Consider the following 72,089-nt stretch of genomic DNA (forward strand, 5'->3'; position numbering starts at 1 on the left):
CAAAAACTTTTTGCTAAATATTTCCTGAAAATCCATGTTTTCTTCTCTAGCTTCGCGCGGCCGGCATATACCGCTTCGCTAATATGAGCATCGTGCTAGTGGCAAATTTGGGCGGGTTGATTGTTATGGGTGTACACATAGAGTTTTAAAAATTCATCTATTTGAAAAAAAAAGCCAATAATGCCAAACCAGCCAAGCCAGCAACAACTGTATGTACATTACTTATAATCTGTTCAATCAGTCTTTCTCTAACTATATTCAATTTGTTTTTTTTTCTGATTAATTAATAGTGTCTGAGCCTTTTCAGTACTATTATAGCTTCATCGCCTACGAGGCAATTATAATAATAAAGCTAAAAACAACTCAGTCTTTAAGAGCACATCCCAACACTTTCCCAGTGAAAAGAATTAAAATATCTTAGTGATATTTTATGATATTTAATATAATATGAGATAGTCTTGTATCTCCACTAAAAAGTTAATATGGAGAAATTTTGACGTTTGTAAAATATCTTGCTTGTTTAAATTATTGTGAATTATTTGATTATAAAAGCAATATTGTCAAGTTTACAAATAAACCTATTCATATTCAAGGAACAAGCAGATAATTCATAAAATAAAAACGGCCAAGTTCGAATCGGACTCGCACACCGTGGGTTCCGTACAAACTATGTTGTAACTTATAATTTATGTTTCTAATATGTATAAGACGTTGCTGCCTATAAAATTTCAAAGTTATATGTTCACGGGATTTGCAGGTTTTTATTCCTTGTCGAATGTCGAAAATTTACATCAAAAATCGTGGAAGATTGCGTTGATTAAGAAGTTTGAATTTTTCACAGCTTCAAGGGCACCTGAAGGGCACCTGAGTATTTGAAATACATTTCATCTTGATAAGAAGCATTATTTGAACGCATTCTTGAGAAGAATGGTCTTAATGGACACACAAATGGACAACAAAGTGATCCTATACGGTTTACGTTTTTTCCTTTTGTGGTTCGGAACCCTATAAAAACCACATCACAAACTAACAAGGTTAAATAAATGTTTGCAAAATCACAATCTACTGTTTCTGTGTTGTTATAGTGTTTTATTTCTTCCTATTGCTTCGCGGAGAGGCTAAGAGGATGCAACTTAGCGACATTGTTGAGATAATATAAGCCGAGCTGCAGAATTAGCCCGGAATTCATTAAAAGCAAGGAATGTAATACAGAGGGTCTTTGTTACATACCGAGTTCAAATTAAATAAAATACGTATATAGAAACTACTTTTTCAAATAGCTCTCCGTAAAAAGGGCAATTAGGAAACTATCTTGCTAATAAAATTAGCCTTTGACACCCACTTCATACCATGGTTTTTCACATGAACTCCGTCCATTTATACACAACAAACATATTTAAAAATATAATTTTATGTTATTTATATATTCAGCGTAAAAATGCTCACCAAAAACGACTTGTCGTAAAAAATGTTTATTTCATTTCAGTAATAAAATCGTAATGCCGAAAACATGCAGAGGAGAAAGCAAAAATCCAAATTAAAATGATCTGGATGAATTTATTGCAGAATTTACAAAACGGAAAATTACTCGAGCGTAAGGATAACTCGATTTTTTATTATCTATATTATCAGTTGTATACACATTCACTGACCTGTGCTTAATTGATTGTGTACTAAGTTTTATTAAGCTATTAGATATCTTCTATCGCGGGCCTTGAGCGCGGGGACCGAATCGAGAAATTCCGTAACGAAAAAACCTCACGCTCCCCATTCCGACGGGCTCGGAGGTGTGGCTTGAAGGCATAGCATGCAATAGCTTTACCACGGCAGTCCCCGAGTGCCAAACCTCCTTTTTATTCATATCTACCGAGTTTGAGTTTCAAGAGCACGTGTAGAAAAGTAGAATAGAATAGAATAGAATAGAATTCATTTATTCGTGGTAAAACAAGATATACATACAAAAAAAAAAATAAAATAAAAAAATACAGATAAAAAATAAAAGAATCACCACGAAAAGGGTATGGACTCAGCATATGGAGAAAACAATGACCAAAAGGCCACTGCTTTCACCGCTGTTTTTCAGCCATAACCTGTTGTGGCCACAAATGTCATACGACAAAAAAAAACATGTAAAAAATTAATAAATACACGGTACCATAACAAACATAGCGGTTCCCCTAAAACAAACATATTATATTTTCAGGAAAACAGGAAAAACAGGTTATTTGTATCAATAAAATATTTAGTACAAAATAAAAAAAGTACTTGATAAATCATGAATCTTTCATAATATATATCTGTAATCATTTATTGGAGACGTGTAAAATTATTGTCTGTGAATTCATTCTCTTTTTTCGCTGAATTTTTTTATGACTTGATAAACCTAGACGTGAATATTGAAGCTTTTTAAATTCAAGTAGCGTGTAGGAGTGTTTGACAGACTTTTAAAATTCTCCTTCGTTTTTCTTCAACAAGAAAAATAATCTAATGATAAATGTCTCTATTATATTATACACACCTAATAAAAACTACTACAATATTACCTTCTACCTGTACTTTTAACTATTCTGTGCTTAGAAGCATCTAAACCTAAATATAAACCTACATGCATAACTTTAAAACCTACATGATTAGTCAATCACTTAGTTTATTATCTATTACTACTATTATTAGTAAACTAGCGGTCCGCCCCGGCTTCGCCCGTGGTACATGTTTACGTTTTCTCTACATCAGATCCATCCTCGTACTTCAAGAAATATAATAAAAAAAGAATTATCGAAATCGGTTCAGCCGTTCTCGAGTTATGCGCTTTCCAACACATTTTGCGATTCATTTTTATATATTAGTAAATTAAGCTGTATGTAGGTAATAGGTAATTGTAATAGTAACACTAGAATAAGATTTTACTTATACTATATGGGCTATGTGGCCTGAAATAAATGAATTTTATTTATTTGTCATTACTATACAAAAAGCTATTATCCAGCATGATTTATTTACCCAAATAGTGTCAACAAGCGTGTGTTTTACACAAATATATATCAATTAAATAGTTTCGTCGTTTCAAAACGATCTTATTTGCAGAAGCGGCATTAAATTTTCACAAGTTGACAGAATTGATAGCATCCAGAGAATACAAAATAGCCATATTACTGAAGGCTACGTTATTTATTTATATGCTAATTTAGACATTATAGTTCAGGATACATCGCCCATTTTGGCAAGTGACTACTATCAAGCTAATTTTCCGTTTGTAGCTGTATTTTGATGAGACGCCCAATAATTTCATGTACGAAAGTCTCGATTGTGGTAGCTAACAGAGATAATAAGGATAAAAATTTTTGATTTGATGGTTCTCAAATTTTTATTACTAACTGAATTTTTTTTTGTTCAATCTCAAGATAATTACCTAAATTATTAGAAAAAATATTTGTCCTACAAAATCTATGGTTGGTTCAAAGAGTCCCCCTTTCCAAAGTGTATCGATAACGAGGTCATCATAAATGATTACTAACAAGCTGATTTTTTTGTTTTCACTTAGTTAATGTTTATATAATTCAACAGACATATTGTCCTACAAATTGCGTAATAAATATTTGAGAACCATCAAATCAAAAAATTTTATCCTTGTTATCTCTGTTAGCTACCACAATCGAGAGTTTTGTACACGAAATTATTCGGTGTCTCATCAAAATAAAGCTACAAACGGAAAATCAGCTTGATAGCTGTAGTCACTTGCAAAAATGGGCGATGTATCCTGAACTATTAGATAAATAAATTCAGTGTGTTTGACAAATGATAACAATGTATTCAGTTATGGGAAATGTTAAATCAATATTAATTTAACGTTTTATATTTCGAATAGAAGTTTTTAGAAATACCTATCTAGGTATAAGTTATTTAGCACAATTCACATAAAAAATAGTTATACATAGTTATAGTTATTATTCAACAAATGACAAAGAAATATGTACATATTTTTATTTATTTTTACGTTGCTTTGTAGGTATTTTTATCAATTGAATCTATCATGAATTTCTCTACTAATTGATCAAATACCTACCGGTTATGAAATCACGAAATACAAACAGATTTATTGAATTAACAGAAGCTGAAAAACAGTGCTAATGTAAATTTTACGGCTCGGAATTTAGCTCCAAACTTTGTTTATTGCTTGCGTCTGTGCCAACACGAAACTTCTTGAGAACCGTTTATACACCAAATAAATTATCGACAAAACGATCCATTTACCAGTACAATTATAATGTTTAGCCGACTTGTTAGGGACTTAACACACATTATATATTTTACATAATGAGAGGAACACATATTAATATTTTGCTTTTTTATGTTTTATCATAAAACAGTGATTTACCGTTTTTGTATCTTCATAATACGTTATAAATAAATGTACTCAATCTATAAGAAAACATATTTTTTGTCAATTACCTAGTATATTATAGTATTTGAGTCATTTATTGAAATAAAAAATTAATTTGTCCATTATGATTCGTACAAATAAAATAAAGAAAACATTGTATTGAATTTTTCAAGAAAATAGTTTATAACTTGAAATAATCATCTCAACTCTCACTCATCTGGTATAGACGTAATTCGCCAGAATAATAGCCATCAGAAATTGTTTTCAAGAACTGCGTTACAACTACAAGAAATAATTTCCTAACTATACAGCTTTAGCCCCCGGGGCTATCAAATGAAATTGAGCTTGAAATTATGTTAAAAAATAAGCTTCTACAAAGATCTCAATCTAAAACTCAATCGCGTATTTGGAGGCTCAATCTTATCAAATGATTGCTAATCCAATATTTGTTGGATTTTTCGAGAAATTATTTCAGTATTCGTTAAAAGCTTTTTTTCGCCCTAATAAACAAGCACAGAGAGACCAGTAATGGGTAGTGTCAAAAGAATTTAAGATGCTCTATGAATTATTTATTATTCCTTTAAAAGGCGGGAAAATTAATAAATAAATTATAAGGTTAAATTAGAACTGATCAATAACTGTGACCAAACGATATAGTTTAATTGCATTCTAATCGATTTATATTAGTTTCAAAGCATAATATGAAAATAGCATATAGGTAATTATGCCCGCTACGTACGCTACGTACGCTACGTACGCTACGTACGCTACGTACGCTACGCTATTGCCATATTTATAATCGTCATATATTTTACTATTAAAAATGGAATAATCTTTCTTATTAGGTTAATTCTCATTTAAAAGCCTATATTCAAGCGATTGAGAAGCCAATTTAATTGTGTGGTGTGTGTTGTTATGTCAACGATAGTTGGCGTGATTAACATAAATATTAAGAAATTCAAGTCAAACGTAAAATTAAATGAATATCTAAACTGAAATTACACCCACGGGTTTTCTAGTCCACAAGACTATTTGGCCTTTAGGTTAAGAAAGTAATAAACCACTTCGATTACATTTTCATGACATGTCTGAGACAACTTTGAATCACTTTCTTCTGAAGTCAAAAATGAATGTCAGAAATGAAACTTCTTTGGCAAAATTCAAGAATAGCAAAGTCCTCGCCTTACTCCATGACGTGACGGTATTGCCATGATGCGACCTTGGAATATTATTCTCAATGCGCTTAAAGAAGTTTCACTTCTGAAGTTGATTTAAAATTTACCACACCTACAGTAGGTACTAAATATACCTATTCCAATTAAAAAGATCCTTGAATCTCAACTCGTAAACAATATTTTTCTTTAAGATAGCAAACCCTTAACAAAGCCTCCAAAATCCGCTTCGACTGTTTTTCTTTTAAGCTTGGTTTTATCACCATTTCTTAGCTGATAAAGGAAACAATTAAAATTGGGGTGGAAAATTTATAAAAAAATCTTCAGTTTAATAAAGTCGCTGGTCTTTTGTTATACAAAATTATTTTTACAGTATACATTTATAAAGCCTTATTAGATTTTAGTTAAGCCTCGTGTACATAAATATCTGCAATTAAACAAAGGTGCAAATTAAACAATGGGAATTTATTAATAACAAATCTATATTATACAGTCGTGCAAAAACTTATAGCCAATAACGAACTTAAACAGATCACGTATTTATATTAAAAGTTTTTTTCTTTAACGCTGTTCAGTAAGCCCTGTAATGAATAAGTTAAGCGACTTTTGTTTTATTATACATAAAAACTTTTTTTATTATTTGTAAGGCGCGAGGTCCTCTTTCTTGAATTAATAGACTGAACAAAATAAATGACTTATTGTTGGAATAACAATCTTGAAAACATTATGTACTTTATTATTAAAAGGACAATCGACCAATACTATAAAAAATCAAATAAGTATGAATGCAAATATTTAAACAGAGGGACTAATAAGGTGCTTTGTGTTTTATACATTTATATTTATTGAAAGGTTTAATAAATATAAACCCAATGATCCCGTGTAGTAGGTAAGTGTATCATAATATAATAATGCCTATCTATAGCTTCTTCCCACAAAGTATTTACGGAGCGCTACATTATATTTTAATTTACCCACAAATAAACACAAGGCACTCTAAAAATAAATCTTATAACATGCACAAAGAATTACCAATTCATCATAAATGAATTTAAAAATAAAATGACATAATGCATTCGGAAGCTCTACGCAATATTGAACTAATTTTAAAATAATGTGAAGTTAGACAAACCGGATGAATCTCCGCGTTAAGAAATTTCCGTCTACTATTAAAACTATCAGTCTATATTTCAGTATACACAAAATGTTTTAATACTCAATCAAAGTTGGCAAACGTTGCTCTTGTACCTGAGAGCTTTCAGATTTCAGTTAAAGCCGATTTGCCGTCGCGAGCGGACGTATGTTCTCTACCACTAACTTTGATACGATCGTAACATCTACGTAAATATTTATATAAGTTAATAAAATGTGCTAATTCAAACATTTAGCTAGCAGTGTGGAATTATACAAAATGTTTTACGTTTTAGTGACTGTTCTTTTTATAGCAAGTAAGTTTTTATAGAGATGATTTGCATGCATAGCGAAGTAAAATTTTTACTACAATGTGTATCGTGCAAATGAGGCAATTCAAAGACAATTGTTACTTTAATGTGTCTGTTTAACTTGCTGATACATATTTTGTATCATGTTTTATGAGAACATTTTTGAGTCAAAAATACCTCGTATTGTATTTTTAAAACTGCGATTTAATAGCTTTTCTGGGAATAAGTAGGTAGCAATTGACGGACAAGCGTTTAGAGCGCACAATCGACTACCTAATACTAATTTGTTGGTTAAAATATGAATTTGCTAATGCTTTGTTACCAATATTATGAATATAAAACATTTCGTGATGCGTTGTTGCCTGCGCTCGTTAGGAATACAAAAATTAATTTCAGGTTCAATGCTATTTGAATTTTTATTACCACTTAGCATTTTACTATTACCTACACCTATTATAGATGAAATATAGGTAGATTTCTTTTTTTAAAACCCAAGTAAAAGTTTCTAAGTTTTACTTTAACAATTTTAATATAAACCATTTCGGTATCAATTATTTAAGTTTAACTGTTACTATTAACACAATTTAGTGCAAGTGTGCTGTTATTTACTTACAAATTAAATATTTTAAGTACCTATAAAGTCACTCACTGTTCCTTAAATCAATCCTTACTTTAAACGTAGTATATTATTATTAGTCTGTGCTTTATATACCTATTGCACATACAAAAACAACTTTATATTATAAATGACATTAATAACAATGGAGTTTTTTGCCGGTTCTTCTCCATAGATACTGCTTACCGAATCGGCGGTAAATGTTAAAAATATGTGATGACGATTCAAAAGAAGTTTCTAGAAGAACCCTAATTGAATAAATAAATGTTTGAGTTTGAATATTAATCCACGAAAAACAAAGAAATTGGGCTATCGTGTATTCGTCTTAGTTACTCTTGAAACTCCAGATGAATGAGCTTTACTTCTATTGTTGATTCGGAGAGCATACAATTTTTGACCACTTTTATGCACAAAGTAATCAAAATGTTACGGTAGAAATATTTCAATGAAATGAATAGGTAAAACAAAAATAATGAGTAAGGGTCGTGGCTGCTTGATGATTTTTTAATTGTACTAACGACTCAGGTAATTTAGCTAATGTAGGTTTTCTTTATGACAATCTGTGCTGAAATTGTATCATTTACATATGCAATTGCCAATTTAGATGATTACCATAACATTATATTAGCTTCACGAAATATCAGCTTTATGAATACATAAAATTATCAGAACATAATGAAAACATAATTAAAATCGCTTCACCATCTATTGTGTCGGACGATGAAAATTTTAAAGACAAACAGATTAGGCGCTATGTATTATGTTGGTATTTCTAATAATATGTAATCGATACATATTATTAGAAATACCAACATTTGTTTCAATTATGATTTACTACAACATAGACAAAATATAATATCCCTTTGTATTTAATGCTTCAATATGTTTCACAAAGTAAACATTAGTTTAGGTGCTCTTCAAAGAAAAAAGCCCTAAAATATATAGTACAAAGCAAATACACTTAAATACATACTACATAATATTATATACATGTTTATGACGATGATATCACTACGTATTTGCCATCTATTACAACCTTGGAATAGGAGAGTTCTCACCAAATATGTATACTACTCGCTTATCCCGGTTTTACCCGGAATCTATACATATAATAAAATCGTAGGAAAGTCAAAACTGTACATTGAATATTTTTTTAAAAGAATACTTGGGCCGTGATCTATAATCGATACAGAAGCCAAAAACATAGTTTTTAGAATTTTTGTCTGTTTGTCTGTTTGTCTGTTTGTCTGTTTGTCTGTTTGTCTGTTTGTCTGTATGTTTGTCTGGGCTAATCTCGAAAAGTACTGCATAGATTGACTTCAAATTTTGCATGAATATTACTAACAGGTCGGGTGAGGCTATAGGCTACATATTATCAAGCTATCACCTACGGGGGAGGAGCTGTGAACCTTTATTTTTCTTACATATTCCGTGTACTACGACAGCGTACAATCTAAAGACTCATGTTTAAATGTTGTTTTTGGGTAAGCCATGCTATTATCTACCTTTACACTATAAAAACTACGTCATTTATGTAATTTTGGCAGAGAAACAGTTAAATGAATCTTAGCAGTATAAAGACAAATTTGAAACAGCGCCATCTATAGCCAGTGTTATAAAAATCAAACACACATTAACTATTGTAAATTAATAATTAAATGACGCATAATATATAAATGTTGTTTGACAATATCTAGATTGAAACTATAAAAATTATGCCATTTAAGTAACTTGGGAAGAGAAACATAGTTTAAAGAATGTAAGTTGTATAATGTTAATTTTGTAACAGCGCCATCTATGAGATTTCGTAAAAATCAAATCAATTTACATGTTAACACTACTGAATACACTGTTGAAAATTAATAATTTAAATATAATCATGTTATTTATTTAACTCTTTAACCCATATCTTCCCTTCCCTATAAGGTATATTTCGTGTAAATAATAAATATACTACATTTTTTTAAAGTGAGGGTAGATGTTTATTATTTTAAGTAAAACTAGACACCATTATCTACAGTAATTAATCTAATATTGATTGTGTTCATTAGTTACAATTTTAAAAATCTTCGTGTTTTATAAATTTACTAGCTTACCGCCCGCGGCTTCGCCCGCTTTGTCTAAAACCTAATAAATTATATACTAAAACCTTGCTCTTGAATTAGTCTATCTATTTAAAAAACCGCATCAAAATCCGTTGCGTAGTTTTAAAGATTTAAGCATACAAAGGGACATAGGGACAGAGAAATCGAATCGAATGGACTATTGAATGCCATAAAACCAAAAATATCAAATGCAATCTTAGTGTTTTGTGAATTTTCACCGTCATGCGTTCCCACTAAAGGTAAGTTGTTACATACAGGTATTTATTTTTTTATAATGATAGCAATTCATGTGTTTTGTTGGTATTATATTATTACACTTTTTGAATGAAATAATAAAATGATGAATTGATGAATTCTTTTATATATGACTTTTACAAGATTTTGAGGTGCATTGGGAACAGTAGTTTTTGATAAAATTTTATTTGTAAGTAGCTTTTTTTATAGATTTACAGTTAACTTTTGATTTTTTTATTTACAGATTCGATGCACATAAAATTATATCGCCTTTGGAAGACGATTTCTGCTGACAATTTTACAACACCACTTGAAAATCGATGATTTGATGATAAAGATAGTGGCAGCGAGGATTAAGTGGAAATTAGTAATCATCCGCTTCGTTAATTTTTGACTGAGGTTAATGTCCAACGTCCAATGGTTCAATCATTGATCAATATCAATAATAGTGTTAATCATAATGGTTCAATCATTGGAAGTATCTCGGGAAATTTTGGAGGATATTTTTCAGGAAGGAGAGGAGGGGCAGCCAGCCACATATCAAACTACTACGTTTTAGTACCGAAAAAATGTTATTGCCAAATGAAACGTAAATTTTGCACTCACAACTGTACAAGTAATGTTTTTATTTTGACTTTGCGGTTATCTGATTATAATATTTATCGTTATGGCTATCGAGGTACCGACCGTACTGGGATCAGAGTACATGATATACAGTTCATCATCCAGGATTGCTAAGAGCATTTTCACACTGAAAAAGATGTTTTCTTTGAATCGTAGTTGCTTCATTTATTTATTTTTAATCATTTTACATAACTAATATGTTTTATATTTTATAAATATATCATTTTCATTATTTATAAATAAAATGGATCCAACATAACTTTGTTGTGTATCATTTCTCTATTAATAACCCATAGGCATATTTTCCGAGCGCCCCATTTAGGTAAGTTGCGGTCCTGAAATTATAAAAAATTTATGTATACTTTTGCCAAATATGTATAAGCTCATTGCTCAAGCTCATTTTTACATAAAAATAACAAAAACTAAACTACTAAATAAAATAAATTATGTAAAGATTTTATAAGAAAACACAGTATATTTATTAGGAGACGGTGATCTCTTCCAGGCAAAAGATATTCATCAGCTCAATAAAATGGAATAGTATGTTGTTAGTTATTCTTTAGATTCACAATTGTAATGAGCATTTCCGCATGCAAGTTATTTCAAGTAGTATCGTAGTTTAGATATATCATAGTTTTGACACATTAAAGTTCCAACAAAACCCTCAAATTTTTGAGCAGAGTTGAGCAAGATAATTTGAAAAATGTGCCGTGTTAAGTATTATAGAAAAGGTTAGTTCGTTGGTAATTATTATTTCTTCTTCATTTACATGTTGTTAGTAAAAATAAACTTTGACTAACAGTCAAAGTATATTTTAACTAATACTACTTAATACTAACTATTATACTTAAGTTCAGTATTTATCTGTATTATTATTGCTTGGTAATTAATATATTTTCATGTCGTCGTTTGATGTGTTATTAGCTGGATTTATTGAAGTGAAAACTTTTTTAGCGGCGTTGGGTATAAAATCTTAAACTCGCGTCAGGACACGTGACCATCGAAAAAGCGTAAGACGGATGTTAGTTTTTTTAGCCCTTATATTCCATGCGTAAGACAGATACCTACCATTCCAAAATATCAAACATGCTGAACGTTAATAATCAAGTTTTCACTTCTGCCGGCACTCCCGGAGTGCAACCCGTCTTTTTTTTTACACACTCACAGACTTATAATATTTTATGTTAAAATAGTGTTAATCATATTAATATTTTTTCACAATTAAAAATATTTCCTTTTTTCTGATGGTGATGTTATGAGGACCATATTCGGTCCTCATATCATTAAAAATCTGTGCGAAAACTATAAACACTTGTGAGGCCCTCACGGCAGTCACGGATGAATTCTACACATACCCGTGGCCCTGTCGTTGATGCGGCTCGACGGAACACAGTGGGGTTTTGGTCGGTAGGAATCCGACATAACCCACGGCCTCTTCCCCGGAGGCCGTGGGTATCTATGCAAGATTTCCCCACTAAAAAAAAAAGGCCCTCACGGCAGATCGGGGCGGTCTGACGCGAAGTGGGGACAGCGTTGTCACTGTATCGCTTTTGCCACGCTTTTCAACAGACTTATTCGATAGTTCAGTTTTGTGTTAAGACCGCTGTGACAACCAACCCGTGAGACAAACAAACCCGGTTTCCCCTATTATCCCGTTAGACCGAAACCCTCACTGAGAGGGAATTACGTCTCACTACTGATCACGACAGTCATATTTTATCTCGAGAATCTGAAACTTTACTCAATATGAAGACCGTTTGACAAATGATAGGGGATGAACATGAGCATAAGCAATGACTAGAGTAGGGACGCGAATATTACAATTATTTGAGACAAGAACGATTAATATTTGTTTAATGAAAGATTAAGAATTGAAATTATTCAGTCTCTGAAAACGGACGAATAGCGAGAGGCCCGTCTTACTGCAGACGATTTCGTCATAGTCTTGATGACTTAGAGGTAAACAATCTACGAATTCGGTGGTGTGGTCCGACAAATATAAAAGTGGGTTTGCTTATAACCTCACAATTTATTACAGATCATCTTCTGTATAGGCGATATTAACGTAGTATGTTCTTTGCATGCTTTACATGCTTTAAAGTGGAGTAAGGAGACGGCTTTCGTTTGAAGATACACCGGAACCTTTGAAATCACTACTTTTAGAGGAACATACTGTGCAATCTAAACTGTTATTAGACAATATTCGCTCTTATAGTAGTGCGTTTCAAATGATCCTTTGGTGCTCAATAATTATCAGAAGGTCCTTTCATGCTTACTTTTAAGATACAAGGTCAAGTTTACCATTTGATAGGATCCCTTTTGCCTGAAGGCCAACCTAAGTTTGTTTAAATATATTTTGTATTCGACTACAACGAATAGTGGAATACAAGAAATCAATATTTCTCAAATTTAAAACTGAACTCATTTCACAATTATTTTAGAACAGGTTAATTCGTATGTATGCAGTTTTAAATCGACATTAGAAGCTTTTCCTCAAGATGGTGATATCGGCACTCAGGAACTCCCTGGACGTGTTATAACGCCCAGGCCACAGTATTACAATTTTTCCTACAGTAGAGCAACGAATGTATTTTCGCATAGCAACGGAGGGGAACTCGCGGGGGGTCAAGTGACGCGGGCCACGTACCACAAATATGCTTAGTTTGTGGTACCGAGCGCGAAAGAAAGTCATCGTGTTTTTAGTAAAGTTACTATGTATACTGACGTAATTTAATACTTAGGTACATATTCTATAATGGTGCGCTCAAACTGTTAATCTACATTTAATTTAGATTATTATTTGAAATACTAAGTAATGTAGAATTTAAATCACATTCATTCATGTTGTCTTTAGATTTTAAGATTTTCTTATCAGTGTTCAATTTTAATGTAGTTAAATTTTATAAGAGACAATAATTAAGAACATTCAAAAATAAAGTGTCACGTATTTTTTTTTAAACGACGAATGACGAAAAACGACGTAATCGCGGACGAAGTCGCGGGCAACAGCTAGTGATATAATAAACCTCTGTTCGTGGGTAAGGATATAGCCTTAGATTATTAAGGATTGGTCTCAGGACTGGTCGGAGACCAATCCATAATCTAAGGATATAACTTTCTAATTATAAAAGATATTTCAAATTAGTTTAGAAGCACCATTAAAATTACCCAGTAACTTTTTCTCTTTATAATTTAACTAGCTTACCGCCCGCGGCTTGCCCGCTTTGTATCAAACCCAATAAATTATACACTAAAACCCACCTATTAAATCACTCTATCTATTAAAAAAAACCGCATCAAAATCCGTTGCGTAGTTTTAAAGATTACTTAGGGACAGAAAAAGCGACTTTGTTTTATACTATGTACCTAGTGATAGTATTAGTATTGTTAGTTTCTATAAGCACATCTTTTCTGATGCTTTAAAGAACACTACAACCTTTTGAATGCTAATATTTCCTAACCATGAACTAGAAAGATACCGTCAGCGTTCCGTCCCCACATAAAAAGTGTATAAATTAATTCATAAAGAAAACTGCGAATAATAAATCGTCAGCAAAATCAATTTATTGCTTTCGGCAAGGCGTTAAAATGTAAGATTCCAAGCTCAGCATTCAATTCTTTGTGAGATACGTGTTTTCGCACGATTTACTTGTCTTCATTGAAAATGTTATGTTGAGAAAGTTTAAATTTCAATATTTTATACGAGAAGTTATATTTTTAGTTCGTTATAATATTATTTGTGATTTGTGAACATTTTAATAGATATGTTATTTGTCAAGTACCTAAATTTATATTTGAGTGCGTTTTAATCAGTTTTAATCAATACGTTATAATATCATATATAGTAGGTATTTCTTGTAAACGTTTAAATCAAATATTGTTTTTGAGTTATTATTTTCTCTTAATATTACGTCTTAGTCTGTACGTAATTAAATTATGATATTGTATGAAAATATCTTTAGAAAAGGAAAAGTGATATCAAAGACCTTTATGTACCTACCTACATTTATTAAAAACTGTCATATTATAAATATCAACACACTGTTAAAAATATTAGGTAAAGTAGCCTCTGTTAAGATAAAAAATTCAAGTTTTTGAGATAAATTGTAAAAATGTCTTCGTTTACCTACTTATTTTAAAATTTCAATCTAAGTTCTAGAGAAGAAACCGAGAAATTTTGTACTTTCAAGTATTTTATCCAATACGGGCTCAAATGTTCTGATAATAATCGTAGCACACATTCTTACAATATTATCTCTAAAGTAACCACGGAACTTTTATTGAGTTTGATATCAGCCAGTTAAATCGTGCTAACCTTAATGTTGGAGCGAATTTTATCTTAATAAAATCAAAGACTTTACCAAATAATCCTATGTTAATTTTAGTTTAGAGTTAATAGTTTTTTTCTTTTAATTAAGTTTCAATAATAAAATCACATCCTGTGTTTTATGATGAGAGTTTTGTGATTTTATTCATGGATAAATTATTATTATTACCTATAATGTTTCCTTGTTAACCTTAGTCAGTTTGTTAAATTTTAACAATAATTAAAAATCTTTTTTTTTTGTAATATTTGAACAAAATCAAACACAAGACTAAGGTTTTAGAAGAACTTGTGATTGTGAAACTCTTTGTTCAAAATTAAATATAATTTGAATTTTCTATTTTTACTATAAAAGTTATCTCATTATTATTATGTAACAGTTGTGTATTGTAATCGAATAATGAATAATTTTACATCTCAATAAGCAATGCTTTATAATTTAGGCGACAAGTGCCAACAATAAATATCATTTCGCTTACATTATTCACATGAATACATTATTTTTAAGATAAATATAGCAAATAGTTATGCGTATTAAAAATTTACACTTTCATTTAATTTTTATTCGTATTGATATTTTATGTGTTAAATAATGACATGAATCCAATATATTAATTAGTTCTTAATTTTTCATCCATTTTAAACAGTTTGGACATTATGATAATGCATACCATGTAATCTAAAAGTTACGCGAATCTCAATGCACTTATTGATATTGCGTGACTTTTATTTAGAGTTTTGTTCGTTTTATTCAATAATTTGACACCGAAACAAAATTTTTCGAAACTGATCAATCTAGCTTTAAAATGGTCGACCGTTCAAAAATGTTAAGACTATAATATCAGCGATGTTAATGAATTTAATCATATACCAATGCATCGTTTATAATATTATGTATTAGTAGGTAAAGGGAATTTCACCTACATTCCGACAGGTATTTTCTACGTAACAGCGGCAAAGATTATTAACCATCTGGGAGAAGCCGGAATTCCTGACTGCAATATTCCGTATAGAAAAATTAAATTACAGTACACTTGAATATGAATAAGTCTTTATATCTTTTTATGAAGATCCAATTAAAAATATTCACTTAATTAATCTTAAATCTATTCCTTATATAAAACACGAGTGAAGCGGAGACGAGAAGAGTCGATTAAGTTTAAAAATAACTAGAACTTTTTGCTCAACTTTAACGCTACTTTTCAAACATTCCGTACAATCTATTAAATGCATAGTTTATTATTTGAAAATTTACCACACCAGTAAAATTTTAGATCTTTAATTCTCTCGATTACTAAGGATGTGAGAACATTTACCTATTTGTACAAAGAAACACATCATGCTTGCAATTATACGATACACATAAATGTAAGAACATTTACCTATTTGTACAAAGAAACACATCATGCTTGCAATTATACGATACACATATAAATGTAAGAACATTTACCTATTTGTACAAAGAAACACATCATGCTTGCAATTATACGATACACATATAAATGTAAGAACATTTACCTATTTGTACAAAGAAACACATCATGCTTGCAATTATACGATACACATATAAATGTAAGAACATTTACCTATTTGTACAAAGAAACACATCATGCTTGCAATTATACGATACACATATAAATGTAAGAACATTTACCTATTTGTACAAAGAAACACATCATGCTTGCAATTATACGATACACATATAATGCTATTTCTATAAAAAATACCTTTTTAAATACAAACTAAAGTACATTAATATTCTACACTATAAGTCAAAGAGTATAGTAACTATGTATAAGGAACTATAAGTGAAGGTAAATAAATAATTTATCAGGCGGTGGTGGAGCTCAAATAAATGAAGACAGTTGCGATGCGAGCGAACAGCTGAAGATATGCGTAGAAACTACACCAAAGACACCCGTGGGGCTGCCTAGGACAAGGAAAGAGTTGGATGCGCACTGCTTGTAAGTAGATTATTTTTTATATATTCTATACTAATATTATAAAGCTGATGAGTTTGTTTGAACGCGCTAATCTCAGGAACTACTGGTCTGATTTGAAAAATTCTTTCGGTGTTAGATAGCCTATTTATTGAGGAAGGCTATTAATTATAGGCTATATATCATAACGCTAAGACCAGCAGGAGCGGAACCACGCAAATTAAAGATAAATAAAGACAAACATGACTTTTGGTATACAGAATATAAAACTATGTTTCAAATCGGTTGAGTAGTTTTTGTGTTAAATGGTAGCAAAGTAACGATAAAAACTTTTTTTTAGTCTGTATTGTACTCTGACTTTAAACATAACTCTTTTTCGAGATTGCTACAGTTCTTTAAACGTAGGTATAAAATTTATTATTCTTATACTTGATTTTATACAATCTAAATACAAAATTGGTTTGATTACATTCACATATTGTTATAAAAGTCGATCCAAATGAAGTCCGCTGTTTTGTAAAACTGTTTAATTGGCGGAATAAATGTATATTTGTGTAACCTTTTATACGAGTTTGATTTGTGTAAGCTGTGAATGTATACGTATATATCTGTTTTTATAGCTGTTCCCCGAATTTCATTCGCATTCTATATCAAGTTTAATTAGTGGAAATGATTTTTTGCATTCCTTGTTAAACATATTTTGAATTTTCGGAAAGGATTATAAAATTGAATAGGTTAATTGTTAATATTTTCGAGAATTCAATCAAGAGCTTTTTCGTGTTGTGCTTGATTTATTTCAATATTTATGAGTCTGCCAAATGGAGATTTTCAAGTGGTACTTTTATAGTCGTTTCAATTACCCATTATTTCATCAAGTTATAATCATTGACTATCATTTAATGTGTATTTTTTGTTGTATGTACTAGAAATTCGACGCCATATACGCATAAAATTTCATCAAAGTAAGGCTATTTTAACTTAGATTTTCTTTGAATTTTTGAATAAAAGTACTTAAAATTCCTCGAACACTTTTTAGGATGTCTCAGTGTCTTTATTGTTGTATATTTTATAAGAAAATCTCTTAAAAATTCCGTGTAAACTACAAAGACACGAACGTCCCGCATCGAAAAAATTGAAACACGCCTCAGGTTATTGGCTATTAAACAAACTGGACAATGAAAATCAATAAATTGTCTCTGACACTTTTTAGATATTGAGTAAATCTTTAATTTAAGATATTATAACACATTGTTACTAATTTAGTTTTTTTAAACGAGCTTCTAAAGAATTACAGAAACAATTCAAAATCACTCTAAAATCGATACGGCCTCTTAAGCGCTGCAGCCTTCGCTACTCGTCTACACGATGATCGCGTTCAAACACACGTTCAAACGTTAAAATACCTACTTTCGTCCAGCGCAATTTTATATATGGGCTCTTAAGCCTATGCTAAAAACTTTTCGTCGTGGATTATAATAATAATTAAGGTTTCTTTAATAATTTTATGTAAGAAATGAATACAAGTCTATATATAATTTCTCGTGAGATATTAAAATAATTATTTGAAGTAGATTTATACATATTATTTTTATGAAAGCTTTCTTAATTCTTTATACTTTTCTTTCAAACAGGGCATATCAGACTGGTATGGCATGTATGGACGCGTGGATAAAGCGGTGCCTGCCAACGGATGGACAGAAGTTGGTGCAACAACAAATCGGTGGTGCGAGAGCGCTCATGCGATTCTTATGCACCAATGATTCTTCGTTGAGACGAGGTATAGTAATGATAGTATAAAAATAACTAGCTTTCCGCCCGCGGCTTCGCCCGCGTTTTCATAGAAAACCCCGCATAGTTCCCTTTCCCGTGGGATTTCCGGGATAAAACCTATCCTATCTCTCAAGTTGGATCAAACTGCACATGGTGTGTGAATTTTATTATAATCGGTTAAGTGGTTTAGGAGTCCATTGAGGACAAACATTGTGACACGAGATTTATATATATTAAGATAAATAATTTATGTACATAGCTTTTCATAAATTTATAATGTTAGTAACTATTAATTTAGAAGTAGGTAATAGGCATACTTAAATGTACTTGGAATAAATACTGGAGCCTAAAAGAAATTTTTAAAAGCAACATGCCAACAAATCTTAAAACGAAGGTTTTGAATTCAAGTCTACTACCATGTTTGACGTATGCCTGCCAAACATGGAAATTCACTTCAAAAATAAAAAATAAAATAAATAGCTGCCAAAGAGGGATAGAACGTAGTATGTTGAAGATAAAGAGATTAGACAAAATTAGGCACACTAAAATAAGGTCGATTACCAAAGCAACTAATGCTTTGAGTCACGCACAAAAACTGAAGTGGAGGTGGGCAGGACACGTCGCCAGACTTACTGATCAAAGATGGACAGCGAGAACGACAACGTGGCATGGCCCACTAGGCAAAAGGTACAGAGGGAGACCGTTAACACGCTGGGACGACGACATCAAGAAAACAGCCGGCCCTCTGTGGTACCAAATAGCGCAAGATAGAGACGGGTGGTCAGCTTTGGAGGAGGCCTTTACCCAGACAGGGGTTCATGCAGATTGATTACTTTAGTTCATAACGTTAAATTAATTTCTTTTATTTATTTACAATAACTTAATAATTAATATTAGCATTGGAATTTGGAATACAACAAAATTACAATTACTAACACTAATAACAATCAAGTTTTGTATACACTTATTTTTCTTACCGCGTAAGCGTTACTTTGTAAAAATGTCAACATATCTGCAGGAAATAAACAGGCTTTTTTATTTTTTATTTTTATTTTATTTTATTTATTTTATTTAATAGGCATACATACAAGTTTTTAAGAATTTGTATAGGTTACATGCATTTTACATCGATTTCACTGATTAATTTTATGTGTGTAAAAATAATGCAAGATATAGGTAGGTATCTAATAATATGTCACAACTCATACCTAATGTAAACTAGCGGTTAGCCCCGGCTTCGCCCGTGGTACCTACATGTTTACGTTGTGTTTCATAAAAACTATCCTATCTTTCCAGTTGGATCAAACTGCACATGGTGTGCGAATTTTATTATAATCGGTTAAGTGGTTTAGGAGTCCATTGAGGACAAACATTGTGACACATAGAGATAATATGTACTACGTGTGACTCGAGATTTATATATATATTAAGATTTATAGGATTTAATCTGTTATTTGGTCGTGACTTAATTATAAAAATCTTAAATACACACACATCACAGCTTTATACAAAAGGACAAAAATAGACCCAAAACCCAGAATAAAAGTTCATTGGATATTATCCATTAATCCATAATATGTCCATTGTCCAATATGAACGAGAATAAAATCACAATATGTTTGTATTAGTAAATTTAGACATCAGTCAAATGCTCCTAACTTCTTAAATTTTAATTATCTTCAGTTCTGATAAAGTTATTAAAAATATTTTGATACATAATAAAAGGTTAAAAAATTAGGTACCATTGTGCCTTTTTAGGGTTCCGTAGCCAAAATGGCAAAAACGGAACCCTTATAGTTTCGTCATGTCCGTCTGTCCGTCTGTCCGTCTGTCCGTCTGTCACAGCCGATTTACTCGGAAACTATAAGTACTACAGTGATGAAATTTGATGGGAATATGTGTTGTATGAACCGCTACAAAAATATGACACTAAATAGTAAAAAAAAGAATTGGGGGTGGGGCCCCCCATACATGTAACTGAGGGATGAAATTTTTTTTTCGATGTACATACCCGTGTGGGGTATCAATGGAAAGGTCTTTTAAAATGATATAAAGTTTTCTAAAAAACATTTTTCTTAAAGTGAACGGTTTTTGAGATATCAGCTCTCAAAGTCGTAAAAAGTATGTCCCCCCCCCCTCTATTTTTATAACTACGGGGTATAAAATTCTAAAAAAAATAGAGGTGATGCATGCTAATTAACTCTTTCAACGATTTTTGGTTTGATCAAAGTATCTCTTATAGTTTTTGAGATAGGTTGATTTAACTGTAATTTTGGTTAAGTTATTGTGCTTACACTGAAAACGATGGCTGAACCTTATAAGATAGATCAAAAAATATACTAATAAGTTTATTATATTTGCTGCTACGGAACCCTTTGTGCGCGAGCCCGACTCGCACTTGGCCGGTTTTTTTATCTCGCGACGTCTATTGCTTGGCAAGTTATAGTCAATTATCGGTTTTATATTTTTCCTGAAAAGTTGTGTTTTTGCAGTGTTTGTTTTATTCTCCAGTTACGGCGATATTATATTGTTGACTACATGCTGTTATAAACTAAAATTCCTCGTTACATTAAAAGCGGAAACACAGCATGCCGTCTCATGACATACGAGCATCTTAAAATACCTGAGACGCTACAAAACTGCAGAAATTTAACATGAGGAAATTCGAAAAATTGTGACGTTCAGTAAATCGTTTGATAAATAAAAGAATAATGTAAAAATATCGTATCGGTTTATATATGTGAAATTAAGAAAATTACAATATAATATCTATATTCTACAAACAACATTAATTATGAAATGACTCTACTATGGAGTTTCTTGTCCATAAATACTGCTTTCCGAATTGGTGGTAAAAGTTAAAAATATCTAATGACGATTCAAAAGTGCTTCTAGAGCTTATAAGTCTATCTATACTATCTAAGTCTAAGTTGAAGAGTTTGTTTGTTTGTTTGAACGCACTAATCTCAAGAACTACTTGTCCGATTTGAAAAATTCTTTCGGTGTTAGATAGCCCATTTATCGAGGAAGGCTATATCATTACGCTAAGACCAAGAGGAGCGAAGCATTGCGGGTGAAATCGCGGAGCACAGCTAGTTGAATAAATAAATGTTTGAGTTTGAGTAGGTACATAGACTATAAGTAAAATCATTAATAATTAAAAATATGGAGATCTTACGTAGGTGTAATAAAACCATAATTATTACACGGATAAATTAGAATTGACATAATTCAGTGACCTATATGGTATAAGGTGAACTCAGTGAACCAAAGGCACATGGGCAAACACGTTTTAAATTTAAATCTATTTTCACATGAATAAACCTGTTCGATGTCTGGCGTAAGCGAATTCTGATGTGAATAGCGATCAAAGAGGTCTTGAATACTGGGAATCATTGATAACACAGCTCAACAATAAAACAATTTTCTTTGTTGCCCTGGATATTTCTACAGATTTATATATTTCAAGTATCCAATTTGCGATTGTATTCATTAAATTGTTTGGTTGGCTCTAGTTTATTTTTTATTGGAATTTTCATATATTTAGTTCTCTTAACCCATTGAGCCCCAAGCGGCCCGATCGGTCCCAATAGATTTTCTATTGTGTCTGTGGTTCCGGGGCCTGAATTATTACGGCTTTACAGAATACGGGTTATTAACAAGCGTTTATTTTGACGTGACAACGTCTTATAATTCGATAGAGCCGCGTGCACGCACGAAAAAACATGACTCATGCGGCGTTACCTCGCTCTGAGGCGTTCCATGTAAGGCTTGAAGTGCGAGCGAGAGCGCGGAACGAACGACAAAGAAGCACAATCGGACGTTGTCACGTTCAACTATCGTCAGTAAACCGACTTTACAGACAACCAATTTTTTTTTTTTATGAAATACGTTTTCTGTACATTTCTTCGCTCATACATAAGCCAATTCTATAAAACTGACTGCAGAATATCAGCATAAGTAATAATTGTTTCTGTAGAAAAGATCATTTTTATGAACAACAATGTTCGGTTTGTATCGAGTTGAAATAACCGAGTAGCACTTGGTCAGTAAAGTGGATACAGTAAATTCCCTTGATGTTTTTATATTTTGTGCGATTAGAGAAAAGCAAATTCATTAGGAACTATTAATAAATATGGAAATGCAGGCCTTTGGGAGAATTCAGAAATATAAGAAGAATATTCGACGGCCCTACAGGACGGGCGAGTCGAAAATTGATAAAAGATGAAAATTTCACAAAATTTATAATCGATGCTAAATGTTAATTATAGAGAGGTACAGTGTTGGTACCTGTAAATTTAAAGCACCAAATTATATAATATATTATGCAAAAGATGTTGAAAAACTTCAATACTCTATGAGCAAATGCGAACATAAAGCTATACTTGCCCCACAATCGCCTGGATAGATTTCCAGATAATCTAGATTTATGTGGGAAACAGGAAGAACGTATCCAAAAAGACCTAAAAATGATGGAATAAAGGTATCAAGGTACCAGTTATCGTCACATGAAGGCAGATTACTGATGGTCCTTGAGAAACGATTGTCGCCAAATTAAATATATAAGAAAAGCTTCCAAAATGTACTATTTCATTTAATTTTATGATTTTTCTCTATTTTTATTTATATGTAAATTAATTCAAAACTAAAACAAAACAATTAGTAAAACTTTAAATGATATGAAACAAATATGCCTACTGTTTCTTTCTGCGGTTCATAGTCTAATAAGGAAATTAGGATTTAAAAAAAACTAGAGCCAATCTACCAAAAGCATTACATAAAAGTTTTATAAATTATAGGCCTCAAATTATTCGAAACCACTTTCACATCAAGGGCAACAAAATCATTGATGACCAGTGATAATATACGTTTGTAGTACTAATAATTGAAATATATTATTATACAGGGTGTCTCAAAAGAAAGTTTATATTTTGTGGATGAATTGAAGAAAAAGTAAGCGGTGTATTGAAAAAATGTTTATTAATTATTAAAGTGCATAATAAGGGAATTTATTTCTTAAAAATAATATCGTCCAAATGCAGTCCATTACGTTCACGGCACTCATTTAATCGAACACTAAAATTATTTATGACAGCTCGGCAGGTAGACACAGTGATGGCTGCCATTTCGTGTCGGATATTTTCTTTTAAATGCACTAGATAAGTTGGTTTTTTGGCATACACTTTATATTTAAGATACCCCCACAAGAAAAAGTCCATGGGAGTTAAATCAGGGCTGCGTGGAGGCCAATTTATATCACCTCTCCTAGAGATCAATTTTCCCGGAAAAAATTCATGAATTCGAGGTAAAGACATATTGGATGTGTGTGATGTAGCTCCGTCTTGCTGCAACCATGTTCTCTGGTTATAGCCAGGAAAGTTTTGCAGTGCAGGCACTAAAAACTCGTCTACTATCGCTCTGAATTTACTGTAACTGCACGCCCCCTTTCGTTTTCGAAAAAGTAAGGGCCAATAATTCCTCGCTAATTTCTATTCTTGATAATTTCTTGTGCGGGTATCTTAAATCTAAAGTGTATGCCAACAAACCAACTTCTCTAGAGCATTTAAAAGAAAATATCCAGCACGAAATGGCAGCCATCACTGTGTCTACCTGCCGAGCTGTCATAAATACTGAAATTTTAGTGTTCGATTAAATGAGTGCCGTGAACGCAATGGACTGCATTTGGACGATATTATTTTTAAGAAATAAATTCTCATATTATGCACTTTAATAATTAATAAACATTTTTTCAATACACCGCTTACTTTTTTTTTATTCATCCACAAAATATAAACTTTCTTTTGAGACACCCTGTATAATGACTGTAGATATAAAAGTAATTTTTGGAAAGTACAAGTTCATATACCAAAAAGGATTAATCGTATCAATCATAAAAATATTATCAAAGTTTAAAATTCAAATACGGGTATAATTAATATACTTAAAAAAACGCACTTAACCTCATGAAATTATTTATTGTAATGTCACCGATCCTTGGTACAAAGTTTGCATTTACTCTATCCGTTTAAAGTGGGTCAAAATCGAGTCTAATGGAGTCGGTTACACACATAATATAAGTGCAGCTAATAAAAGTTAATATTATGTAATTTATATATTATAATGTACCCTTTTTCACGAATTTTTTTAATCAACGAATCATCAAGACAATAATTACAGGTCAACAAACTAGCCCCTTATCGACTGCAGTTTTGAAAACAAATACTGAAATTATAAAGCTGAAGAGTTTGTTTGTTTGTTTGAACGCGCTAATCTCATGAACTACTGGTCCGATTTCAAAAAAATATTTCGGTGTTAGATTATAGATAGGCCATTACCGAGGAAGGCTAGGCTAGGATAGGGTATAATATTATCATCCCGTTAAGACCAACAAGAGCGAAGCCAAGCGGGTGAAACCGCGGAGTGCAGCTAGTGTTAAGTAAAACTTTTTTAGAATAAATTGTAGCATCCCTTTACAATGCATCCTTGTTTTTGTAAACAAGCTGTCATACGTGGATAACAAAATGTTTACACAAATATGAAGGTCCCACGCGTGTTTTCGGTAAACATATTTTCAATGAGTTATCACGTTCCTTAAAAAAACAATATGTACAGAATAATGTACGTTATTTTGTGTATGAGGTTATAAGGTTACACCCTGTGTCTAATAATTTAGTCAATGTTTGTTGTTATGCTTAACCCGATGATGTATATCGTTGTTATGGAAGGAAAACAGAAAAATGTATTTGTAATTTGTTATGTATATGCTGCTCTCGACGACAGATAAACTTCCTTGTAACGAGTACGTAAAATATTATTGTAAAGAAGATTTTAATAAAAATAATATTGAATGCTTAGTTCAGTAAAATAAAGCGCATAACTCAATTTATTTTAGATAATAATTTTATGATAAAGGTAATTAAAAGTTAAGAAAAATTGCAAACTACCTGAAGCTACTTTAACTTCTAATATAGATATACGAACTTTTAATTACTGTTTCGTAAATAAGTGAATGTAAATGAGATGGACCATTCGCACCACTGAAAATCAGTGGTGCGAATGGTCCATCTCATCATTCGTGCCAGATACTGAGTTGGTCCCTTTTGTCAACAGAGAAATGTCCAATACCTATTATCAGCATTATTTTCTTATACATATTTTATTACTAAGTATTGTTATCTCTGCACCTGTCTTCATCTCCGGCTTGCCTTCACCGGCCGGTCGGAGTGAAGCCTGACGAGGACAGGACCCCCACCTCTGGCTTGCCTTAACCGGCCGGCCAGAGTGGAGTCGCGAGAGCTTTTAGCTCGAAGGGTGGATGCGAAGCGTAAGTGGCGAGTGGGCACGTGATGCTGGACCCTCAGGGAGCGCGTGATCGGAGTTTAAAGTCCAGGGACGTCTCTCCACCCTTAGCTGCTCACAATATGTTGCCCCCTTGTCGCACTATTGCAGCGACTTGTTTCGGGGGCCCATACAGTGAGAGGGCGAGTCACCACCTGCCAACATATTTTTACTTTCTTTTAGTAGAAAGGCAGGTGCCATAGTTTCCCATAGTCCCCAGTACCAGTCCATTTAGCATCCCAATCCATAGCCCAATTATTAAATTTCCATACCCTGCAATAGTCCTACATCGGCCGCGGACTGCCTAGGGCTGTATTTCTATAGTGCAGTCATGGGCAGGCTGCGGCTGGTGTCCCACAACACATTAAAAGTCTCGAAAGGGCCTCTGCGTGTTGGATCCGTGTCCCCACGTAAGCCTTCCAAAGATCCGGGTACCGTCCTTCTGGTGGTACCCGAGTATTATGGAGATGAGAAACATAATAATAATAATAATAAGGTTGGAATATCTGTTGTCTAAGGTTGGAATATCTGTTGTCTACGTGACAACAGATATTCCACCCGTGCAATCAGTCAACCCGCAGGACACCTTGTGGCGGGGTGTCGGGGAGTAGCGACCCCGCGGGAACCGAGTGCTCCCGGGGGAGGCCCCTGTCTTCATCTCCGGCTTGCCTTCACCGGCCGGTCGGAGTGAAGCCTGACGAGGACAGGACCCCCACCTCTGGCTTGCCTTAACCGGCCGGCCAGAGTGGAGTCGCGAGAGCTTTTAGCTCGAAGGGTGGATGCGAAGCGTAAGTGGCGAGTGGGCACGTGATGCTGGACCCTCAGGGAGCGCGTGATCGTAGTTTAAAGTCCAGGGACGCCTCTCCACCCTTAGCTGCTCACAATATGTTGCCCCCTTGTCGCACTATTGCAGCGACTTATTTCGGGGGCCCATACAGTGAGAGGGCGAGTCACCACCTGCCAACAAATTTTTACTTCCCTTAAGTAGAAAGGCAGGTGCCATAGTTTCCATAGTCCCCAATGCCAGTCCATGTAGCATCCCATTCCATAGCCCGGTTTATTTTGCTTCCATTTCTCACAATAGTCCTACATCGGCCGCGGACTGCCTAGGGCTGTATCTCTATAGTGCAATCATGGGCAGGCTGCGGCTGGTGTCCCACAACACATTAAAATTCTCGAAAGGGCCTCTGCGTGTTGGATCCGTGTCCCCACGTAAGCCTTCCAAAGATCCGGGTACCGTCCTTCTGGTGGTACCCGAGTATTATGGAAATGAGAAACATAATAATAATAATAAAGCTTTTTAATCTTGTATTGTATGTTTTTGTGTGCTGTTGACAATAAATGCTTTATTATTATTATGTTTCTCATTTCCATAATACTCGGGTACCACCAGAAGGACGGTACCCGGATCTTTGGAAGGCTTACGTGGGGACACGGATCCAACACGCAGAGGCCCTTTGAGACTTTTAATGTGTTGTGGGACACCAGCCGCAGCCTGCCCATGATTGCACTATAGAGATACAGCCCTAGGCAGTCCGCGGCCGATGTAGGACTATTGCAGGGTATGGAAATTTAATAATTGGGCTATGGATTGGGCTGCTAAATGGACTGGTACTGGGGACTATGGGAAACTATGGCACCTGCCTTTCTACTAAAAGAAAGTAAAAATATGTTGGCAGGTGGTGACTCGCCCTCTCACTGTATGGGCCCCCGAAATAAGTCGCTGCAATAGTGCGACAAGGGGGCAACATATTGTGAGCAGCTAAGGGTGGAGAGGCGTCCCTGGACTTTAAACTCCGATCACGCGCTCCCTGAGGGTCCAGCATCACGTGCCCACTCGCCACTTACGATTCGCATCCACCCTTCGAGCTAAAAGCTCTCGCGACTCCACTCTGGCCGGCCGGTTAAGGCAAGCCAGAGGTGGGGGTCCTGTCCTCGTCAGGCTTCACTCCGACCGGCCGGTGAAGGCAAGCCGGAGATGAAGACAGGGGCCTCCCCCGGGAGCACTCGGTTCCCGCGGGGTCGCTACTCCCCGACACCCCGCCACAAGGTGTCCTGCGGGTTGACTGATTGCACGGGTGGAATATCTATTGTCACGTAGACAACAGATATTCCAACCGTGGGCGATGGGGTCGTCACATCCCTACGCCCTTATTATTATTATTATTATGTTTCTCATCTCCATAATACTCGGGTACCACCAGAAGGACGGTACCCGGATCTTTGGAAGGCTTACGTGGGGACACGGATCCAACACGCAGAGGCCCTTTCGAGACTTTTAATGTGTTGTGGGACACCAGCCGCAGCCTGCCCATGACTGCACTATAGAAATACAGCCCTAGGCAGTCCGCGGCCGATGTAGGACTATTGCAGGGTATGGAAATTTAATAATTGGGCTATGGATTGGGATGCTAAATGGACTGGTACTGGGGACTATGGGAAACTATGGCACCTGCCTTTCTACTAAAAGAAAGTAAAAATATGTTGGCAGGTGGTGACTCGCCCTCTCACTGTATGGGCCCCCGAAACAAGTCGCTGCAATAGTGCGACAAGGGGGCAACATATTGTGAGCAGCTAAGGGTGGAGAGACGTCCCTGGACTTTAAACTCCGATCACGCGCTCCCTGAGGGTCCAGCATCACGTGCCCACTCGCCACTTACGCTTCGCATCCACCCTTCGAGCTAAAAGCTCTCGCGACTCCACTCTGGCCGGCCGGTTAAGGCAAGCCAGAGGTGGGGGTCCTGTCCTCGTCAGGCTTCACTCCGACCGGCCGGTGAAGGCAAGCCGGAGATGAAGACAGGGGCCTCCCCCGGGAGCACTCGGTTCCCGCGGGGTCGCTACTCCCCGACACCCCGCCACAAGGTGTCCTGCGGGTTGACTGACTGCACGGGTGGAATATCTATTGTCACATAGACAATAGATATTCCAACCGTGGGCGATGGGGTCGTCACATCCCTACGCCCTTATTATTATTATTATTATGTTTCTCATTTCCATAATACTCGGGTACCACCAGAAGGACGGTACCCGGATCTTTGGAAGGCTTACGTGGGGACACGGATCCAACACGCAGAGGCCCTTTCGAGAATTTTAATGTGTTGTGGGACACCAGCCGCAGCCTGCCCATGACTGCACTATAGAGATACAGCCCTAGGCAGTCCGCGGCCGATGTAGGACTATTGCAGGGTATGGAAATTTAATAATTGGGCTATGGATTGGGATGCTAAATGGACTGGTACTGTGGACTATGGGAAACTATGGCACCTGCCTTTCTACTAAAAGAAAGTAAAAATATGTTGGCAGGTGGTGACTCGCCCTCTCACTGTATGGGCCCCCGAAATAAGTCGCTGCTTATTATTATTATTATTAAATAGGCAATATTAACAGGGTTCAGTTAGATTTTCAATGTATATTTACAACCGAATATAATTTTTTTGACTGACTGGTTGGCTTGGTTGGTTGTGGCCCTGCCTTCCAAACCAGAGGTCGGGGGTTCGATTCCCACCCGGGGCAAATATTTGTGTGATGAACATAGATGTTTGCTCTGGGTCTGGGTGTTAAGTATCTATCCATACTTAATATTATAAATGCGAAAGTAACTCTGTCTGTCTGTCTGTTAATCAATCACGCCTTAAGTACTGAACCAATTTGCATGAAATTTGGTATAGATATATTTTGATACCCGAGAAAGGACATAGGCTACTTTTTATCCCGGGAAAATGACGCAATCACGGAAATCCCACGGGAAGGGGAACTATGCGGGTTTTTCTTTAACTGCGCGGGCGAAGCCGCGGGCGGAAAGCTAGTATATTATAACTTTATATTATACGTATACGAAAAAGGTTATCAAAATTAAAATTTATACTTACATAATAAGTAGGTAAGTTTACAAAGCTGAAGAGCTTTTTTGTTTAAACGAACGTATCTCAACAACTAATGGACGGATTTCAAAAAATTATTTTTGCGTTGGATATGTGGATGATCCATGAGTGCTTATAGGCTATATTATCATAATATGTATGTGTCGTGGCCATATCGTAGATTTGCTCATTTCATGATATGATCGATCATTTCCCGAAATGGTCGCATTTCATGAAATGGCCAACATGGTTTGATCATCGTTAAATCGTCAACGTTTCACGATATGGTTATCCACATTTGGCCAGATCGTATAAAATATATAAAGTCCATAAAAAAATAAAAATTTCTGAATATTTTTAGAACTTGTTCATTGTCATTGCCACGGTAGTGGCCGGCGAATGCCAGAAGCGAATGGTTTTTGCAATAGGTTAATTTAGGTTAGGTTAGGTTAGACTTTAATAAAGAACGCACGAGCCGAGCGAGCAAAGTGAGCGTGCCGCGGTAGCGGCCGGCGAGTGCCAGAAGCGAATCGCTTTTTAAAAAAGGAACAATTATAATAACATAGGATATAATATAAATATGTACCTATGTATGTAAAGGATTTCAGACGCATTTTCCTCAATATAAGATATCCGCATTTTCCATAGTACTCGAACCTCTTCGTCGTAAATTATTTGCTATGACTTTCTTCATATTGTAATAAAACGAACTATGAAGTTTTAAACTGCGAATAATTAAATTTTCGCCAGCGGCCGCCATCTTATCACATAAACACAGCGCTTGCAGCGCCTCTACCAATAATTAATGTAACTATTTTACGATATGATCAAATAATTTTAATCATTTCATGAAAAAACCGCGCGTTTATTTGGCCATATCGAGAAACGATTTCTTATCATTGATCTGCCCAAACCACATCATGATGTGGCCAATAGACATTCGAGCATTTCATGAAATGCGACCATTTCACGAAATGATCGATCATATCATGAAATGAGCAAATCTACGATATGGCCACGACATAATATGTACTACGGGCGAAGCCGTACTACTCGTCTATGGTATGCAAATTACAGGGAATAAATTTGCTATTTCACTTTCTATTAAAAAAGTTAATAGCTTTTTCCTTTTGCAGCAAATGGATTTCAAAATTGCAACCACAGTGCAAACATCTGCTATTTTCAAAGGTTCAAATAGCACATTGCTTGCTAACGATGCATTTGAAACTGTAATTGCTAACTAGTTGTAAGAGTACACCTACCAAACGTAAATGACTGTCTTCGGTTCTTATAACAGCTGCAGTACACATGGGGCCAAAGTGTTGGGCCAACGTGTTGGGCAAAAAATAAAAATGATGGATACTTTATTCATTATGAACTTAGCTGTTCTATATAAGTATTGTGTATGTGGTTACTATCTGTGCCCCGCGGTTTTTCCCGCATGGTCCGCTTCTGTTGTTTTTGCATGATAATGATATTACGTACCTATAGCCTTTAGGCTGGTTGCAGAGCTTGACCGACCGTCAGTGCGTACCGTCGGTCCTGACGATTCGCATCAACAATTGTATGACTATGACACTATTGCGCATGACAATACGCGTGCGTATGGTCGGTCTAGCTATGAACGGTTTTATGAATTTCCATACATATGACAAGCGCGACTGACGTACGCACTGACGGTCGGTCAAGCTCTGCAACCAGCTTTAGCCTTCCTCGTTACATGGATGATGGACTATCCAACGGTGAAATAATTTTTCTAATCGGATTAGCGGTTCCTGAGATAAGTGCGTTCAAGCAAACACATAAACTTATGGGTATTATATAAATATGTATTATGTTAGACTAAAATGTATGTATGTAATATATATTTTAATAAAATAAAGAACTTCCACAACAAGATATTTGAAGCCGAAGGTAGAATTGATTACATCAACGCAATTTGCATTGTAAAAAATTTAGGCGTTTTTAATTAAAGATCACAAAAGAATTTATTTCTATTGTAATTATTCAAATTGAATATTTAAGACTTAGTATTTGTTTAGCGCATACATAGAGCTTTTAAATTAGAATCATTTGCGTTCCGTAATCATAAGACTTTTGAGCTTTTGAGCTTTTTTCATCTAATTTTTAATATTTAACTAGTTTTGACTAGTTAAATATAAAAAAATAGATGAAAAATTAAACCATGACCTCATAATATAACAAAATATACTAAACCGAAACTAACCGAATACCTATTCTCAAGCGAATTTATTGTAAAAGTATCTAAAACCAAAATAAAACGTATCCGCTCTGAAACTAGATTTCCCTATTTATACTAATATTATAAAGCTGAAGAGTTTGTTTGTTTGTTTGAACGCGCGTTTGTTTAATCTCAGGAACTACGGTCCGATTTGAGAAAAATTCTTTCGGTGTTGGATAGCCCATTTATCGAGGAAGGTATATAGGCTATAATATATCATCACGTTAAGACCAATAGGACCGAAGCAATGCGGGTGAAACCGCGCGGAGCAGCTAGTAATAGATAATAATAGCCACCAATCTTCAGGTTGCGTTTTTGGGTTGGGGGCATCTAATCTTAACTAGCTCTATTTTTAATTTTATATTATTTTAAACGATTATGTAGGTACTGAAAGTCTGTTTATTTAATTTCTTTATTAAACAATAAAATATTTTGCAAAGCGTTTGTAGCTGTTCAAATAATCATATAAATCATAATATGAAAAAGATCACTCTATTTTTGTAGTTCAAATAATAATATTATGATCAGTTACCACGTACTTTTTAATAATAGTTATGTGACAAAAAAAAGCGATTTTACAAGTTCTGTATCTTATAAAAATCGCATTGTTATTACTATAATCAAAATCAATATTTACCATTAGTAATTATTAATTATCATCGATCACTTATGTTAGTAAGTTAAATTCATGTTACGATGGGTCTAACATAGCACATTGTTACTAATTTTAACCGTCTGTATTGTACCAAACAATATAAATTCATGAATCTAGAACAGCAGTGCCCTGAATTTGATTCCCTGTGGAGACGAATTCTCGATCGGCGAAACAGATGTGACGTGCATTTACCCCAAATATGTAGTACCTACAAGGAGGAATTTTGACCGCCTCCTTGGTACAGTGGTTGACGCGTGAGCGTAGAACCGAGGGGTCCTGGGTTCGATTCCCAGTGGAGACGAAGAAAAAAAAAATGTCTCGGTCTGGCAGGACACAGAAGGCTGATCACCTACTTGTCCCTAAAGAAAATCGATCAGTGAAACAGATGTATGCATAATGCATCTGTCCCTTACCCCACTTGGGGATATGGGAAGTCACTTTTTTCTTCACAAGGAGGAATTTTAATCAATTTATTTTAACCAGCCAAACACAACACATAATATACTATTAATTAACTTTTTATCTAAACTAATATTATAAAGAGGAAAACTTTATTTGTTTGATTGTAATGAATAGGCTCATAAACTACTGGACCGATTTTAAAAATTCTTTCACCATTTGAAAGCTACATTATCCACGAGTAATATAGGCTATAATATTATCACGCTAAGACCAACAGGAGTGGAGAAACGCGGGTGAAACCGCGCGGCACAGCTAGTCTATCTATACATATAATAAAATCGTAGGAAAGTCAAAACTGTACATTGAATATTTTTTTAAAAGAATACCTGGGCCGTGATCTATAATCGATATAGAAGCCAAAAACATAGTTTTTAGAATTTTTGTCTGTTTGTCTGTTTGTCTGTTTGTCTGTTTGTCTGTATGTTTGTCCGAGCTAATCTCGAAAAGTACTGCATAGATTTACTTCAAATTTTGCATGAATATTACTAACAGGACGGGTGAGGCTATAGGCTACATATTATTAAGCTATCACCTACGGGGGAGGAGCTGTGAACCTTTATTTTTCTTACGTATTCCGTGTATTACGACAGCGTACAATCTAAAGACTCATGTTTAAATGTTGGTTTCGAGTAAGCCATGCTATTATCTAGCTTTACAAAATAAAAACTATGTCATTTACGTAATTTGGGCAGAGAAACAGTTTAATGAATTTAGTAGTATAAAGACAAATTAGAAACAGCGCCATCTATTAAATGTTATAAAAATCAAATCAATTTACAAATTAATAATCAAATGACGCATATATAAATGTTGTTTGACAATATCTAGATTGACACTATAAAAAATTATGCCATTTAAGTAACTTGGGAAGAGAAACGTAGCTTAAAGAATGTAAGTTGTATAATGTTAATTTTGTAACAGCGCCATCTATGAGATTTCGTAAAAATCAAATCAATTTACATGTTAACACTACTGAACACAATGTTAAAAATTAATAATTTAAATATAATTATGTTATTTATTTATTTAACTCTTTAACCCATATCTTCCGTTCCCTATAAGATATATTTCGTGTAAATAATAAACTACATTTTTTTAAAGTGAGGGTAGATGTTTATTATTTTAAGTAAAAATAGACACCATTATCTACAGTTAATCTAATGATTGTGTTCCAAAGAGTATACTAATATATTGTTGTGTTCATTAGTTACAATTTTAAAAATCTTCGTGTTTTATAAATTTACTAGCTTACCGCCCGCGGCTTCGTACGCTTTGTCTAAAACCTAATAAATTATGTACTAAAACCTTCCTCTTGAATCAGTCTATCTATTAAAAAAACCGCATCAAAATCTGTTGCGAAGTTTTAAAGATTTAAGCATACAAAGGGACATAGGGACATAGGGACACAGAAAGCGACTTTTTTCATACTATGTAGTGATATTTATAAAGCAATTGAATGCCATAAAACCAAAAATATCAAATGCAATCTTCGTGTTTTGTGAATTTTCACCATCATGCGTTCCCACAAAAGGTAAGTTGTTGTTGTTTGTTGGTAAGTTGTTAAATGAAATGAAATGAATGATTCTTTTATTATTTTGAGGTGCATTGGGAACAGAAGTTTTTGATAAAATTTTATTTGTAAGTAGCTTTTTTTATAGATTTACAGTTAACTTTTGATTTTTTTATTTACAGATTCAATGCTAATAAAATTATATCGCCTTTGGAAGACGATTTCTGCTGATATTTTTACTACACCACTTGAAAATTGATGATTTGATGATAAAGACAGTAGCAGCGAGGATTAAGTGGAAATTAGTAATCATCCGCTTCGTCAATTTTTGACTGAAGTTAATGTCCAACGTCCAATGGTTCAATCATTGGAAGTATCTCGGGAAATTTTGGAGGATATTTTTCAGGAAGGAGAGGAGGGGCAGCCAACCACATATCAAACTACTACGTTTTAGTACCGAAAAAAATGTTATTGCCAAATGAAACGTAAATTTTGCACTCACAACTTTACAAGTAATGTTTTAAGTTATCAGATAACCGCAAAGTCAAAATTTTATTTTTATTTTGACTTTGCGGTTATCTGATTATAATATTTATCGTTATGGCTATCGACGTACCGACCGTACTGGGATCAGAGTAGGTACATGATATACAGTTCATCATCCAGGATTGCTTAGAGCATTTTCACACTGAAAAAGATGTTTTCTTTGAATCATAGTTGCTTCATTTATTTATTTTTAATCATTTTACATAATATGTTTTATATTTTATAAATATATCATTTTCATTATTTAAGTAGATAAAATAAATTATGTAACGGTTTTATAAGAAAACACATTATATTTGTTAGGCGACGGTGATTTCTTCCAGGCAAAAGATATTCATCAGCTCAATAAAATTGAACAGTATGTTGTTAGTTATTCTTTAGATTCACAATTGTAATGAGCATTTCCGCATGCAAGTTGTATCGTGGTTTAGATATATCATAGTTTTTACATATTAAAGTTCCAACAAAACCCTCAAATTTTTTAGTAGAGTTGAGCAAGATAATTTGAAAAATGTGCCGTGTTAAGTATTATAGAAAAGGTTAGTACGTTGGTAATTATTATTTCTTCTTCATTTACATGTTGTTAGTAAAAATAAACTTTAACTTACAGTCAAAGTAGTCAAAGTATATTTTAACTAATACTACTTAATATCTATTATACTTATGTTCAGTATTTATCTGTATTATTATTGCTTGACAATTAATATATTTTCATGTCGTATACCAAATTATAAACATAAGTTTAATGTGTAATTAGCTGGATTTATTTTTACACACTCACAGACTTATATTTTATGTTAAATGATAAAAGAGTGTTAATATGTAGTGTAAATCATAATACATTTTTTCACAATTAAAAACTTTACTTACTCAATATGAAGACCGTTTGACAAATGATAGGGTGCATCATAATAAGATGAACATGAGCATAAGCAATGACTAGAGTAGGGACGCGAATATTACAATTATATGAGACAAGAACGATTAATAAGTTTGTTTAATGAAAGATTAAGAATTGAAACTATTCGGTCTCTGGAAACGTACGAATAGCGAGAGGCCCGTCTTACTGCAGACAGATTTCGTCATAGTCTTAATGTCTTGAGGTAAACAATCTACGAATTCGGTGGTGTGGTCTGACAAATATAAAAGTGGGTTTGCTTATAACCTCACAATTGATTACAGATCATCTTCTGTATAGGCGATATTAACGTAGTATGTTCTTTTTGTAATGCTTTAAAGTGTAGTAAGGCGAGTCGGCTTTCGTTTGAAGATACACCGGAACCTTTGAAATCACTACTTTTAGAGGAACATACTGTGCAATTAGCGTTTAGTATTCTGTATTATGTATTCTGTGGTGCAATGTAAACTGTTATTAGACAATATTCGCTCTTATAGTAGTGCGTTTCAAATGATCCTTTGGTGCTCAATAATTATCAGAAGATCCGTTCATGCTTACTTTTAAGATACAAGGTCAAGTTTACCATTTGATAGGATCCCTTTTGCCTGAAGGCCAACCTAAGTTTGTTTAAATATATTTTGTATTCGACTACAACGAATAGTGGAATACAAGAAATCAATATTTCTCAAATTTAAAACTGAACTCATTTCACAATTTTAGAACAGGTTAATTCGTATGTATGCAGTTTTAAATCGACATTAGAAGCTTTTCCTCAAGATGGTGATATCGGCACTCAGGAACTCCCTGGACGTGTTATAACGCCCAGGCCACAGTATTACAATTTTTCCTACAGTAGGGCGACGAATGTATTTTCGCATAGCAACGGAGGGGAACTCGCGGGGGGGTCAAGTGACGCGGGCCACGTACCACAAACATGCTTAGTTTGTGGTATCGAGCGCGAAAGATAGTCATCGTGTTTTTAGTAAAGTTACTATGTAAACTAACGTAATTTAATACTTAGGTACATATTCTATAATGGTGTGCTCAAACTGTTAATCTACATTTAATTTAGATTATTATTTGATACTAAGTAATGTAGAATTTAAACCACATTCATGTTTTCTTCAGATTATAAGATTTTCTTATCAGAGTGTTCAATTTTAATGTAGTTAAATTTTATAAGAGACAATAGGTAATTAAGAAAATTTTAAAATAAAGTGTCACGTATTTTTTTTAAACGACGAATGACGAAAAACGACCTAATCGCGGACGAAGTCGCGGGCAACAGCTAGTTTACAATAAAATGATCATAATTCATAGAGTTCATGGCATCAGTCTAAAAGTTTTTCCTACAAGAATTTTGGGTGAGCCGCGAGCATAGTTTCCCTCACCATTCTCGTACGTATTCCTTTATTTCCGTCGTCAATCCTGTCTTTGTCCCTTTCCCATTAAGGCGCGGAATAGAGTAAAACCCAGCTCTAGCCGTTTTTTGTACTGTTTTCTGGAGCTATCTCCTTCTTATCCAAAAGATATATCAACTAAATAAAAATACATTAAATTTCTACATATTCTTGGCTCAAAAATGGCAAAAGTATTTTTTTATTTTATTGACTTAAAGTGTTATTAATCTCCTCCCAAAGAAATCCCAGAAATTAGAAATAATTATGTATACCGTGTATCTCCTCTTAAACTAATGATTCTTTTGATTTGGTATTTACACTATTGGATAGGCAATTTCATTACGAAAATAATGGTAAGAATTTTTTTTGGATAGGACCTAAACTAGATTTTATAAACATTTTATTCAAAATTTTGGGCGTATTCGCAACTATATCTCTTGCGCTTGTATGGGAGATTCAGTCGGCCGCTAGGTCTCGAGGGTGAAGCTTGTGTCGTTTGTCGCCGTGAGCGTCACATGACAATCACGTGACCCATGTTTATTCGAATCTACGAATATCAAACAATGAGCGAGGAATAGACGCTACTACTATTAATTATTTATAGTGAGATTTTAGAAATCATCTATACATATAATAAAATCGTAGGAAAGTCAAAACTGTACTGTAGTGTATGTCCTTCCCTATTATCGGCTCTTAGACGCACACGTCCTCTCACTCCGACCGCCTGCAGCCAACTGGCTGTGTGAGCGGTGTCACCGTTGCATGTGCGCAAGAGATGACATAATACTTCCCTCTCTTTCACTCACATACACTACATCCCTCCTTTATTTTAGAAATTTTTAATTCTTTTCAATTAATTTTATTAAATAAAATAAAATATTATGTTCCATTCGGGTATGCTAGTCCATACCTAAACACCAGTATCAGTTAGTACACACAACTCAGGGACACGTCCGCCCATACCAGCGATAGAGTAGAATGTGTCACCTGGCCTAGTAATATAATTCTATCTATATGCAACATCTCTCCTTTTCATTTTTTTTTTCCAATACGTATATGTATATTCAAATTATAATCATTTTTACAATATATGTATTTAAATCGATATCAATAATTTTTCAAACTCAAACCTTCATTCATCAACCAGACTTCGTCCGGAAACGTTTTAAAATCGTCAGTATAAGGAAAAAATATGAATTTACCATTGGTTCGGAAAGCCGTCTCGACAGAGAAGAGCCGACAAGAATATATAGGCATAGTTGCTCCTTCAAAATCATAGAAATGTAACATCTTACATAGGTATTTATAATAACAATAATGGCAATTTATTTAAGTATACGACAATCTATCATGAATAAGTTGTAAACTTATATTTAAGTTTATTAAGTCATTATTTATTTAATAACCAATGGAACGAAATCGTTTTCAGTAACTTACTGTATATGTAAGGTATAATGTTTGAGCTATGTTCCTTCTGTAACTTAACTATACTTTTGACTAAATCCTGTTCTGTACCTGTAGGTACTGTAACTTAACCTGTTTTTTTTTTTCCTTACATGACTATTGCACTACTTTGTTGATGTGGAACTAACATAGGTTATCATCTGTCTTTTTCCTCACTATTTATCATGACGCACTCCAGGTCATTTAGAAGAGGTGAATGCTGCTTCTTCTGACGCAAAATTTAATTCACTTTACCTGCACCGGCATCTGCACCATTTAAGTAACCACTGTTTTCCCACATATTAAAATTATTATTAAACAATAGCTGCAAAAGACCTTATAATTGGATTAGTAACAATCTAAGTAAAACTTCGGTACAATTATTACCAAGTAAAATGCCTATAGACTAGGTACATACTTAAATGCTCGGTTATTATCTAATATCTATATTCTGTATATATGTACTTCGTTACTAAAACAATATATGTTCCAATTTTAATTAAATTTCAATATGCCTAATAAAATCGGAATGTATTATAATATGTATATCTGTACCCTAAACAATATAATAAATTTTATACGGCAAAATTTTAACCAAACATATTAATTGGTTCATTATTTATTCTTATTTAAGCAACAACAAGTTATCATAATATGATCCTTAGGCACAGGGAAGATTTGTTTATTTATTTGCTTGTCCGTCTCTCTTTCATATCGCAATAAAGTGATTTATGATATATTTTTGGTGATAGTTTAGAGGCTAGAAAGTGGCAGCCTTTTTTTTTTATAGCGCATTAAAAATATTTAATTCATACAGAAACATGCATTTATGGTTCGCATTTGAATTCCTAATTTTATAAATTCCGATAGGTCACGCAATATTAAAATGTCACATGTATTACAATGTTAAGGTTCATAATTATCAATTATTTAAATACAAACTTTCGGGTATAAACCACTCTGACAGAATTATAGGCATTGTGGAGCTTGCTCTGTAACAGTACAATATCATAGTAGTTTATTGTGACATTGACTATTGAACCGCTTTTAGCTTCACCTGTATGTTCGTATGACTGTATGCAACCGATTCTTTTCGACTCGCTAATGACCTATCCAAACCGTACAGATTTAACTTCAGTGACAATATTACAACAATTTATTGACAATACAATAATAAATATATTATATCTTAGTAAAGCGTGATTAATTATTACTTTTATTTCATTTTATATTTGTAACCTCAACACACACGCGGTGTTGTTCATTGTATGGTTATTACATTAATAACATATATTTAAAATTTAATTTTAATGTAACGTACCTAAAACGAATCACAATGTATCATTTTGTTGAAGACATTTTTATTTTTTATTTTATTTGTTACTTATGATGTATACGTAGTATATTATTATTAGTCTGTGCTTATGATAACATTTGTATTTGTATAACTGACAACTTAATAGCCACTTGAAAAAGAAGAAGATAACTTAATGACAATAATTATTGGCTAGACATTAATCACACATTAATGGTCTGAAAATAAGTAGTTGGATACATAATTTTTTTTTTAACTGTACAAACTACAATGTTAACTGTAACAATCAATAATACAAATTTAACTGTACAATCAATAAAAACTTTGTTACCTATAACTATATAAGTATTTGCATAAATTAATTAACTTGAATGTACAAAACAATATTCAATTTTGTATTTCGAAATCAATACCACTACCACTCACTATTGTAGAGATTAATACTTGGAATTTATATTCTGACTAAGGCACGAATGGTGAACTTTTCGCGATAATACATATTTTTTTTTTGCTTTGACAAGAAATCTTTAACGTTTTTCTTAATTGAGTGTAGGACATACGTAAGTACTTTATGAATATGAAATCAGACCAGTCTTACAAACCACCATTAAAACTTGGATTTTATATGAATTACTACGTTGTAAATCTTATTAAATTCTTAATAACTTTTTAAACTTGTAAATAAGATTATTAGTGTATTGACTTTTATAATACTATTCACGTTGGTGTTTGTGTTGCTTTGTTTTCTCATCTATAATAAAATTGGTATTTTAAATTAAAAACAGACGTTATTAATATAGTAATAACTAGATGCACATGGTGTATGATTTTACCATGCACGGTACTTGCATATATACCTTGCATATACCAATATTTGCGGTATGATGTGGTATATAATATGCCATTTTTTATTTTACATTAAATGTTCGTCTTGAAATTGACCTTCATTATTTATCTAAATATTTTAAGTGTATATTTGATGACAGGTTGTTTGTCACTATACACTATCTATCAAAGTAATTTTTATCTACAATAATTAACGATTCATATTTTATGCAAATGTCTATTGTCCAACTATTGTCTTTCACGGTATATTATTGTATAAATTACGTAAACGTCGTTTTCAACGTTCCAACATATTGTAATGATTGTCTGTTATACCTAACCCCAAACCGGGGTGCTACATTTCCGCTGAGGGAGTAGTGTTATACTACTGCTACGTTCCGTTTAGAAAGCTTCTACATACCTGCAACGTTCCCGCGTAGGGAATTGTCGCGTCCTTGCCACGTTCCGATAAGGAACCTCATACGCTGCTACATACCGCTTAAGACCCATCTTGAGTAGTAGTACGACATTGCTACGATTGCCGCTGAGGAAATCCTTCTACGTCTTGCTTGCTTCGGCTCCTTAATTCCTGTCGAAGGAATTCAGCGACCAACCCTAAAGACACCCTACCACCTGGCCCTCGCAACGAGACGCGCATTCCATCTTACCTATATCGGTAAGAGCCCTACCGGAAGGTTTGGACCTAGGCACACCACGACCCTTATTGTTACTGATAGTTGTATTTTTTTTATTAATTAACTAAATTAATTGTCGACTGTATGGTGAGTAGTTCTTATTATTATTATTTTTTTTTTGTTTCCACCTCACCTACAACGCCACATAGTATATACAATAAAAATGAATAGCCAAATATGTTGCTAAGTGTAAAACTCAAACCTCGGCGCGCGGCGTATCGGTAAAGGGCGAAAGAGCATAACGTCTGCCAGGTGGCTAGTTTGAAATAATGAATATTGAGACTACTCTGTATGTCTCTCATTCCATTTATTTTTGTTTTCGAATATTCATTGTTTTATTACCTTACCCTGTTTATGATTATTATATTATCACTTAACCTGTCTAACTTTATAGTTGTCGGTTAAATGTACAATACAGTCGCAGATATTTTAGGTATTGTTATCATTATGATTATTCTTTTGTTGTTTAACAAAATCTGCTATGAAATTGTGAAAATATTAAGTCACTTTTAGATACGAATAATAAAAGCTACTGTAAATATTTTAGCATTCACTGTATGCTCTTAAAAATTGTATTATTCCATTTTTTATTTGGATTGATATCCTAACTAACCGTAAGTATTTTCGAAGATACAATCTATCTTACGAACAATACTTCACTGTGAAATGGTGACGAACTATCACTATTTTTTTTTTTACCATCGACTATTCTTTCTTTGTTAAACAAAATCTGTTAAGTACGAAATTATGAAAATATTAAGTCACTTTTATATATTATGAATAATAAAAACTACTGTAAATATTTTAGCATTTACTATTTATACTCTTAAAATTGTATTATTCCATTTTTAATTTGGATAACAATACTAACCGTAAGTATTTTCGAAGATACAATTCATCTTAGAAGAAACACTATGAAATGATGACTAACTATCACATCTTTTTTAAAATCGCGTATTTAAGCGCATGAATTCGCAATATGGGCATCACCCAAAATATAAACATTTTATACGAGCATCACCCGTATCACATCACTACAGGCATCACCTGTATTGTAATTATATTACGACTACCAGGCATCATCTGGTATGAAATTACAAAGTACACACGGGCGTCACCCGATTTTTGTTTATGCACTACCAGGCATCATCCTCTGGTATAACATTACAAAATACACACGGGCGTCACCCGATTTTTTGTTTTTGTACTACCAGGCATCATCTGGTATAACATTACAAAATACACACGGGCGTCACCCGATTTTTCTTGACCACCAGGCATTATCTGGTAACACAGTACAAGGTACACACGGGCATCACCCGTTTTTTCCTGTACTACCAGGCATCATCTGGTAGCACATTTCAAAGTACGTACACGGGCGTTACCCTTTTTTTTGTCAGGCTTCATCTTGTAACATTATAGCTTAACAACAACAACTTTAGAAATCCCTTGTCGTGGTCCACATCACCATCGAAACACATACATCAGAACTTCCATAATGTTACTATTTTAGCCTGTCCAGGAAACTTACGTTCCTTGCATGATAACCATTAATTACTTCTTTATGCAATAATGGATAATCTTAAATAATACTCATGCAACTTCACATCCAGTAATTAAATAAGATATAAGTGGGTATTTGGTATAATTATATTTTTGTAACCAGACAAATCTATTCTAAGCTGATCGGGAATTGAACCTTCTTAGCTCATTTAATCATGTTTAACCAATCCTCTAAGCAGGTTTTTACATATCAGTATTAATAAATTTATATGTAAACAAATGTCCCAAAGTAATAATCTACAGCCTCGACTAAACAAAATATCACATTTAGTCTCGCTTAACGCAGTTACAGTCCTATGCATGACTACGTGAGTACATACTGGAGGACGCTAGCTGTATACCCGTACACTGTACAGTGTATTTATCATACAGGCACCATACGCTCGAGCAATAAAGACAGCCCGCGTATGCATTGGTATCAGTGTAGTTATGTATACAAGAAACAATTTACAACACCTACTTTATCCTTCTGGCTACAATTATTTAAGAGGTTTTGCTATATCTTTATGTAAACGAAACCTTCGTTTTCTACGGCGCGGTGGCCTCTCGAAAGGCACGCACATGTTATTTATCTACTTTGTGCGGGTATTTTTTTTATGTAAGCGGCACAAAATATCATAATGAAATAAGTATGTGTGTATATTATTATTAACTTTAATATTCCCTTCGATGTAACTCGACTGTGGATATAATTAGTTCAATAGTTATCACAGCACACCTATTTCCTCCCTTTTTTTTTTTGGTTTTGTAATTTTTTTATTATCAAAAAAATTACTTACATTTATTCCCAATTTACCTCGTCGCCAAAATGTAGTGTATGTCCTTCCCTATTATCGGCTCTTAGACGCACACGTCCTCTCACTCCGACCGCCTGCAGCCAACTGGCTGTGTGAGCGGTGTCACCGTTGCATGTGCGCAAGAGATGACATAATACTTCCCTCTCTTTCACTCACATACACTACATGTACATTGAATATTTTTTTAAAAGAATACCTGGGCCGTGATCTATAATCGATATAGAAGCCAAAAACATAGTTTTTAGAATTTTTGTCTGTTTGTCTGTTTGTCTGTTTGTCTGTTTGTCTGTATGTTTGTCCGAGCTAATCTCGAAAAGTACTGCATAGATTTACTTCAAATTTTGCATGAATATTACTAACAGGACGGGTGAGGCTATAGGCTACATATTATTAAGCTATCACCTACGGGGGAGGAGCTGTGAACCTTTATTTTTCTTACGTATTCCGTGTATTACGACAGCGTACAATCTAAAGACTCATGTTTAAATGTTGGTTTCGAGTAAGCCATGCTATTATCTAGCTTTACAAAATAAAAACTATGTCATTTACGTAATTTGGGCAGAGAAACAGTTTAATGAATTTAGTAGTATAAAGACAAATTAGAAACAGCGCCATCTATTAAATGTTATAAAAATCAAATCAATTTACAAATTAATAATCAAATGACGCATATATAAATGTTGTTTGACAATATCTAGATTGACACTATAAAAAATTATGCCATTTAAGTAACTTGGGAAGAGAAACATAGCTTAAAGAATGTAAGTTGTATAATGTTAATTTTGTAACAGCGCCATCTATGAGATTTCGTAAAAATCAAATCAATTTACATGTTAACACTACTGAACACAATGTTAAAAATTAATAATTTAAATATAATTATGTTATTTATTTATTTAACTCTTTAACCCATATCTGCCGTTCCCTATAAGATATATTTCGTGTAAATAATAAACTACATTTTTTTTAAAGTGAGGGTAGATGTTTATTATTTTAAGTAAAAATAGACACCATATTATCTACAGTTAATCTAATGATTGTGTTCCAAAGAGTATAATAATATATTGTTGTGTTCATTAGTTACAATTTTAAAAATCTCCGTGTTTTATAAATTTACTAGCTTAACGCCCGCGGCTTCGTCCGCTTTGTCTAAAACCTAATAAATTATGTACTAAAACCTTTCTCTTGAATTAGTCTCATCTATTAAAAAAACCGCATCAAAATCTGTTGCGAAGTTTTAAAGATTTAAGCATACAAAGGGACATAGGGACACAGAAAGCGACTTTTTTTATACTATGTAGTGATATTTATAAAGCAATTGAATGCCATAAAACAAAAAATATCAAATGCAATCTTCGTGTTTTGTGAATTTTCACCATCATGCGTTCCCACAAAAGGTAAGTTGTTGTTGTTTGTTGGTAAGTTGTTAAATGAAATGAAATGAATGATTCTTTTATTATTTTGAGGTGCATTGGGAACAGAAGTTTTTGATAAAATTTTATTTGTAAGTAGCTTTTTTTATAGATTTACAGTTAACTTTTGATTTTTTTATTTACAGATTCAATGCTAATAAAATTATATCGCCTTTGGAAGACGATTTCTGCTGATATTTTTACTACACCACTTGAAAATTGATGATTTGATGATAAAGACAGTAGCAGCGAGGATTAAGTGGAAATTAGTAATCATCCGCTTCGTCAATTTTTGACTGAAGTTAATGTCCAACGTCCAATGGTTCAATCATTGGAAGTATCTCGGGAAATTTTGGAGGATATTTTTCAGGAAGGAGAGGAGGGGCAGCCAACCACATATCAAACTACTACGTTTTAGTACCGAAAAAAATGTTATTGCCAAATGAAACGTAAATTTTGCACTCACAACTTTACAAGTAATGTTTTAAGTTATCAGATAACCGCAAAGTCAAAATTTTATTTTTATTTTGACTTTGCGGTTATCTGATTATAATATTTATCGTTATGGCTATCGACGTACCGACCGTACTGGGATCAGAGTAGGTACATGATATACAGTTCATCATCCAGGATTGCTTAGAGCATTTTCACACTGAAAAAGATGTTTTCTTTGAATCATAGTTGCTTCATTTATTTATTTTTAATCATTTTACATAATATGTTTTATATTTTATAAATATATCATTTTCATTATTTAAGTAGATAAAATAAATTATGTGACGGTTTTATAAGAAAACACATTATATTTGTTAGGCGACGGTGATTTCTTCCAGGCAAAAGATATTCATCAGCTCAATAAAATTGAACAGTATGTTGTTAGTTATTCTTTAGATTCACAATTGTAGAGCATTTCCGCATGCAAGTTGTATCGTGGTTTAGATATATCATAGTTTTTACATATTAAAGTTCCAACAAAACCCTCAAATTTTTTAGTAGAGTTGAGCAAGATAATTTGAAAAATGTGCCGTGTTAAGTATTATAGAAAAGGTTAGTACGTTGGTAATTATTATTTCTTCTTCATTTACATGTTGTTAGTAAAAATAAACTTTAACTTACAGTCAAAGTAGTCAAAGTATATTTTAACTAATACTACTTAATATCTATTATACTTATGTTCAGTATTTATCTGTATTATTATTGCTTGACAATTAATATATTTTCATGTCGTATACCAAATTATAAACATAAGTTTAATGTGTAATTAGCTGGATTTATTTTTACACACTCACAGACTTATATTTTATGTTAAATGATAAAAGAGTGTTAATATGTAGTGTAAATCATAATACATTTTTTCACAATTAAAAACTTTACTTACTCAATATGAAGACCGTTTGACAAATGATAGGGTGCATCATAATAAGATGAACATGAGCATAAGCAATGACTAGAGTAGGGACGCGAATATTACAATTATATGAGACAAGAACGATTAATAAGTTTGTTTAATGAAAGATTAAGAATTGAAACTATTCGGTCTCTGGAAACGCACGAATAGCGAGAGGCCCGTCTTACTGCAGACAGATTTCGTCATAGTCTTAATGTCTTGAGGTAAACAATCTACGAATTCGGTGGTGTGGTCTGACAAATATAAAAGTGGGTTTGCTTATAACCTCACAATTGATTACAGATCATCTTCTGTATAGGCGATATTAACGTAGTATGTTCTTTTTGTAATGCTTTAAAGTGTAGTAAGGCGAGTCGGCTTTCGTTTGAAGATACACCGGAACCTTTGAAATCACTACTTTTAGAGGAACATACTGTGCAATTAGCGTTTAGTATTCTGTATTATGTATTCTGTGGTGCAATGTAAACTGTTATTAGACAATATTCGCTCTTATAGTAGTGCGTTTCAAATGATCCTTTGGTGCTCAATAATTATCAGAAGATCCGTTCATGCTTACTTTTAAGATACAAGGTCAAGTTTACCATTTGATAGGATCCCTTTTGCCTGAAGGCCAACCTAAGTTTGTTTAAATATATTTTGTATTCGACTACAACGAATAGTGGAATACAAGAAATCAATATTTCTCAAATTTAAAACTGAACTCATTTCACAATTTTAGAACAGGTTAATTCGTATGTATGCAGTTTTAAATCGACATTAGAAGCTTTTCCTCAAGATGGTGATATCGGCACTCAGGAACTCCCTGGACGTGTTATAACGCCCAGGCCACAGTATTACAATTTTTCCTACAGTAGGGCGACGAATGTATTTTCGCATAGCAACGGAGGGGAACTCGCGGGGGGGTCAAGTGACGCGGGCCACGTACCACAAACATGCTTAGTTTGTGGTATCGAGCGCGAAAGATAGTCATCGTGTTTTTAGTAAAGTTACTACGTAAACTAACGTAATTTAATACTTAGGTACATATTCTATAATGGTGTGCTCAAACTGTTAATCTACATTTAATTTAGATTATTATTTGATACTAAGTAATGTAGAATTTAAACCACATTCATGTTTTCTTCAGATTATAAGATTTTCTTATCAGAGTGTTCAATTTTAATGTAGTTAAATTTTATAAGAGACAATAGGTAATTAAGAAAATTTTAAAATAAAGTGTCACGTATTTTTTTTAAACGACGAATGACGAAAAACGACCTAATCGCGGACGAAGTCGCGGGCAACAGCTAGTCAATAATATAATAACTGGTCAATGTTATTATAATATATTATTATATAATTATGATATTTAGTTTTTAAAACATTCAAATGCTTTATAAATATAATTTTTTTAATAATCGAAAATATTTTATAAAAATTAAATTTAAATTATTATAAATTTATTAATTTATGCAATAAATCACATTTTACTTTTTAAATTTTTAGTGAGGTATTAGGATTAGACAAACAACATTTTTAAGTTTTAAGTATACTACTTTTTGTCATGGGTGTCATTTTCATGGTTTTTGCGGTAGCTATTACCCAATATGAGGTCAAAACTAAAATCCAAGATCGCGCCGAGAAAAATTTTACATCTTTTTGTCATGGGTGTCATTTTCATGGTTTTTGGGGTACCTATTAACCAATATAAGGTCAAAATTAAAATTCAAGATGGCGCCGACGAAAATTTTACATCTTTTTGTCCTGGTTGTCATTTTCATGGTTTTCGGGGTAGGTATAAACCAATATGAGGTCAAAACTAAAATTCAAGATAGCGCCGACGAAAATTTTACATCTTTTTGTCATGGGTGTCATTTTCATGGTTTTTGGGGTACCTATTAACTAATATGAGGTCAAAACTAAAATCCAAGATAGCGCCGACGAAAATTTTACATCTCTTTGTCATGGGTGTCATTTTCATGGTTTTTGGGATACCTATTAACCAATATGAGGTCAAAACTAAAATCCAAGATGGCGCCGAGAAAAATTTTACATGTTTTTGTCATGGGTGTCATTTTCATGGTTTTCGGGGTAGGTATAAACCAATATGAGGTCAAAACTAAAATTCAAGATGGCGCCGATGAAAATTTTACATCTATTTGTCATGGGTGTCATTTTCATGGTTTTCGGGGTAGGTATAAACCAATATGAGGTCAAAACTAAAATTCAAGATGGCGCCGACGAAAATTTTACATCTTTTTGTCATGGGTGTCATTTTCATGGTTTTTGGGTTAGCTATTAACCAATATGAGGTCAAAACTAAAATCCAAGATGTCGCCGACCAAAATTTTACATCTTTTTGCTATGGGTGTCATTTTCATTGTTTTTGTGGTAGCTTATATGAGGTCAAATCTAAAATACAACCAGGAGCTGACAAAATTTTGACATTTTTTCGAAATGGATGTCATTTATGTGGTTTTTCTTACAATCGTTTATATATTAATCGAGCAGAATTCAAATTATGTGGTTAAGGTGTAGCTTCTTGATGTGAAAGTTCTATAGGCGCGTTGAGAGTAAAATTTCAAGGTCGCGTCATGGTAATACCGTCACGTCATGGAGTAAGGCGGCTATTTTCGTATCTATGAATCTTACCAAAGAAGTTTTACTTCTGACATGTGTTCTCGGCTCACGCGCTCTTTTTTATTTTATTCTCTTCGTTTTAGTATATTAGATGAACTCTATTTTAAACAAAGTTGAGCGAATACAGTGAAAAAGCGAATATCTGTCGGAATATTGACACAGATTTGCGTTTTACATTACATTTTTAAATATGTATTTCAATAATAAATGCTCTTTAAAATTGATTTCTCCCGTAATATATAGGATTCGACTATATAGCAAATTTGAGTATAATTTACGCCGTGGCTCAAATAATATCACAAAACTCGCTTTCGTGATAGATCTTGTTTTTGATACGTAAAACAAGGCCTTGGAAGCGAAATTTTCTCCTTTAAAGTAAACTAAAACAAATTAACAAATACAAGCTATATAGTCGAATTCTTGAAAATGACACCCATGACAAAAAGATGTAAAATTTTAGTCGGCGCCATCTTGAATTTTAATTTTGACCTCATATTGGTTAATAGCTACCCCAAAAACCAAGAAAATGAGACCCATGACAAAAAGATGTAAAATTTTCGTCGGCGCCATCTTGAATTTTAGTTTTGACCTCATATTGGTTAAAACCTACCCCAAAAACCATGAAAATGACACCCATGACAAAAAGATGTAAAATTTTAGTCGGCGCCATCTTGAATTTTAATTTTGACCTCATATTGGTTAATAGGTACCCCAAAAACCATGAAAATGACACCCATGACAAAAAGATGTAAAATTTTTCTCGGCACCATCTTGAATTTTAATTTTGACCTCATATTGGTTAATAGCTACCCCAAAAACCAAGAAAATGACACCCATGACAAAAAGATGTAAAATTTTCGTCGGCGCCATCTTGAATTTTAGTTTTGACCTCATATTGGTTAAAACCTACCCCGAAAACCATGAAAATGACACCCATGACAAAAAGATTTAAATTATCGTCGGCGCAATCTTGAATTTTAGTTTTGACCTCATATTGGTTAAAACCTACCCCAATAACCATGAAAATGACACCCACGACAAAAAGATGTAAATTATCGTCGGCGCAATCTTGAATTTTAATTTTGACCTCATATAGGTTAATGGTACCCCAAAAACCATGAAAATGACACCAATGACAAAAAGATGTAAAATTTTTCTCGGCGCCATCTTGTAGGTAAGTAATTTGACGAATATAATAATATTTATTTCATTCCGACCATTTCTCGGAATAACATACATTTTCTAAGAATTGTATACAATGCCGGATTTAATACATTGCCGGTAACATAATATGTATGAAAATTCTTAAAAAAGTATTTTATGCGTTTCTTAAAAAGCTTCGATATTGCATACATTTCCTAGGGGTTTTATAAAACACTCACACTTTTTTAAGTTGGTTGAATATACTAACATACTTTACGCTGTCGCACTAGACTATTAAAGGTTTATGTATTTGTGTATAAAAGTTGGTGTATTTAAGGTTTTATTTACATTCATGTATATTTATTTCAACTAGAAGTCCTTCAAACCATTTGGCGACAGTTTTTGTAGAACATTTGAATGGGATTGTGTATCTAGTTTTAAAGAAATATAAAAATATCACCGAATGATGATCATTACAGAGTACCATCAATTTTGATTCATTTTAAAAATTTAATATTAAATTCATCCATATGACTATAATTTAACTCTGAATTGGTAAAGACCAAAATTATGTGTATGCACCATTATAATTTTTTTATATAAAAAAATATTTTAATTGTATGCCATGTCTGTTACTTCTGAGCTCTGTGAATTTTACTTGTATTTGAAACAGTTCACGCGGATGCGCGTTAGGTGGCGCAAGAATTATTTGCGAAGTATTGTAGAAGCGGCGGATAGCTGTGGTTCGGGAAAGTGTGAATGCTCAAGGTCACTCGCTCAGGGAACGACCTTAAGTACTAGCAACATATTGGCTAGCCTAACCTTTGTGAATGTGCTGTGATTGCGTACGCGGAAGAAGCAGAGACAATTCAAACTAAGCAATATTGGTCCGCTCGTAGAGTCAGTTTTGTATCAAAAGTGCTTCCAGAAGAAGTCTAATTGAATAAATAAATGTTTTAGTTTATGTGTGCATATATGTGTTTTGCCTTCACTTTGAACAAAGCGTTTGCAGGAAACTATAGATTTTTGAATTTGATATTTTATTTTATATACCTAGCATAGCATTCAAATGCTTTATAAATAATTTTAAATAGGTGGTTGTTGAATCATCTCTATGGAGATTCGGGGTTTCCCTAGAACAGATAAAATCGAAAAGAGTAGAATAAATTCGATTGCTCTGGCGGGTTCACGGGTGGCCGTCAGACATAAGACACAAGTTCGAATCCCGCCTATCTATCCGATCTATTCTTTAGAAACAACTATAATATAACTATCGATTGTTATTTATCTTAGGCTCTATTATAAAAATATGTTACTTTTAAATAATTTTTCACAGATTTCCTCAAAGAGCTAACATGTTGGGCGCTAGTGTCGCCCGACTGGTCGGCCTGCGTGAACGAGCTACAACTAGCTGTACGGGACATATCCGAGCGAGCACATCATATCGCTTACTTCAATAAGAACTCAGAGTTGTGCTGGTAAATATGGTTTAATTATCTTAGGTATATTTCAGGTGAGAAGTTTTGTCCGTCTGTTTGTATAGGTAATGTATAGAACAATATTGGTAAAATAATTTAAAATGCTACTTAGCATTATTAAATTATTTTCAGCTGAAGATACGTTTAAAGACTTTTCGATACATACTTCACAAAAACATAGACACAGACATGGCAACATATTTTCTTATTACACAATAATTCTAGACCTCAACTTTTGCGATGAAAACTTACGGCCGAAAAGGTCGATGTATGTAACAAAGTAATGAAATGTATTAACTAGGGCTTTGACCCTAATCATGGTCAAAGCTCGAAACATCAGGTTATTCTAATAGAAAAATCTCACGGATTAGGAAATTTGATCTTCTTGTTTGGAGTATTCTGCTACGTTGTATTATTGTACAATGAACATTTTTTATGTCAAAGCAAGCAAAGGGTTACCACAGGTGGTAAATCGTTTGGTATAATTTTTCTCTCGGCAATTTAGCTACAGTAAAAACCCCTAGCTGTTGGTAATTTAAAAAAAATCCAATGAGCATGAAATAGTAATTTGACACAATTGCTTGAAGCGCTCTCCCTAAAATATATTATTTTCTTTAACAAAAACTTTAAGTGAAAGTTCAAAGTTAACAGTGGCATAAATCAATTGTAAAAAGCTAATCTGCAAGTAGATTGGGTGCATATTAGGAGTTACGAAGCAAAGCTTTATAGGTCAGTGAAGTTTATAAAATAAAGAAGAAGTTTAAAAAATGTTAGTTACTATAATTATTTTTGTATATTTTCATAATATTTTTATTGATATTCGCACTTTCATTGAAAGAAACACTTATTTGACTCCACAACACAGAAATTAGACCTACATCGCTATACCTAAATCTACTACAACTTCATCAGTTGTTTTTGTTTCCATTGCGCAGATAAAGGAATAATTTGAGCATTTTAGTCATAACCTACCATGCTGTCAAAAATGATTTAAGGTCTCAGCACACATATGGGATCGGAAAGGGATCGTAACCGTAACGCCTTTCGCCTCGCTGTCAACCAGGCGTCAACCTACCGTATGCACGTGACGAAAGCGTATCAGCAGCGCCTGTACGTCAACTCGGCTACGGCTAGGCGACACCGGCGTTACGCCTAAAAACGGTAAGTACGGCAAGTCGTAGCAGGCAGAGACGTAAGCGCGGACGGGGAGACGTAAGCGCGGGGACGGAGAGACGTAAGCGCGGGGACGATGAGCCGTTAGCGCTGCAATTGCAAGTTCGGAGCCTGTTCCGAGGGGATGCGATTACGTTACTATTCCGATTAGTGTGCGTTGCAGTAGGGAGTTTAATACAAACCATTCTGAACGGCTCGAGGCGATACGGTTACGATCCCTTTCCGATCCCATATGTGTGCTGAGACCCTTAAGTAGTAAATATAACACTGTGATACAACAGTTACACCATAGCGTCTGTTTTGTTCCTGGACAAAGGTTGGTTGGTAGGTTAGTTTTTTTAGTTGGTTTTATGTGATCGCCAACCATCAAGAGACCCGACAAGCATGTAGAATAAGTTTTAACCAAATATTTTGTTAGCGGTTATTTAGAGTATCTAAATCTAACTAATATTGAACTCTGACTGCCAACGTAACTTTATAAAAGCAAAAGTTATCTCACAAACTTTTGTATAATAGATTTTCAATAATAGAATTATTATTTCCATACTCAGTGAAAAGTTTAGATCAAAACAATATCTTCCGATATTTTACGCAAAAGAATAAAGAAACATTTAATAATTTACTGAGAAGAAATTTGGAAAATATTTAAGTACAGAAAACAGAAACTTCATAAAACGATTTTGCTTTGATCTTGTCCTTGTCTTTTGCCTGCTATGTGATCCCTAGGTACTTCTTCAATTATTTGCAAATAAACATTTCCGGAATGTGAAAATTAAAATTATAAATTGCCTAGTCTCCTATTTCATTGTAATATTCTTTATTTGATACTAGCAATTACTACTTACAAATAGATAACGTTTATTTTTATAGAAACTAAAGGTTCTTGGAATTTAGCTTTTAACTTTCAACAACCTAGTAAAAGCTATTAGGTACTAAACTTTAAACATATTTTTCTTATCTTCATAATATAATTCGATCTAAAGCTATGTTCATATAAAGATAATATTTAGACAATACTTATTAAGTTTTTTTCACAACACTTTATTATTTACCTAATACAATAAACTTCGTGATTGCATGTCATGATAACCCGTCCAGTCTGACGTCAAAACATATAAAATGAGCCAATCTGTTACAATCACTTTAATAATAAATGTATATGGTCTCATATTTATAACCACTAAGTTCTAAACCATATCACATGAATTGAGTTGTTGAGTTTAAATTACTCAGTTACGAATTTATTTGATTTATAAGTCACTCGTAATAAAGTGTTTGGCATCTGCCCCGCATCACACAGCGTAGCTTCTATAGAGCGATATTGTATAGAAAACACGCACAGTACAATCACATGAGTGGATGAAATGTGCAGTACAAGAGATTTTTAAGAACTTGCACACTGAAAGAGCATGAACGTGTGTACAATTATTGCATACATAATATCAAGCATTTAGCGCTATGCTGCGTGAATCGTGATGCGGTGCGGTGCCAACCCACTAAAATCAATAAAAGTAACAATGAAATAATGAACAACATTATATTTAATTATACTTCTCTAATAACATGATATTGATGTTCATGTTTCGAAGAATCATACACGAGTTTTATATATTTTTCGATTTACTGTAGCGATGTCATTTCCGAGAGCTTCTAATTGAACATGTTGGACTAAACATATAGAAATAGTTTACTTATTTTTCTATAAAACTGATTTTATCGTCTAATCTTTACACGTAGTTATTAAACCAGCCTAAAATTTTTCGGAATTATTTATAAATATAAAGTTTTCGGAATTACACCATACGCAATTAGATAAAGCATCTTGTACGTATGCACAATCTACATCATTGTAGATTGAAAACGTTTCTTAGAAACAATTATTAGTTGTCCTGAGTACGCGTAAAATATTATTCATATATTATATATTATACCGAGGAATCCAAATTATGTACAGCATTTTATATTAGTTATAACAACAATAATAGATTGAATCGAAACTTTGTCATAGTCAGCCAGCATGGTAGGTTATCCTAAATCTTCATTCCAGATCTTTGACTCTACAATTAAAATGCACTAATAAAGTTGAATGTTGTGTGAAATACTACACTGCGTAAACATACACACATACATACGAACATTCATATATTGAAATATTGTCTAGACTCTAGGTATATTGTATTAAGTGCATTGTTGCATTAAGGGCCGGTTTCACCGCTTGCTGATAAGCTAAAAACCTGTCAAGAAGTAGTGAAAACGGCCCTTAATCTTTTGTGTTACATAGTATGTTAAGTTTAATGTAACAATAAGCTACCAAATATATCTCTATACAGTGCTCGCGACGACTTCATATCATGCGTATCCCACGCGGGTCGCTCCTGTTCCTCGTCCGCGGGCAACCTGCTCCGGCGCATGGCCTGGGTGCTCGCGCAGGACGTGGCCGCTTGCTCACAAACCCCGCGCGCGTATTGTGCCGCACAGGGTCTATACTCACCAATATTAACGATATTGTCTAGCGTTTTGATACCACCTGCAATAAGGTTTTAGATTCCGAAAGTGTACGGTTTTTTGCTCCAAAACTTTTTTTTTTTGTATAAAAAAATAAATAAAGAATGAGTGTTTTATTTGAAATGCTTTTAGTAAAGCAATCTTGGTTTTATCGCGCTATAACTATAGCATACTAGCGGTAAGTAACTCCGGCGCATGGCCTGGGTGCTCGCACAGGACCTAGCCGCTTGTGCACAGACCCCGCGCGCGCATTGTGCCGCACAGGGCCTATACTCAACTCTACTAACGATACTATCTAGCGTGTTGATACCCCCTGCGATAAGGTTTTAGGTTCCAAAAGTGTACGGTTGTTAGGGTTGTAGGTTCCAAAAGTGTTTTTTTTTGTATAAAAAAATAAATAAAGAATGAGTGTTTTATTTGATATGCTTTTAGTACCTTAGCATAGCAATTATTGTTTTATCACGCTAAAACTATAGTATACTAAAGTGGTAAGTAACTCCGGTGCTTGGCCTGGGTGCTTGCACAGGACGTAGCTGCGTGCGCACAGACCCCACGCGCGCCGCACAGGGCCTATACTCACCCCTACTAACAATATTGTCTAGCGTTTTAATGTTGGAAAAGTTTTAGGTTCCAAAAGTTTTTTTTTAAGTGAAACTTCTTTATCGGGGTTGGAAAAAAATTTAGTGTAACATTTTTTCGTTACGCGTGACATTTTTCCGTTACGTGCCATCTTTTTCTTATCCCTACCACGCGTGATTCGACGTATTTCTGTAAAGTTGCATATAGTAAATGATTTTACAAAATAAGTTACTCTATTGTATTATTCAATTGATTATGCAGTTATTAACTACCGTTTAATTATTATGTTAACGATGTATTAATTAATTATTTAATGTTAATTAAGTATAATAATTTATTAAAGCACAAATTTAGGTACGTAGGTAAGTTTTAGAATATTTTCAGTGTAAAGACCAAATGTATCTAGTATTAATAGCTGCTTATAGTCCTATTTTATTGTATCTAGAGTAATTTGTTTACAATTACATATAATAAATAATATTCCTATATGTTTCGTTGTAAATAATAAAGTTATTTACCAAATAATAGTGTTCCTCTTCTTCATATTTACATTGAGACGATATATTTATTTGTAAAAACAATAAAGTTTGGCTTCATGATATCATATTACTGTTCCGAGTGCTTTTCATATTGTATAAACAAAGACATATTATAAGTATTTAGATTTCTAAGAATTACTGAGTATATACGTGTTATAAAATGTATCCAAAGATAATGTGTTGTAAGGGTAAACATAGATTGTAAGTTTTATTTAAGAAATATCATTCCTATTTTTTACGAGAATAATTTAAACATTTTTTTTTAAGCCACGTGAAATTTCAAGTACGTCACACACGGTGAATCCGAAATTTTGTGGGTCATTTGTAACAGGATGGCGGTTCTACAGGGGTCTTAGGTACGCAATGACAAAAAGAAAAATGATGGTCAGAACGCTGATACCGGATACCTTAAGATACTATAACGTTTTATATTAGAGAATCTTAACATAAAATATTATAGTACCTTCACTGTGTGTGACGCGCTTTAATTTCACTAAGCTGAAGCAATGTTAGGAATTGAATTAATTGTATTTTTACGCAGTATGAATAAAACTATACAAAATATTGATATTAATTATATAAGATATTGTATCTAAAATCAATAATATACTCTTAGTATGTAATTGTCTGCGGCCAAAGGATTGCTTGCTTGTTAATAATTTAGCTGACTGTAATGTAAATTACCTATATGATTTGTGCCAATAGATATCTATAAAATAATTATACCTAATATAAATTGTGATCATTAATAATTATTATCAGTGAAAGAATTCTATTTGTTTTGAATGTGTATTTTTAGAATATATACGTTGTTTTATAAATTGTATTTTTATTTCTCTGCCCTTTCCTTTGAGTATAATTTGAATAATAGACTAAACAGTCTCCAAATCTTCAGAACTAGATAACATATAAACAGGGCCAACTGGAAGGCGCCAGCTTTCAAATAAGAATCATCAAAACCGGTTCACCCAGTGTAAAATTCTGAAGTAGCCAACAAAGAAATACATCGAATTGAGAACCAACTCTTTTTATGTCAGTTGAAAATATGAGTATGGTGAATATTCTCTCGGCATGTTAGGATAATAAATGGTCAATGTTCACTTTATATTCTGATCCAATCTTATTTCTCTTTGTGACATCATGGCATAGTACTGCGAAGTTGTTTACTGCGAAGTTATAATCAATACAGGAAGTAAGCATACACAAGTTCAACAAATCATGCGAATATAATTGTTTTGAAATCTATACATAAAATAAATCTGTAGAAGGGTCAATTCAATACATTGAAAATATTGAAAAAATAAATAGCAGGGGGATCTGGATCGATACCAAACCCAAATATGTGATTAAAAAATTTTTTGTCTGTCTGTCTGTCTGTATGTTCAGGCATCACGTGAAAACTAACGGTTGGATTTCGATGAAACTTGGTATAATTATACCTTATTATCTTGGGCATAAAATAAGATACTTTTTATCCCGGAAAAATACCTAGAAAAAAATAAATCTTAATTTTTCCGCGCGGACGCAGTCGCGGGCGGAAGCAAGTTCGTAATAAAAAATGATATTATGTTAGTTAAAGATCAATCAAAGTGATTATATTGTACTCTCTTATGGTAACTGACCACTGAGCTCCTTTCCTCAATATAGAACCTATACTTATTAACTAAAAAATTTCTTAAAACTCTACCATAAAAAATGTCCAAAATTCTTTAGATCTAATTATTTTAAAGTGTCTGTTATTGAATTGAAAATAATATTCATAGTAAAAAAGTGGATTGCATATCTACGCCAAACATATTTAGGTAAATATTTATTATAAAATATAATAGATTATATCGTGAGCGAATTCACGGGCGGAATTGTTGTTATAAAATATTGGTATTTATCAATGAAGGTAAACAATGGCACACAATACACCAGATCTGATCAATACTCAAGAAAGAATATTAGCTATTTTATCATAAAATATAAGATTTTCTAATCAGCACTGCCGTCTATCATGGCGAAAGCCTGCTTAGTTCCTATTCACAGACTTTAAGATCTAGATTGGATTCCTCTGGGGTAAGGCCTGAAGTTTCATTTCTTAGCAATAAGGTAATCAAAGATGCTATGCACAAAGAAAATACATCAGTTTCTTTCGAATGGAGCTTTCTCGATATTTATTGTGCGTTTTATTTTTCTTATTGAATCAATGTTATTATTACGGTACATTATGGAAATGCTACTCAAATACGCTACTGCTTAGTAATGAGTTGTTGTAAAAATATTTATTTATCTATTTCAACATCTTCAACGGTAAAAAACATTATTCCAATAATATGTATGTGCGCATATTTCACAATATTAATTAATTTAATAATTTTAAATTAATATAATTATGAGACTCATTGGTACCCACATTAGGCGAAGCCTGTCCTGCGGGACCAAAAAAACGATTAACAATATATTATTATTTATAACAGAGCGGCATAGATTATGTGGTTATATTATTTCACGACAAAACCATTGATTGGGTATTTATCCGCTCTAGCTCTATTGTTATCAACCACATGAAAACCAAACTTCAGTTGTTTAAACTGCCGTATAATTAGAAAAAAATATCAGACATTGGAACGGACAACCCTTTATTAAAATCCTATTTAGATGACAAACCTTTATAAAGTTTAAACTTTCCTTTGATCCAAGATCGAATATTCCCGCTTTTCTGCAAATTATGTAAAACACTAGTTGTTAGTTCATTGTTTGGAACTCAAAGACCTTTTGTGGAATCGATTAACAATGTTTGTGATAGTTTAGAGTTTAGACAGATGTATTTACCATGGAAATTGCAGGATTTATTACAAGCGTTGCACCCACGGCTACGCCCGCGTTTTCAAAGAAAAACCCGCATAGTGAGGGATAAAATCTATTCTATGTGTTAATCCAAGTTATCCTCTATATGTGTGCTAGATTTAATTGTATTCGTACATACATACATACACATACATCCATCCTCACAAACTTTCGCATTTATAATATTAGTTGGATAGGATAAGTAAAGAGTATAAGGTACAGTTACTAGATAAATTAGTGTATAAACGCATTCTGTGTACTAGATAGTAATATTATATTTATTGCACAGAAACAAGATTTGGCGAAGGCAAATGTTGAACTCGTATTCTTAGAATACATCCGTAGATAATGTTGCATTTTCCTTGAAACACAATACTTGCTGGTCATTTAATTCCTGAGTTAAAATTCTTCGTAAAATTAAATACTTACATATTATATTCGGCAATTAAATAGTATTTATATGAATATCAGTTTGATTTATTTACTTTTAAATTATTTCTAGTACTATAATTACCAATTAAAAACAAAGCTATTAACATACAAACTATCGATTCCGATACGTTTGATCAGTGTTTAATAATTAGAAAATTAATTACTATTTAACTTATTGATAGTAGAATCAGAGTAGAGTAAAATATTTATTTTCTTTGTCAGGAAATAGGATCATTTGTATTGGAATCATTGAAATAGATAAACAATGTACAGCCCTGGGATTCATCGCAATTGTTCTCATCAGCAATATGAAGTTTTACTCCTAAATTATTATGGCTATTTTTTATTGTATCTAACAGTACTTAAGTATAAATATTTTCCCTGTTTCCAGATAATAGATAGATAGATATACAATATTAATTCTACTATGACTATATTTTATAAAAGCTTGTAGATATAATGTAAAGTCAAAATGTTATGATAATTTGAAGTGAAATTATTATTTTTATTTTCTATAAATGAATGGCCAAATGTGTCGCTAAGCGTCGACAACGGCTCGACCAATTCGGCTGTTTCTTTGGCAAAAAGATGATTCTTATGGAGAGAAAACACGAAAAAGAGGCAATAGAGCAGCTAGTAATACAAAAATAGATGGAATAGCAGACCAATAAAAGTTTTTATTGATTGTATCCATGATTTTGGACATGCAAATACACAAAATATGATGTGTACTCGTACTAACATTTGCAAACATTACTCAAACAACAGTTTCGTTTGAATTCCGTTTTTAAAGAGAGATATCGTTGATGAAAGTTTTTGCATTTCACAAACCAACTCCAAAGCTGCAACTATAAAATTATCAGATTCCTGCGTTTAAAATGGCAAAGCATTTTCCCTTTATTTTACAATTTCTTGTCGACGTCTTAACGAGATAAAGTCTTACAGAAAATAAAATTCTGACAAACAATTTTTAAGTTCAAAGCTACACTTTAAGCTTTTGTTTTCACGAAAGTTTTAAAAATGTTTTAAATTATTATGAATTAGAGACTATTACTAATTTATGTATAGGATTTTTCTTAAGAGTCGAGTCATATCGATTTTAGAGTGATTTTGACTTGTTTCTGTAATTCTTTAGGAGCTTGTTCAAAAAAACATAATTAGTAACAATGTGTTATAATATCTTAAATTAAAGATTCATTCAATATCTAAAAAGTGTTCGAGACAATTTATTGATTTTCATTGTCCAATAATATACAATAATTAATAGTATTCAGACATTATCTAAGTCCTAACAAATATAAGTAGTTCAAATAAAAAGCTTTGTGCTTTCATCCTATAAAGAAAAAGGAATAGATGTATTATGCATACATCTGTTTCACTGATCGATTTTTTTTAGGGACAAGAAGGTCAGCCTTCTGTGTCCTGCCAGACTGAGAAATTTTTTTTCTTCGTCTCCACCGGGAATCGAACCCATGACCATGGTTCATCACCCATGCGTCAACCACTACACCAAGGAGGCGGCTTTCATCTATATTGTGTGTGTACAGAACCTATTTAAATAGCTTCTTAAATCCTTTGCTAGAAACAATTTAATTATTTGTGTTATAAACAGTTCTTACACAACATGTCCGCTTTGGCATGTAATTAAACTGTTCAGTTGAATTCCTGGAATGCAATCTCAATGTGTAGTGATTTATCACGTTTCGTATACTGAAGTATTTTCTCTTTTAAGTTAACAACCACTTTTACAAAAATTGCTTTAAAATGTATTCAGTTTATGTCCAATTGAAATAATTACAATCATTGTGTATTGATGTTGCGTTTTGATATTAACATCCAAATTTATTTTGTAAATGACTGCAAAACTGAATTAAGCAAAATATAATTTTTTACCTATGGTTTTACCTTTTACTTCTTTAGGTAAATAAAACTTAGTCATCTTACACCATTTAATATAGGTTATCCCTTGGTTATCCAACAAATTCATATCTTCCATAATATGACATATACATACACGTAATACGTCAACGAAATTACCAGAGGGATTGTTAGAAGCCTATTCCAGGCCAATAAATATTAGATTAGTCGATTGCGTGTTATATTCTCTATTACTGAAACTATTATGGAAACTTGCATAGATTATACACAGGATCGCTTATCAATTCACTGAATAATCATATAAGGCAAATCAGAAATGTACAATCAATCTAAGATAGGATTAAACTGAGAATAGAATCGATTCTACGCTATTTTATGACGTCAGAGTATTAAGTAGTAATGTGAATTTAGCAATGTTTGTATTTAAAACTAGCGGTCCGCCCCGGCCTCGCCCGTGATACATGTCTATGTTTTCTTTCCATAAGAACCAGCCGTACTTCAAGGAATATTATAAAAAAAAGAATTATCGAAATCGATCCACCCATTCACGCGTTATGATGTGACCAGGGAAATGGTTTTCATTTTTATATAGATTAATGGAAGAGTTGGGCATAATTATGTATTTTATATCGCTTGAATTAGCTTCACATAAACAAGCTTATATGTATCCGTTTTCTTTATAATTGGACCCCCCGTAAACGGACATTAATTTTGATAACATTGATTTACTTAATTCAAACATTGCACACTTATCAAGTTCAGTTACAATACAATAATTTCATATTATTAAAGCGTGTTTTGTAGATTTTCTTAAATTTTTCAATTGATATTATACACGTAATTGACACAATATGTAAATGATGTTCCCATTCTATATTGGTTCGTATAGTTTATACAATGCATATATACATCACTAGGTTCCCGCCCGCGGCTTCGCCCGCGCAGTCAAAGAAAAAACCCGCATAGTTCCCGTTCCCGTAGGATTTCCGGGATTGCGTCATTTTCCCGGGGTAAAAAGTAGTCTCTGTCCTTTCTCGGGTATCAAAATATCTCCATACCAAATTTCATGAAAATTGGTTCAGTAGTTTAGGCGTGATTGAGTAACAGACAGACAGAGTTACTTTCGCATTTATAATATTAAGTATGGATTTGGAACAAAGCAATTACAGTAGATCACAAAACATGCACCTGGGTGCTAGGTAATTTCCATAGTTGTGCAGTTGAAACTCGTGTCGACTATTAATGAAATTGAAGCGTTTCGTCAATATTAAGCCTACTAAACATTTATGTTTCGTTTGCCAGCTTCTATATATTATTCTATTTAACTTGTCGGTTAAAATGTCGATTTATCTAGTAAAAGTTTCAAAATGCGGCCAACTTTCAGTTTTATATACCTATTTTGCGGTACTTACATTACTTACTTCATACAATAATTTCCGACAAAACAGAATGCTTTCAGGTATTTTATTTTTCATTGGACTCTTGTTGGACAGTAGCCAAAAATTATGAGTAGAATAATCCTAGTGATTTTATATCAGATTATAAATAGAGATTCTCTATTCGAAAAAAGTTCTGAAACATATACAAAACTACAATATATAATATGCATTCAAATTGCATGAATTAGTTATTGTTACAGCCGGAAGATATATTGCGTTTATCATTACCATATTGTATCGCACTATTCATCAGCTATAAAGTATGTTTCCTGTAATTATGCTCACACTCGTACAGTCGAGTATAATAGTTATACAAATTAATTAATAATTAGCACAAACTGACATTATTACACACACTTCTTTTTCTCCTTTTAAAGTGAAGATAAGTGATATTTTTATAATATATCCGTAAATACAATATAACGTAGGTATACTGTTAAGAAATTAATGGGAGATGCCACTGGCTCCTGAGACACTAATTCAGGACTATTTAACTAATTCAGGAGCCTATGAATTCATATATAAGCTGTACCTTTTTTATGTCAATAAAGTTTTTTTTTATTAATTATTAATAAAGCTTAAAATTTAATTCTAAATCTTTAAACAAATATTACAATGTCCGCTATACAATAACATCATTTCAAGTCGTCTACTTCACTTCAGTTTTGATCGCCCTTAAAACTTAGGCACATCTAGTTGAACAGAATATTGTTCTACAGTTTTATTGAATTTACTTGCAACATTTGCTTCACAATATCATTGAATTTTCCTATGCTCCTTATTTACGTAAACAATCTTGTTCATAAATTCTAAGCCCTGTATTCATCGTCAACAATTGTTTAGCAATTAAGTTGAACATGTTGCAGAGTTGCCGTCAACATATTGCTATCAACATGTTGCTGCCAACAAGTTGCTGCCAACATGTTGTTGGCAACATGCATTGTTGCGTTGATAACGTATGTTGAAATGTTCCCGCATGACAAGTACAATATTTTAACAGTTTTCAGCTACACACTTTTTCAACTGTGGCTCAACTAATGTTTACCATGTATACGAGGCCTTTGTTGCTTACACAGCAAGAACACAAACCTCCTCAGAGGATTTAAGTAATAATCTACCACAATTAACAGAACGTGTTGATTTATCTGTCTCCTGTTCCATTCTTATGCTGAGTAAGACCAGTTTCAGCATAGACCTATGCTACTAATATTATAAATGCAAAAGTTTGTGAGTATAGTCTATGTGTATGTTCTTTCACGCAAATACTACTGAACCGATTACCTACAATGAAATTTAGCACACTTGTATTAACACATAAGATAGATTTTATCCCGGAAATCCCACGGAAACGGGAACTTTGCGGGTTTTTCTTTGAAAACGCGGGCGAAGCCGCGGACAGAAAGCTAGTGTGTAATATATGTTGAATAAATCGGACTAAAGCAAACGAAAAGCGTTCTTCATTGCAAGCATTGTATCTAAACCTTCAGCTACGCCCGTGCTTCGTTCTAAGGTAGGTAGGTACATCTTCCTTTTTGTGTTAATTTCACTGCACACAACTGGCAATAAATTGAATCAAACTAGACTATTATTGAGTCATTCAGAACAACCTTCTTGTGTTCATTTCTCTATACACAACTATCAATTCGAATTTAATTGAGTACTTTTCAAATCTGATAGTAAGCTATAAAACAATTGTAGCATTGTTACAAATTACCGTAGACACCTTATAAACACCACCCACGGTAGAAGTCGCATATTATTATACTGTTTTACATTTTAAAGTGGGATTCACTCGCACAATAACGTCAAACAAGCTTTGTTCAATCATCGTATTTATTACGGTTATTAGCTGTGAAGCTAAATATAAAATAGCGGACGCAAATTGAAAAAAATATTTGTATTTGCTCTATAAAAGGCGTTCATAACAAGCAAGGTTAACAACTTGACTTCACAATGAGTTTTAAAGAAGTGTCAACGACTTTAACAACTTGGTAAAAAAATGTATAAAGTTGCTCTCTTTTTTTCAACTGCAAAAATATAAATAGGTACATTATAATTCAATATTTACGTTTTACTCATAAATATAATGTTAAGTGGCTGAAAATAATTACATATAAACTCATTTATTAATAATATTGAAATTATTTTATTAACTGAATAATTATTTATTATGAAAAAATCAATTAATTTTCCTATGCAATTCAAATGTCTTATTTGTCCGTTAACATACTTGATAAATAATTGGAAACCTTTCATTCTATATCCAGAAATTTAAAGAAAAACATGTAGTTTGATTTACGTTATGCAATACGGAAACAACACAACATTTAATTCATACAGGCTAATATACACACCGGCACAATTAGCGGAACAAAAAAAAAGTGAGACTATGAGATAATAACGCATATATTTGACGAAAATGTAATTAGATACAAAATAACAAGTTGATTAACATCTTTTAACAACGACTTTGAAAAGTCTTCGTTATTTTTTATTGAAAAATAAAGAAATTTGAAATAAGTGAAATTTTTAGATGATTATGAACCATCACAAAAAAATAAAAAAAGTAAGCATTAAATGATTTGACAATAAAATTAAAGCAAAATTAATAACGAGTGTTTCCCCCTCTTGCTCTGATTACGGTTTCCATTCGTCTGGGCTTGCTACAGATTATGTTATCGTTGATTTTTTGAGGCAACCGCTCCCACTTCTCAAGTAATTCGTTTCCAAGTTCATTCAGATTGTTGGGGGGTGGCATTCTGGATTTAACCCTTCTTTTTAGCAAGTCCCAGACATGCTTTATCGGATTCATATCGGGGGAATTTGCTGGCCACTGCATCACCGGTATACCTACGTGGCTCAGATATGCCTGTACCGATTGTGCACTACGAGCACGAGCATTATCTTGCATTAGAATAAAGTAGTCACCAATAAATGGGGCAAATGGTACAACATGTTCTTCTTAAATGTCTCTGATGTATCTATCTGCTGTCATGGTCCCTCCTGTGACTATCAATAACTCCGTGCGAGCTCTCAAACATATCCCTCCCCAAACCATTATCGAGCCGCCACCATAAGCCACTGTGTGTTCAAAATTAGACTATATTTGGCGTTCTCCTCTGTGTCTCCATATTCGCTGTCTCCCATTGATCTGTTTTAAAAGATCTCTGCACTCATCAGTAAAGAGAAGAGAACCTGCTGCCATTCGTCCCTATATTATAGTTCTGTGCGGTCAATGCTGGTTCGCGCAGCTATTGCTTCGCGAGGCTGCTCGCTCTGTGTATGCCTGTGAACATTATGACATACTAGCTGTGCTCCGCGATTTCACCCGCATTGCTCCGCTCCTGTTGGTCTTAGCGTGATGATATATAGCCTATAGCCTTCCTCGATAAATGGGCTATCTAGGTAACACGAAAAGAATTTTTCAAATCGGACCAGCAGTTCCTGAACAAACTCTAGCTTTATAATGTTATATCATACTCAAATACTCCAAGCTAGCTGTTATTTTCGCTTTTCAACATCACATTTTCCAAGAAGTAAGTATTTAATTTATAACATACTAGCTTTCCACCCGCGGCATCGCCCGCGCAGTCAAAGAAAAACCCGCATAATTCCCGTTCCCGTGGGATTTCCGGAAAAAAACCTACTCTATGTCCCGGGGTAAAAAGTAGCCTATGTCCTTTCTCGGGTATCAAAATATCTCTATGCCAAATTTCATGCAAATTGGTTTAGTAGTTAAGGCGCGATTGAGTAACAGACAGACAGACAGAGTTACTTACGTATTTATAATATTAGTAATACTAATATAGTATGGATTATACCACAGTTAGGTGAATACAAAGTCATAAATGAATTTCTTACTTATTTTTTTACTTTAATTCATCTAAGAGAGATTAGTAAAGCAAACCAACGAAATAGACATGTTTTTAATTATTACTTATTTATTTTATAATAGTGCTGATTATTTTACTTTCATTGATTAAAATATAATCAAATAAAAAATAAGCAGAATTTCAATCATAGGTAATTAATGCTTTCACATGTTAATGAAATGAATAACAGTAGTATAAGTTTCAGTATAATTTATTTATGAATAAAATATTAAACACTAGCTTACCGCCCGCGGCTTCGCCCGCTTTGACTTAAACTTAATAAATTATATACTAAAACCTTCCTCTTGAATCACTCTATCTATTAATAAAAACCGCATCAAAATCCGTAGCGTAGTTTGAAAGATTTAAGCATACAAAGGGACATAGGGACAGAGAAAGTGACTTTGTTTTATACTATGTAGAAGCTATGTAGTGATATAAATTATAAAAAAAGGATCTTTGTAACCACTCATTTCACAATTCACATAATATTTCTTTTATATATACTTTCCTGGAAATCTATCTAAACGTAATTGGAAATGTATGCTATTGTTCAATGCATTTTATCAAGGTAATAATATAGGTAATTTAATTAATTAATAAGATAGAATATATAACAGAAAATAAATAAACTATCTTCATTTTGCATTGTATTTCTATGTTAATAAACATTTATTATTTTTGTTCGTTTTACATTGTAAACCTTTCAAGACTTTCTTCCTCAGTGTAAAATAATAATTATGTTTCTAAACAAGATTTAGCTTCGGGCGGTATGTAAATCCGAACCATTAGGGCTCTGTTATAAAATGTATTATCTGCTTTTTAGTTTTTAATATCGGGTTATTTCTTTAAAAGCTTGGACGACAAAATAAAAACTTCTGAGTCTTACATTGTGAATTTATATCGTATTCAGTTTTATTCTTATTTTTATTTTTTACTATTGTGTAACTTATAGTTTTCGTTACAAAATAACGACTGTAACATTGTTTAAGATACATCTCGTGTTTTCAGTTTTATAAGCATTCTCTTATTTTGATTGTTATGTACCTACGTAATTCATGAACAGCTATAATATATAGGTATACGCCTTATAAGCCAGCTGTGCTCCATAGTTTTTCCCGCATTTCTCTTCTATTAGTCTTAACAGTCTTAACATGATCATAATGTTATATAGCCTAAAACCTTCTTCCATGAATGGAGGCATCTAACACCAAAAGAATTTTTCAAATCGAACCCGTAATTCGTGAAATTAGCGCGTTTAACGAACCAACCGAACAAGCTATTCAGCTTTATATTATTAGTAAGTACCTAGCTAGGCTATTCAGGCGTACATATTGTTTCTTCGCACAATATTCAACGAGATATATAGCGAACAATAAATCGACTGTAGAAAATTTTTAATTTCACGCGCCTTCGCTTTTATCGTATGATGGAAAATTTCGGTGGCTTGCGTCATTAAGTTTGTGATTGAGAATCACATATTAATATGAAGAAGATTGCTGTCGCGGTTTTTAATCGCAAGAAGGCCGAAGGGAACGTGAATCTTCATTCAATAATTGATTACGTTATCAATGTTTGATAAGAGAATTAAAAAAAAGACGTGTGGCACTCGGGGACTGCCGCGGTAAAGCTATTGCATAGCATAAATAAAACTCAATTTTATTAAGCTATTGCATAGCTTCTATCGCGGGCCTTGAGCGCGGTCGGTCCATCGAGAAATTCCGTAACGAAAAAGCCTTACGCTCCCCATTCCGACGGGCTCGGAGGTGTGGCTTGAATGCATAGCATGCAATAGCTTTACCGCGCCAGTCCCCGAGTGCCACACGTCGTTTTTTATTAATCAATTGATCATAATATTATCACAATATACCCATTTTATTAACATCCAAAATGCTGCTCTTTGAACATACAAACAAAAATGTTCTTAAATAGATGACTTTATTGATTATAATATAATCTAACAACGTACACTTTATCAACAATCAGGTAATCTTAGATTATTTCCCTACTTCATAAGAGAAGGTATACAGTTTTTGTAGTTATATTTTAGTTGCCCTGTGAAGTTTGTAGCTTTAATCCGGGGATAATTAAACCGCGTCCTACTCTAGAGACCCTTTTGCAAAATTAAGACCAAAACCTAACTAGAAAACGTGATAATAGTGAAGCTTCATAAAATACATTAATCTTTTTCTCTCTACTTCTATCATACTTATTTCTAACAATATTACGAAATATCCTTACAATTTGTACCTAAAATTAATTATCACCAAAAAAAATGTGCTTTAAAAATAAAGAAAAAATCTTATAAAGATTCGTATAAAGGTATAAATTATAATATCTTAGTATGTTCATGTTAAAACTTCACCAAAACCCTTTGAAAGCTTTAAGGTACAAGTCCGAGACGGGCCGCAGACCGCAAACTGCAACAGCAAACTGCAAGCGACACCACTTGTTTCTATGAACATCTATGAATCGCTGCGCGTTGCGTCTGCAGGCAGCAGTGTCGCCGCGCTTGGAATCAATTTCATAGATGTTCATAGAAACAAGTGGTGTCGCTTGCAGTTTGCGGTTGCAGTTTGCGGTCTGCGTCCCGTCTCGGACTTGTACCTTAAAGAAACTTACCCTTTCGTAGGAATGATAGTGATAAAGTGTACACTCTGTCAATGTTACAAAATTACCCCTTACAAGTTACTTTGTATGTAGAAGGGGTACGAATGATACAAATGCCTACTTTATATTGTATTTTCGTTTTGAGGATATTTGAGTTAAAAAACGTTTATGTATATGTGAAACAATGCTAAAAGTGGAAATCTATATCTATACTAATATTATAAAGAGGAAAGGTTTGTAATTATGTATGTATGTGTGGTTTTCACGCATAAACTACTGGACCGATTTCAAAAATTCTTTCACCATTAGAAAGCTGCATCTTCACTGAGCAACAAAGGCTATATTGCATTTTCAAAAAAATTAGCGATCCTTACCAAAAATGCAATTACCTATGTAACCCAAGGTGTACAAAATTCCTTAATAAAAATTCTGTCATCGAGTGCGCTGCGGAATCTATTCCTTGAAGTACGAGGATGGTTCTTATGAAAAAAAAAAGACGGGTTGCACTCCGGGAGTGCCGGCAGAAGTGAAAACTTGATTATTAACGTTCAGCATGTTTGATATTTTGCGTCTTACGCATGGAATATAAGGGCTAAAAAAAAACCGGCCAAGTGCGAGTCGGACTCGCGCACCGAGGGTTCCGTATTAAATACCATAATTTGGTATAAATTTCAATTTAATACCTCTACGCGTTTATGAGGAAATGGGTAGTAAGTTTAAAATTATAAAAAAAAAAATATATTATGTGATGTAACTAAAAATTTATGGTTTTCGTAATTTTTCCTTTATCTACGCTATAAGACGTTGCTTCGTACCAAATTTCAAGATTCTGAGTTCACGGGAAGTACCCTGTAGGTTTTGATTCCCTTGCAAGTGTCGAAAATTTGCGGCATAAACGGCTGTATCTTTTGATTGCGTTGGCTTAGAAGTTTGATTTTTTCACAGCTTCAAGGGACAGTAGACCTGAGTAATTGATATAAATTTCAGCTTCATACCTCCACGCGTTCCTGAGAAAAAGGGTCTTGACAGACGGTCGGATGGACGGACAACAAACTGATCCTATAAGGGTTCCGTTTTTTCCTTTTGAGGTACGGAACCCTAAAAAACATCCGTCTCACGCTTTTTCGATCAGGCCACGTGTCCTGACGCGAGTTTAAGATTTTATACCCAACGCCGCTAAAGAAGTTTTCACTTCAAAAACGTAAACATGTAGGTACCACGGGCGAAGCTGGGGCGGACCGCTAGTACAATGAATGGAAGTTTTAGTAAGGCCTAAATAATAATAATAATTATATACAAAGACTAAGTACGTAGAACGTAACGTACGTAGACTACTTATACGTAGTAACTTTTTGAAGTGAAACTTCTTTATCGGGGTTGGACAAAAATTTAGTGTAACATTTTTGCGTTACGCTGTAGGCGTGACATTTTTGCGTTACGCCGTAGGCGTGACATTTTTGCGTTACGCGCCAACTTTTTCTTATCCCTAAGTTTCACTTCTTACGTGTGTACTTTAGTACACGCACATACGTTTTTTTTAGTAATATTTGCTATTAGTCCTTTTTTCAATATTGAAATTGCTGCGAAAATGACAAAATTATCAAGTTTATGCGATCCTTATACTAAACTAGCTGTCATCGTGCGGCGTTGCCCGCTTTGTAGAAAGCCTTACAAATTATATACCTTCCTCAAGAATCACTACTTATCTATTATACAAAACCTCATCAAATTCGTTGCGTGGTTCAAAATTTAAGAATACAGACGGCGAATTTAAGGAGACGGCGGAAAGCGACTTTGTTTTATACTATGTAGTGATAACATGACATTAGGTACTTAAGTATAGTCTATACTATACAGGGTTTAATCGTTAAGTGTGCACAGGCGATTATATCGTAACTATTACAGATATCAAAAAACATTAAACTGATATCGAAAGTCTGTGATTGATGTAAATTTTTTGGACACTTCCCGTTTTATTTTTAAAGTTTTTATTGTAATTTTACTCATTAGGTA

General features: G+C 33.3%; 1 protein-coding gene across 1 annotated transcript; it reads left to right on the plus strand.

The window, feature by feature from the left end:
- The first annotated feature begins 6,838 nt into the window (after positions 1 to 6,838).
- LOC123696749 lies at positions 6,839 to 57,784 on the plus strand. The gene is made up of 5 exons (XM_045643114.1): positions 6,839 to 7,001; positions 16,733 to 16,862; positions 18,470 to 18,615; positions 52,076 to 52,217; positions 55,721 to 57,784. The coding sequence occupies exons 1-5, from the start codon at positions 6,965 to 6,967 to the stop codon at positions 55,932 to 55,934; spliced, it is 669 nt and encodes a 222-aa protein (XP_045499070.1). The 5' UTR covers positions 6,839 to 6,964; the 3' UTR covers positions 55,935 to 57,784.
- The last annotated feature ends 14,305 nt before the right edge of the window (positions 57,785 to 72,089 follow it).

The sequence above is a fragment of the Colias croceus genome, chromosome 13 (assembly GCF_905220415.1).
Source record: "Colias croceus chromosome 13, ilColCroc2.1".
Classification (NCBI taxonomy): domain Eukaryota; kingdom Metazoa; phylum Arthropoda; class Insecta; order Lepidoptera; family Pieridae; genus Colias; species Colias croceus.

Coding starts and splice junctions, on each gene's coding strand:
- LOC123696749 (XM_045643114.1), top strand. CDS start 6,965: ATGTTTTACGTTTTAGTGACTGTTCTTTTTATAGCAA. Junction 16,863..18,469: donor GAGTTGGATGCGCACTGCTT/GTAAGTAGATTA, acceptor TCTTTCAAACAG/GGCATATCAGACTGGTATGG. Junction 52,218..55,720: donor AAGAACTCAGAGTTGTGCTG/GTAAATATGGTT, acceptor ATCTCTATACAG/TGCTCGCGACGACTTCATAT.